This window comes from Pelophylax lessonae, assembly GCF_965119305.1.
Source record: "Pelophylax lessonae genome assembly, chromosome: 10".
Lineage (NCBI taxonomy): Eukaryota > Metazoa > Chordata > Amphibia > Anura > Ranidae > Pelophylax > Pelophylax lessonae.
The window spans coordinates 205,723,383-205,791,094 of record NC_138777.1 but is presented as its reverse complement, the minus strand read 5'-3'; the positions used below and the strand labels follow the sequence as shown (position 1 = coordinate 205,791,094).

General features: G+C 46.3%; 1 protein-coding gene across 1 annotated transcript; it reads left to right on the top strand.

Moving 5' to 3' along the window:
• Positions 1 to 16,258: 16,258 nt before the first annotated feature.
• LOC309566027 (mixed lineage kinase domain-like protein) lies at positions 16,259 to 53,660 on the top strand (the record flags this gene model as incomplete). The annotated part of the gene is made up of 10 exons (XM_082271046.1): positions 16,259 to 16,772; positions 18,370 to 18,543; positions 21,159 to 21,318; positions 21,397 to 21,494; positions 21,898 to 22,033; positions 22,279 to 22,363; positions 39,479 to 39,627; positions 43,173 to 43,222; positions 50,923 to 51,075; positions 53,562 to 53,660. The coding sequence occupies 10 exons, from the start codon at positions 16,259 to 16,261 to the stop codon at positions 53,633 to 53,635; spliced, it is 1,593 nt and encodes a 530-aa protein (XP_082127172.1). The 3' UTR covers positions 53,636 to 53,660.
• Between the last annotated feature and the right edge of the window lie 14,052 nt (positions 53,661 to 67,712).

Sequence of the window (67,712 nt, the reverse complement as noted above, 5' to 3'; positions counted from 1 at the left end):
CTGATTAGCCTCATCGGTTGTTATCCCATGAAAGTCGACCATCCGCTCTAGAAAAAACGGTACCAGGGTGATGCCTGCAGATGCATATCATCCTGGTAAAACCACTTCCTCAAAATGACGCATGGGAAGTGGTTAAACATCACATTCCACAATGAGGTTACATGTCTACAGCACAAGCAAATATTCCCAGCATGCTTCACTTCTTCCTTTACACATGGTACACCACAATGTTCAAAGTTCTCTGTACAACATTGTGGTATATGTTAGCGCTATATAAATCAATGGTAATAATACTGTGTGACTATGGAGGGACATTGGAGTGTAAGCTCCTCTGATGCAAAGACTGATGTGACTGGCTCAGTGTTCTCTGTACAGCACTCTAGTATATGTCAGAGGTATATAAATACATAATAGTAGAGAGTGGCTGTAGGAGGACATTTGAGTGCATTGCTAGACAAATATAAATCTGTGCCCAGCTTCCAGAAGTGCACAGAACTTATAAGAAAAATACATTTACTAGAAAACTTGAGGATTATGAGAAAAGGCTTATCTTCTGGAAAAGGCTGCTCAACAGTACCGGGACAGGTTCATCTAGTGCCCAGAGCAAGGATACAGAACTGCACCCTCTCCCCCAATGTTAATGAATATTGTAGAATGGGTTTACTGCCCCTTACTCCACTCCGCCCAGGGCAGTTCCCCCTCCTGCATTCCCCTTGTCCCAGCCCTGCTGCTCAGGTCATCCTCCGATAGGCCTAGACACACTACCTATCCTGACCATAAGAAAAAAAGACTCCTAGGAGAATACATGACTAAGGTCCGGTTCACACTTATGCGATGCGGGAAGGCTGCGAATCCGCATCCTGTTCCCTCATCGCACACGCACCCCCGGCAGTTCACACTGCCATATGCGATACGCTGGGGGTGTCAATGTAATCTTAACAACACCCCCAGTTTGATCGCATATCGCAGTGCGATCGTGCAGTTCGCACAGGATCGGATCGCACAAGTGTGAACCGCTGTGCGATCTGATCCTGATGCGGCTTCCAAAAAGGGTCCCTGTGCGTGTTGGCTGCGGTGCGAATTTAGCCATACAAAGTGTATGGCTAAACTCGCACCGCACAGCCGATCGCATGTAATGAAGGAGCAGTGCGCTCCGACATTACATGCGAACCCCGCACTCGCACAAGTGTGAACCGGGGCTTAAGGATTCGTCAACCTGGGTCCTTAATATTACAAAATAATGACACGGACTGCATGACATGGGTTTAATATGGCCACAGCAGCCATTTTTAATAACCAAAGAATAAATAACATAGCAATAAAACATACCAATAAGTGCAAATTCAACAATATAATTCTAACAATGCCTAAACCGGAAGGGGTCTTTGGGTGTCCTTAGACAGGATTTTAACTGTAATCATCACATAGTAATTCCCCACATAGTGACATCTCATCTCCCAGGATGATGTCATCGAGGAGTTTTGCACTTCCACATTCCATAGAAAATTGATTCCATGTATTGATCCGGATTGCTGATTGTATGATGGATTCTACTCTACACAGACATCCCACAATCTGATCTGAATTTCATCGCTCTGCAGAGCCCACACATAGGAATTTCAATGAGAAAGACGATGAAATGCACAACAGCTGATAAAATGTGAAGCAGCTGCAGCAGAGCTAATGAGAGTGGAAGTTCAGAAGGGTTGCAATATAGGTTGAAACAGCTGAACATAAGCTGAGACTCCACATTCACTTTTCTGCCTGCAAACCAAGTAAGTGATCATTTAATTTAGATATGGGTTCACACATATGCAAATTGGATGCGGATTTCCCTTCATCCAATTCGCATGACAGGGGAGTGTAACTGGCTCTCAATAGAGCGGATTTACACAGGTTCGGGGCAGCCACGGTCCAGTGTGTCTTTGGCTCAGATTCAGGTGCAAATTCAGGCAAAGATTCGGACCTGAACCGTTGAGCAGGCATGCATCGGACACCATGCTGGGAACCTGCAGCCGCCTATTTGTGAACCCAGCCTTATTTATAGTAAAGAAAGATTGTGAATTGTTCCCAGAGGACATGGCATTCAGTCTATGCCTTACGCTCTAATTTCCTAAGGCAATAACCCATTGTTATACATTTATATAGCTCTGACGTGTGCTGTACTGAGCCAGTTACATCAGTCTCTGCACCAGAGGAGCTTACTCTGTCTCCCTATAATCCCATATTATTATTCTACAAATCTCAAGCTCTGACAAATACTGCAGTGATGTACAAAGAATGTTAAAGCGGAGTTCAGTTTCTTCTTTATGGATAAGCATGTTAAAAAAGAATTGGCAATATTTTTTTTACGAGGTCACTTACCTTATTTTAGGGGAATCCTTGTCCGACTTCCTCTTTTTGCGGCCCGGATGTCACTTCCAGTTTCGCATTGCGTCCTGGGTGATGTGCGTCATCAATCCCAGGATTCAATGGGCATGGCTGGCCGCTCCTCTGATTGCCGATCGCAATCTACAGCGCATGCCGAGATTGTGATCGGCATTCTGGGTAGCCAAAAACCAGGAAGAGGGACACAGCGGCTTCAGAAGCCCACACTGGAGATGGCCACGCTCTGCAATTAATTTATTTTAAAGGTAAGAAATTATTTACATTAAAATACTGTACTGTAATGTGGGAATAGTGTTAGTGTAATTGGCGATATGTTAGGATTAGGGGTGTATTTTTATCTTAAAAATTTATTTTTGGCCGGAACTCTGCTTTAAGTCAGTCACATCACTCTATCAGAGGAGCTTACAAAGGAATGTCCCCCCACAGTCCCTAATTATTACACATTCATTAGCGATGGGCTCAGGCGTGTTTAGATTGAAGCGGGCACTGCACACCACCATTAATAGGCAGTGTATGTATGTGCAGCTGCAGGTCGGGAAATCTTGAGCCAAAAACGAGGGCTATCGCCTAACCGGTTTCACCGGGAAACCTGCTTCAGAGGCTTGTTTGATTGATTGTCTGTCTGCTTACCACACCCTCTTTATATGCATATTACTGAACAAGATCCCTCCACTAAGGAAGAACGGCTGGGTCTTGTGTGCTCAAAGTTCGCATGGGTAATGCGCCAACACGTCACAGAGTGTGGAAAAAATTTTCATGGAATGTTATGTCTATTAGAGCAAGTCTCTTCAAACTTTATCTTTATCAGGAATTACCTTTTCAAGTGAAACTTGAGTTGTTCAAGCTATGCATTATGAGTACTTTACATATGACAGTTTTTGCTTTTTGAAATGCCACAATACACTAGAGTTCATCTATTTGAACTACATCCTGGCTTCATTATCCAGTGCATCTCTGATGAAAATATAAACCTTTTGCATTTCTTGCATTTATTTGTGGTGAATGTTGGTGATGCATGCAGCTAGATTGGTCTGCAAATTGGAGTTGATTTGATGGAGATACATCCAGGGGGGAGGGATGAGCAGGGATAGGCACGGACCAAGGCTGTGGCGGACATTTTCCAAAGTACAGACATTAGTGAAGGACACAGAGGTACATTTCAAATTAAAACCATCAAAAAATATTCTGTCTACTCTCTGGCATAGTTCTACAATTACAAATAAGTTTAAAATAACATTTATATACAAACTGCTTGTGGTATACTGTTATAAACGGTTTAAAATATTTTCAAAATTCTTACCTTTTATATTTTTCTGTTGTATTGAGCCCCAGCATCAAAGTCCTTTTGTAGACATGGATGAAGTAGGAATACACAAACATGCATCAACACGACAGTCCCCAGGTCCCCCGTAGATCCCCCCTTTAGCGCAGGCAGGTCCCCCATAGATACCCCTTTAGTGCAGGCCAGGGCAGGTCTCCCTTAGATCCCCTTTGGTGCAGGCAAGGGCAGGACCCCCATAGATACCCCTTTAGAGCAGGCAGGTCCCCATAGATCCCGCTTTAATACAGGCAGGTCCCCCATAGATCCCCCTTTAGAGCAGACCTGACCAGGGTGAGGGTCCCCCATATTTATACATCCCTCTTTAGAACAGGTAAGGGAGGCAGGTCCCCCATAGATCCCCCTTTAGAGCAGGCCAGGGTGAGGGTGCCCCATAATTATACATCCCCCTTTAGAGCAGGCAAGGGCAGGCAGGTCCCCTATAGTTCCCCTTTTGGAGAAGACAAGGGCAGGCAGGTCCACCATCCCCCATAGATCCCCCTTTAGTGCAGGCAAGGGCAGGCAGGTCCCCCATAGATCCCCTTTAGAGCAGGATTAGGCCAGGGTGAGGGTCCCCCATATTTATACATCCCCCTTTAGAGCAGGCAAGGGACTCTCTTGCCTGCTCGTAAGGGGGATGTATAAATATGGGGGACCCTCACCCTGGCCTGCTCTAAAGGGGGACCTGGGATGGCTGACCTGCCAGCTCTAAAGGGGATTTATAAATATGGGGGACCCTCACCCTGGCCTAGGCCTGCTCTAAAGGGGGATCTAGGGGGAATCTGATCTCCCCAGAGGTAGTGGGAGCTGGATCGGTTTGCGTGGTTGCACAGACCCCTGTTCCCTGACGTCAGAGGACCGGAGGGCGCGAGGCATCGGGGGATGTAGCGAATGATAGTGGGACTGCTGGGGTGAAGGTTGGAGGGAATGCTGTGGTGAGTGGAGTGAGAGAGGTGGATGATGTTGTGTGGGAAGGAAGGGGAGGGGGCTTTGCAGTCAGGATTGTCTCATGATACGAAGTGGTTGGAGGCAAAATGAAAGTCTGGGAAGAGAAAGAAGGATGTTGTCAGGGACTCGCTACCCTGCGCAGGCACACTGGCACTGCTAACCGGCGAACGCCTATGCGCATGCTTGTGCGCTGAGGCTACTATGGATAGTTTGCGGCTATCTTGTGTTCGCGCAAACGCAATTCTCTTTGGCGCCAAGCGTCCTATTTAAAGCCAGTGATCACTCTAAACATTGCTGTGTGATCTTCAGCTCTCCTGTACCCTGTGACCTGTTATTAGCTGCTGTTCCTGTTTACCTGACCCGGCTTGTCTTTGGACTCTGATTACCTGCTGCCCGCCCTGACCTCGGCTTGTCTTGACTATTCTCCTGCCTCATCCTGATCTGTTTACCTGTTACCGGCTATTGGTCCTGGACCTGCTTCTGGCTCAACCAGGGAATCGGGGGAACCACGACCTGGTGTTGGCAAGCAGCCAAGTCCATCCCCACCATCTGGGGCCCTGGTGAAAACCAGCTAACACTTAGACTCCTCGCCTCTGGTTAACCTGTGTCACACCAGATACCCGGTAAGACACTCCTCTTACGTCAGGCTCTGCCACATTACCCCGTGACAATATCACACAGCCTCTCCTATGGATGAGATCTGCCAGCATCTCGCGGCCCTCATTTAAGTTGTTAAGTCTCTGCAGAAGGGTTACACGCAGTTGGAGGGTCGTGTCTAGTCCCTAACCTCCACCACTGACCCTACAGTTTCTTCTGCTTCCATGGCTTCCACCGGGAATCCCTCTGGTCCCACGGTGGTGATGCCTCCTAAGCCAAGGGTCCCTACGCCAGAAAGATTTTCAGGGGATCGGAGCAAGTTTAGAGCCTTCCGCAATGCCTGCGAGTTAAACTTCTCCCTGCAACCCCGAACCTTCTCCTTGGAGGCAACTAAAGTGGGGTTCATCATAGCCCTGCTGCAAGTTGAACCTCAGTCCTGGGCTCACCGCCTGCTTGAAGAACGCAGTAATCAGTTGAACACCATGTCAGAATTTTTTTCGCAATGGCGCAGTTATATGAAGACACGCAGCGCACTGCCACCGCAGAAACCGCGCTCACCACACTTCAACAAGGCCGTGGAAGATTGTCACCTACTTTAGGCGTTTGGAGTACGGACACTCACTGGAACGACGCAGCTCTGCGACATCAGTTCCGCCTGGGTCTTTCAGAGAGCTTGAAGGATGAACTGGCCCGAGTGGGCATACCCGAAACCCTGAAGGCATTTATCGCCTTGGCCATAAAGATTTACCTCCGGCTCCAGGAACGCAGAGCAGAGAGGTCTATGCAGCACACCCATCCAGATTGGTTCCCAATCCCGTTCACATCTTCTCCTCTGGTTTCCGTCCCAGCAGCGCAACTCCGGTTACCCCTGAATCGGACACTTCAGAGTCAATGCAACTTGGGCTTATGCGCCCCTCATCGGCAGAAGAACGCTTACGGCGACGTCAGAATAACCTATGCCTGTATTGCGGAGAAGCCAGACACTTTGTATGCTCATGCCCAGCAAAGATGCGTAAGTGTCTTTCTATATCTCCCTCAAGTTACCCAGTTCCTGTCAACAATACCACTCACCTGGCTCTCTCTATCTTGTTCCAGCTTCCAGAAGGCCTGATCCCGGTCACCGTTATAATTGACTCCAGGGCATGCAGCTGTTTCACTGATCTTACCTTTGCTGCACAACAACGCATCCCACTCCGACCCAAGTCGCAAGGACTCTCCATCTTCCTAGCGGATGGGTCCCACATCAAGTCTGGACCAGTAACTCAAGAAACCCCTCCATTGCCTGTGGCCACCCTCGAAGGTCACAAGGAGTTGTTGTGCCTGGATGCCATTTCTTCTCCCTTGTTTCCCGTTTATTCTGTGGTTACCCTGGCTGCAAGCACACAACCTGCAAATAAACTGGACTTCTGGAGACGTCAAGTTTCAGTCCCCTTACTGCCAGAATCATTGCCGGCCAGTACGCCCCAGTGCGCCTAGCACCCTACTTTGTATGGACGCTGCTAAGGAGATGCATTCCTCTGTCCCAGTACACTATCACGAATACTTGGATGTCTTCAACAAACAGGGGGCCGAAGCCCTACCCCCTCACCGCCCCTTTGATTGTCCGATTGAGTTACTCCTGGGGGGCCGAGATCCCTTTCAGACGCATCTTTCCTTTGTCGGAACAGGAATTGGGTGCCCTAAAGGACTATGTAATGGAAAATCTAGAGAAGGGATTCATCTGACCCTCTACTTCTCTGGCTGGAGCTGGGATCTTTTTTGTGGAGAAAAAGGACCATTCACTTCGGCCATGTGTGGACTACCGTGAATTAAATAAGATTACGGTCAAAAACCGGTACCCCCTGCCTTTGATTCCCAAACTCTTCCAGAGATTAAAAACGGCCTCTGTATTTACCAAATTGGACCTGCGGGGAGCCTACAACTTGGTCCGTATCGGGGAGGGGGACGAATGGAAGACAGCATTCCGCACCCGATTCGGTCATTACGAATATTTGGTAATACCTTTCGGTCTCTGCAATGCCCCGGCCTCCTTCCAGCACTTCATGATCCATATCTTTAGAGACTATCTGGTCATTTTTGTGATTGTTTACTTGGACGATATCTTGGTCTTCTCTTCCTCTCTGGTCCTGCATCGAGAGCACGATAGAAGGGTACTCCACCGACTCCGGCAGCACAGACTCTACGCAAAACCTGAAAAATGTGAGTTAGAACAGCAGTGTATCCAGTTCCTTGGTCTGGTGATTTTCCTCAGGAGTCAAGATGGATCCACAGAAGGTCTCCGCCATCCTGGATTGGCCCGCACCTGTGGATAAGAAGGGGGTTCAGCATTTCATAGGATTCACAAATTTCTACAGGAGATTTATTAAGGGATTCTCCTCCATCATCTCCCCTATTATCCTGCTCACCAAGCAGAGTACCCGTTTTCACTGGACTCCCGAGGCGCAGGTCGCCTTCACGACCCTAAAAGAGCTGTTCACTTCTGCCCGGATCCTGCCCTGCCTTACATCCTTGATGTTGATGCCTCAGAAATTGCAATAGGAGCAGTTATCTCTCAGCGCCAAGGCATCAAGGACCTGGTCCATCCTATAGCGTATTTCTCCTGTAAACTTTCTCCTGCGGAGAAGAACTATGACGTAGGAGATCGGGAACTCCTTGTCATCAAGACCGCCCTGGAGGAGTGGAGGTATCAGGGGCAACACATCCCATACTCATCTACAATGATCATAAAAACCTGGAGTATTTGCAGACGGCTAAACGCCTGAGACCCCGCCAAGCACGATGGGCACTTTTTTTTTTTTTTTCCGGTTTTCGTTCCACATCACCTACCGACCTGGTTCCAAGAATATGAAACCCGACGCACTCTCCCAGATGTACGACCGCTCAAAAGAAACCCTTGTACCTGACACCATCTTAACCAGAGGTAATTTCCTGTTATTACATTCTGAATTTCTTATCTCTCTGAGACAAGCCACAGTAGATGTTCCCCCATCCTCCTGGAACTGTACTGGTACCCAGGAATGGGTTGCTATGGAGAGGAGATCAAATTTTTGTTCCAGAAGATGCACGGGTGTCCGTCCTGGGACTTTGTCATGACCACCCGATGGCTGGCCATTTTGGGATCCAGAAGACCCTTGACCTTGTTCAACGCACGTTCTGGTGGCCTGACTTAGAGAAAAGTTGTAAGCAGTATGTCACCTCCTGTGCTATCTGCACCCGAAGCAAGACAACCCAAAACAAGGCATGGGGCCTGCTCAGACCACTACCAGTCCCTGACAGACCATGGATTTTATTGTGGAGCTTCCTCCGTCAGACGGTTATTCTGCAATTTTTGTGGTAGTGGACCGTCTGTCAAAAATGGCTCATTTCGTACCACTAAGAAGTACACCCTCCGCTCCCGAGTCGGCACAGGTCTTCATCAAGGAGATAGTGAGACTCCATGAGGATCCAATGGACATTGTGTCAGATAGAGGAGTTCAATTTACTTCTCATTTCTGGAGAGCTTTATGTGACTCATTGAAGATGAAGATCAAGTTGTCAATGTCCTCCGCATACCACCCCCAGACTATCGGGCAGACTGAGAGGACCAACCAGACTCTTGAGCAATATATTCGATGCTTTACCACCTTTTGTTCAGGATGACTGGGTCTCGCTACTACCGTTGGCAGAGTTTGCGTACAACAATGCCAAACACTCGGCTACAGGTCAGTCTCCTTTTTATGCCAACTAAGGGTTTCACCCATCCTTCTTACCCTGCTTTGTTCCTGAACCTACAGTGCCAGAAGTCCGGGATATCGTGGATTTCCTTAAAAGGAACAGCAAGTTATTACAGGATGCCATAACCAAGGCTCAGACCTCCAATAAAAAGACCTTTGACAAAAAAAGAGGAGGGGTGAGTTGGTTCTTCAACCTGGCAACCAGGTATGGTTAGCCACTACCAACCTCCGGTTGGCATGCCCTTCCAAGAAACTGGCACCCAAGTTTATAGGCCCATTCCCGGTGAAGAAGAAATTAAATGAGGTGTCATATGAACTCGCTCTACCTGACTCTTTCAAAATCCATCCGGTTTTCCACGTGCCACTATTGAAGCCTGCAATACCTGATCCCTTCCCTGGTAGGAGTTCAGGACCACCTGCTTCTGTCCTCATCAATGGGGATGAAGAATTTGAGGTGGAGGCCATCTTAGACTGTAGAAGGAGGAATCAATTGCAGTACTTGGTCAAATGGAAAGGCTACGGCCCCGAAGAGAACTCCTGGGAACCGGTACAGAACTACACGACCTAATCCAAAGTTTTTTTTTTTCGCAACCATCCTCACAAGAGGTATCTTTTGGGCACCCGGAGGTTGCCCTTAAGAAGAGGGCAATGTCAGGGTCTCGCTACCCTGCACTGGCGCCGCTAACCGTCGAACGCCTATGCGCGTGCGCTGAGGCTACCATGGATAGTTCGTGGCTATCTTGCGTTTGCACGAACGCGCATGCGCACACAATTCTCTTTGGCGCCAAGTGTCCTATTTAAAGTCAGTGATCACTCACATTGCTGTGTGATCTTCAGCTCTCCTGTACCCTGTGACCTGTTATTATCTGCTGTTCCTGTTTACTTGACCCGGCTGGTCTTTGGACTCTGATTACCTGCTGCCCGCCCTGACCTCGGCTTGTCTTGACTATTCTCCTGCCTCATCCTGATCGGTTTACCTGTTACCGACTATTTGGTCCTGGACCTGCTTCTAGCTCAACCAGGGAATCCGGGGGACCACGACCTGGTGTTAGCAAGCAGCCAAGTCCATCCCCACCATCTGGGGCCCTGGTGAAAACCGGCTAACACTTACACTCCGCCTCTGGTTAACCTGTGTCACGCCAGATACCCAGTAAGACACTCCTCTTACGTCAGGCTCTGCCACGTTACCCCGTGACAGATGTGCTTGTACCTGAACCCGGGAGGGTGGAGGTGTCCAATAAGTTTGAAATGTTTTCTGATGTGGAGGATGAGGGTTCTTCGGGTGAGGAGTCTGTGATTTCCATGGAGGAGGAATCAGCGGACACTAAAGCGTGCATGGTCTCCAAGTAGGGAAGGGGGTAAACAGGCTAAGAAATGTGTACCTCAATCATCCTGATGGCGGTTTCCACTCCTTTTTGAAGGTGCCAACCAATAATGTCTCCAGCATAAAATCAGTAAGTGCTTGTAACATGGCCTTATTTTTGCTCAGCAGGTTTGATGCTGAGCTTTTTCTTTTTGCAAGAGATCTGGTTGTCTAGTTTGGCCGATATTCATCTGGCAAAGGAGTGGGGGCGTAGGCTCTCCTTCTGGTCTCTTGCGGCTGAGCCTTACACTGGAGTTGCGGTACTTTTTCCGGCATTGTAACCTGTCGGATTATTGAGGTGGAAATGGGGAGATGCATGATCTTCAACATCTCCATGGGGGGGGGGGGGGGGGCAGGACCTGCGCCTATTCAACACCTATGGGCCAGGAAATGCCTCTTCTTGAAGATCAAGCCTTTTCTTTTTACAGTCCAGCAAGTTGTCTTCGGTGGTGATTTCAAAACCGTCACTAGGACGAAGGACAGGAAAGGTACCAGAGCCAGACTGGACTGTGACGGCTTTTTTTTTCAAAAAAAAAAAAAAAAAAATTGCTGTAGAGGCAGGTCTGGGTAATGTGCACATTCATTGCTGCCCAGACGACACTGGATTCACTTGTCAGCAAAGTAGTAGTCAGAGTAGAATACATAGGTGTGTGTGGGTTGTGTGTTTTTTTTTTTTTTTTTAAAGGGGAACTCCGCCCTCTCTAAACCAGTGTGTCAGGCAATGGAGTTTTTTCCGATCTCTGTATTCTGCCTGACTCTGAATAGTCCTGCTACACCACCTAGGGGGGAGGAGTACCTGGAAGCTGGATTCGACACTCCTGGAGGAAACATCAAGCCTGAGAGCTCTCCTACAGGCTTCTTCTCCATCACCATGCAGTGGGTGGTGGAAGACTAAGGTGGAGCTCTGCAGAGGCTCTGAGGCCTACACCATATGCTCAAGCTGCAATGGATCCTGGGCTTGTCCCCTTGCAAGGGGAGTCCTTACCAGCCAGTGGCGGTTCTACATTAAATTGCTCCCCGGACGAGACTCCCTCCCGGCGCCCCCCCCAAAAAAAAAAAAAAATAACATGACAAAAGGCTCTGTGTACAATCCCTGTCTGGAATCTAAGGCAGGTAGTTTCAGCCCTTTTGTTACCTTAGGGCTCTTTCACACGGCTGCTCCGTGTGAAAGCTCCGCTGCGGGACTTTTTTTTTTTTTTTCACGGAGCGGATGACATTTGTGTCATCCGCTCCGTATGCCCGCATATCATCCCATCCGTTTGCGGATGATATGCGGACATAATGTAAGTCTATGGGGAATGCAGATGTCAGCGGATGACACCGCTGACATCCGATTTTCTTTCCGACTGCTATGGACGCAGGTACCGGGGCGATGCCTCTAGCTGCAGGCATCACTCCAGCACTTTCCCGAAATATCGGCAATATCGGTAAACTCAGGGGCCGATTCCGATATATCGGGGAAAGTTCATATCGGCCCCCGTTATATCGGCATTGCCGATAATCAGTAGATCCCTAGGAAATATCAACCGCCTGACCCTTACCAGAATTGCAAACAAGGTAGAGCAGTTAAGACAAGACACTGTGTATCTCCAGGACAAAAAGCCTCCATTTAAAGTTCAGCCTCAGAGAGGAAATTCAGGTGCATGCCCTGTCTTGCAACAGAAGCATGCTAACTCGTTTCGCACCCAAGCTGGTGCTTAGTCATAGCTGGAATAATGGGAAAATGTGCAGGTTTATATAAAACAGTGAATACCTCTAGAGATCATTCTAACTAGGCTCACCTGCACATGTCCAATTAGGCAAAATGTGACAACACATGTTCACTATTAGCAACAGGAAATGGCCATAGACAATAAGGTAGAGCAGTTAAGTCAGTTGTAGGCCTGTTTGACAGTACAGGTTCTTTGACAAAGTCCAAGTTGGGGATCCTGGAAACCGCCAGGTCATATTATGCTGATCTCCTTAGTAGAGACCTCGATTGGGCTGGCATGTCAAATTTTCTGGATTCTATTCCAGGACTGGGAAACGGCAGTTCCCTTGTGAGTTTGACAGAGGACATCACTGTAGATGAGGTGGGTAAGGCGATTGATAAGCTTGCCATTATGAAGTCACCCTGAGCAGATGGACTGACAGCCAAGTTTCATAAGCACTTTAAGGTTACTCTGGCACCGTATTGGTTATAGGTTTTTAATGGCTGTCTGAGAGGGTTGCTCTCGCCCTCCATGCGACAATCTGTGGTGATTCTTCTGGTAAAGGGTAAAGATTCTTAGAATTGAGAATTGGCGACCCATTAGCCTTCTCAATGTTGGTTGGAAGTACTGGCAAAAATAATTTTCTGGTGTTTATCGTCTGTAGCAGGCAATCTACTGTCTCACCACCAGCACTGTTTTGTTCAGGGTAGAAGCACTTTTTTCAGCACTGTTAGCTGTCCAGGAGGCCCTGGAACGGTGCAGGGCTGCAGGCTGGAGAAAGTACTTGCTGACATTGGATCAGGTTAAAGCTTTTCATCGGGCCAAACATGAGTACCTATGGCTGCTTCTTTGCAAGTATGGCCTGGAGGGGGGGAGGCTTTATCGATTAGCTGAATACGTTGTACAGAGGGGCTCAAAGCTTCATGCTTGTGAATGATGTGATCAGATGGCCCTTTGAGGTTGGCTCAGCGGTGTCTTTTTTGAGTTCTCTGCTATACGCGTTTGCGGTCAATCACTTCATCAGGAGGTTAGAGGGCAGATCATTGTGCAGGGGTGCCTTTGGGCATTCCTGGTGAGCCTCCTGGGACAGAGGAGGCGTAGGAGGTGGGTCTCTGTGAAGGAGCAGTATGTTGAGGCATCTGGCTCAAAGATCAATCAGGATAGGAGTGAAGCCATGGCTTCAAGCTTCCGGACTCCTTCCCAGAGCCCCAGCAGGAAATTAAAGTTTTGGGCATCAAATTTGGTCCTGGCGATTACAGCCTTGCAAATTGGGTAAGCAGGCTACAAAATGCTGATGTCAAAGCTGGAAGGAATGGAAACTTTACAGGGAAAGGATTGACCTGATTAAAATTTACCTGATCCCAGTATTTCTGTATGTCAGCTTTGTCTGTGTTTTGCCAGTGTCTCTCTGTGCAAAGATCTACTGCTGTTTCTTCCAGCTGATATGGGGGAACAAACTGAACCTCATTAAGAGGTATGTAACCTACCTTCCCAGGTGGATGGTTGGCCTATGTATGGTCAACCCACCCAGTGGTATATTTTATTTTTTATTTTTTCTGATGTTTTTGAAACCTAATTTTGGAAATATGCTGGAAGAGGAACTGTCTGGGTGGGTTGGTATCTTTCAGTCCTGATTTAGGCCTTTTCTGCGAAGTTGGGAGAATGGTAGGCCAACAAACTCTGGGGGCTGACATGGTAAGCTTCCGGGTTTCCTTGCCCCGTGCCTGAAAATGCTTCGGCAGTGGCGAGTGATGGCAGAGGAAATTAGGTCTCTTCCTAGAAAGGCCCTGGAGAGGAGGGTTGTTGAATTTGCCTTCAGCAAGCCACTAGCCCTGAGGAATTGCCCAGGCCTGTTATGAGGGATATGCGTTTGATTAATCTAGAGAGATTCCCTTTTAAAGTTTCAGGATTTGGCTTGGCTCTCGTTCCATGGCCGACTCTGTGAAGGGCAACTTGAAGCATCGCTCTGAGGAGAACCGTGGTTGTCCAAGGGTGGAGTGTGAAGGAGACGATGGACCATTTCTTGCCTCAGTGCCCCTTCAATATAGAAATCTATAAGCGGGTGGTTGGGGCTCTGGGTATCCCTCTTTCCCGCTTGAGTTATGCAGAGTGGTCGTACGGATCTTTGAGTCGGGATTTTGAGACCCCTTTTTCTAGTTAGTTTAGTAGTCCGTTACTTTTCTGGGTGAGGTTGGGAAGATTCGGCGGCTGGGGGCCTAGACAAAGGTGTGGAGGAATGTCAGGTCACCGTGGCTGCTCTCTGGAATGTTTTTTATTATGTTGTATGTTTGTTTGTAAGATTTTTAATAAACCAATTAATAAACAAAAATTTACACTCGTTCTCCCCACAGTCACATACTATTTAACTTTTTATATACTTTGCTACTTCAGTACTTTATTTTAGCGGAACCCTCCAAAAGTCCCACAGGCATTTTGTTTGTTTGTTTTTTTAATGTAGAAATCCATGTGATTAAGGACTGAGTTTCACCCCTATTTATGCACCTCAGCATAATTTTGACTATATAACTACAGGAAGTGCCTGACTTTCATGGCAGGATTACCTGGGATTACTTTAGTGAAAGCTGCAGATCACAAAAATGAAAATTACTTTTTGAAATTAAACCATTGTGTTAGAGTTTGAGATTTCAAAGACTGGATTTGCATACATCTGTCCAAAAGAAACTCAGTGTGGTGAAATTTTATTGCAAGTATTTTGATTGTTCCTGTTGCATGAGAAAATGGAGCAAGTGAATCTACCAAGCATACCTTTTCTGGGTGTATTGGAATGGTGGAATGCAGACCGTTCAAGGTGCCTGCTATTGCCGTCATTGGCCAGACAACCTCTCTGTGTGTCCCTCCTGAAACTGGTGTCACTTGATTACTAGGGGGCTGATTATCTGGAGTGAGCCTTGCCAACAGCTATTCCCCTGTCCAGTGAGAAGGCCCTGCCTGGCTATTTTTTAACTTGCTAAAGCTGGCTATACATTATACAATTTTTCTTACTGTATTCAATTTCCTTTAGACTTACCTTCAACTATGTAGTGCCGACTGCATACAAATTGCAAGTGTTTAGGTATGACCATCTCTAATTTTATATGGTTTTGGTAATGTAGCACTGCCCCCCTTGAAGACTGCTGAATTATTCACCTTGGGATCCCCCTTGGTTACCAATAGCAACTGCAGCATGCACAATTTAAGTCTTTACTCTCTGGCTCAGTCAATGAATAGTCTAGAGGATGTAGTTTTTGTAGTTTTATTTAAATTAGGGATGGGAGAAGGGAAGAGTGGGATACTCCAACTTGAACTATTCACAATCGATGAGGACTCCTGTCTGAAAATGCAGCCAGGCTGCTGATTCACCTTGCCACTTGGATGAATTTAGGGTTAAGCCTCTATGCGGATGAATTATCTTCGGGATACACACCTAGTACCTCCTTTCACTCCAACTGCTGACACCCGTCCTCTATCCTACACAGGGGTGACCTCCCCTCAGGTCAAGCCCCTAGACACGATCCCCTGTACTCACAATACTGTTTGAGGGTCTCCAGTGTCTCTACCCCCTCCAGTCAGCTCTCATGGACCCCTGGGTTCAGCTCCTTTCTTCTGGTCCTTAGGCTGACTGCCTGTGATCGCGTGCCACTGCTACAGAGGAGGAGGCAGCCGCCACCCTTCCGCTGGGACTCTTCTCACCAGCCAAAGACCCCGCAGCGCATGCGCTCCTGGCTTTTATACCACACCCCACTACGCACTGAGACAATCGGTCTGTGCCAATCACTGGGGCTGTATCAAAGCCTGTGTACCCATTGGTCAGATTTCCTCCACAGTCCAATATGCCCCCCTATTTGACTAGTGTGGAACACTCCCTAGACCAGATTAATCACCCACTGAGCACCATGAGCAGACCTAACTCACAGATCCTGCTCTCTGGTAGGCAGAAAGCAATATAGATTTGCCTGCTGCTCCTCTGATAGGCAGACAGAGCCAAAAACGATACTCTCTCACTAGCACCTACCTAGGAGGGTGCTGCAGTAACTATAAATTTGTGTAATGTATGGCACGCTTTAAGACAATCTAAGATACTATTGTCCAAATAAACAATAAAATAGACCTTGCCCTTGAATCTCTCTAGGTGGGTTACCAGTCTGTCTCTTGGGGCAAATATCCTTTATAAAGCCCTGACCCTCACACCTTCCACATCCCTCCATACTTTCCTCTCTAACCTGCTTTGTCCTTACAGGAGATGCCGACATTGGGTCAAGTCCTTGCTGTTGCTCAGACCATCTACAAACTGTGCAACCAGGCCAAAGCCAACAAGAAGCAATGTTGTCGCCTAGAAAATAGAGTCAAAATGTTGCTGCTGCCTCTTATGACTCTGGACAAGCAGCCAGATAAGTCTGCGGCTCTGCAGACAGTGGTGGAAGAACTGGACATCATGCTGCAGAATGCCAGGGATTGGGTCATTAAATATTCTCACCGCTCCTGGTGGACACAGGTACTCAGGGCCAAAAGCATTAAGGAAGAGTTTGACCTGATCAACGACCGCCTGGGGGATTCTGCCACTCATATCGCCCTCCTTTTGGATGCTGAACAGAGGGACATGCTTGCCCAACAGAGGGAAATACTTGCCCAACAAAGGGAAATGATTGTCCAACAGGTAGACATGTTATCTCAGTTCTTTGCAGAGAACACCAGGAAGAAGGAGAACCAGGAAGATCTAGAGGAAGATCTGAAGGAGCTTCACACTTATCTCAACAGTGAGTTTTGTTTTTCAGATACTGGATAACGGGGCATAACCACAATGCCTTAACTATAGCCAGTGTAGACTCTAGCATGATATGTAGAAAACATTTTCATTTATTGACGCACAAATGCTTATATGTTCTATTATAATGTTGCTCTGTGAACCACCACAGGGCCACAATATAATAAAGTATATGATAAAGTAAATCCCAAGTATTTATGATATAAGGAATGTATTTTAGGTTCTCTACAGGTGTGTATCAGATTATTCTGTAAAAACCTTTTGTTTGCTGCAAAATGGCATTGGGAGAGACCACGTCATATTGATTGTCATAATTACTTTTCTGTCCTCCACCTCTGCTGTCCTCCTCCACCTCATCATATCTCTTTAATGGCCTCCAATCAGCCTGGGGATTAAGTTAAAGTCTCCATGCTTTGCCTAAAAAATACACTATGGCCAGATGTATACAGACCCCTTCCCCCCCCCCCCAAAAAAAGCCCCCCCCCCCCCAAAAAAAAGTTAAGCAGTTCAGGTGTCTTCAGTGGAGGGTGCTGTTAATGCTACATCATAGACTCCGTAGGCCAGGGTCTCCAAACTGCCAGATGTGGCTCTTTGCTTGCTTTTATTCAGCCCTAGGGAGAGCGACTAATTTCGCTGAAACATAGCACTGTTTCTCCCACTGACCCCAGAGGTGGGGGGCACTGTTCCTCCCACTGACCTCAGAGGTGGGGGACACTGTTCCTCCCCCTGACCATCAAGCCTATGGTATGGTTTACTCCCACCACCCAGAGTCCGGCCCCCCCTAAAGTTTGAGGGGCAGTAAACTGGCCCTTTGTTTCAAAAGTTTGGAGACTCCTGCTCTAGACAATTGTGCTCTTCCAACCTTCTGGTAACAGTTTGGGGAAGATTCTTTTCTGTTCCAGTATGACTGTATACCTGTGTATAAAGCCAGCTCCATAAAGACATAGTTTGACCAGTTTGTGGAGGAAATTGAGTGTCGTGCACAGAGCCCTGACCTCAACCCTACTGAATACCTTTTGGGATGAAAGGGAGCCCAGGTCTTCTCCTCCAACATCAGTACTTAACCTCATAAATGGGCATAACTTTCCACAGACCCCAAACAAAATCTTTTGGAAAGTCTTCCCAGAAGAGAGGAGGATAGTACAGTCTCACAAAAGAGGGGGCAATTCTATTTAAATGTCCATGGGGAGACAATTCCATATGTTCATGACTTTCCAATAAGTTGTCCAACAAGCTCCAGTTACGATGGTCAGGTGTCCAAAGCCTTTTGACCATATAGTTAATTTCATGACTCCTTCCCTGACAGGTATAGGTGGAGATTGGTAGTTGAACAGCTAACTCCAGTGAAGTAAAATAAAAAAGGCTGTTCCTTTTTAGAATGGGATTTACCCTAATCTTGGTGAATGGGGTGAAGCTCTGCTGGCTTATCCAATATTGTGCAAGTAATAATAATGTGATACTGTAGTTGGGTTTTCTTTTTTTTTTTTTTTTTCTTGCACTTAATTGTGTGAAAATTCCTATGCAAAGTGAACAGCCTCGTTGCACTTAGTAAGTTAACCCCTTTTTGTCTCTATTTTTGTTTAATGCAGGTACTGCAAAGGAGGAGGAGTTAGGAATTGTGGCACTAAGAAATGCAATGGGGAAGTCAAGAATCAGGGCACTAATAAAACCATCTTTGGTTTGGGAGGATAACACAAGTGACCAGTTGTGGGAGGGAGAGACAAGTGAATTGAGCGCTAAGCTGTCTAAAATTAGTATCGCATGTAAGTATTAAGAGCGCCATCATAGAGACACAGACAATGTTTGGAAAACTCACAAGTCCAGAAATTCCTGATGTAGCGGAGGAAATGTTTCTTATTGTCTACTAAGAAAATGTTCATTATTACCTCTGTTTTAATTTCCAAAGGAAAAAGCATGTGAAGCAGCAATACTGTATCCTCAACCCAACATTCAAGACTTGTATATAAAATGCAAAGTGGATGTTCACCTTATAGAGGAGATAAAGAGTGCCAAGTACTCCTAATGCACTGTTGTGGCATGATTGGTAAAGGAGGTCTTGTACAGAAAATATTGAAGCTTGTAGGTCAATGGCTATGAGCTGAACACACCTGGGTTTCATAAGCATGACTATAGTTTGGGTGCTGAAGCCAAACCACATGAATGGGAACTAAATGAAGAAAACAGTTCTGGCCATTTTCTGGGCTAATAGGCAAGAGAGTGCCAAAAAAATGGCATGAGGGTTGAACGCTGCCATGGGTAATATCCCACATTGCTGGATGTCTCATGGGAGACCACTTCCCTGTATATATGAGCTGTCATTCAGTGGGAGCGAAGTGACAGGTCCAGACATGCGTCAGAAAGCAACCTTTTCTTTTCTGGATATCAAGCATTGTGATTAAGTTGGATCTACGTCACTGGATGACGTGATTGGTGGTGGATGTACATCGTGGTACTTTTTTACCCCAGCTGGTGGTAGTTGTGTTTATTGGAGATATATATATATATATATATATATATATATATATATATATATATATATATATATATATGTATGGTTTTCCAGGCATTGGGCCTGATATGGGTCTGCCATTGTTACCGGTTCCACCTTCAGCCCATTTAAGCTGAATACCCAAGTGTGAGAGTTGAGACAGTGACCATTCCGGGATATTTTGGTTTGTTTTATTTATTTGAAAATGGGGATGGGAGAAGGGAATGAGTGGGATACTCCTCTGGCTCAACTAGGAACAACTGGGACACTTTGCAGAAAAATGCCTGTTAGCGCTGTCTTGACGCCAGCTGGATGCCGACCAACGCTTACTGGCGCTTGAAAAATGCTTTATTACTGAACTGTGCTAGAACTGGACTTGTAACCCTCTGGTTAACTCAAAAGATCCTGGACTGTATTGAGACTTAACTCTTGACACTCTGTTAAGCTCAAAAGTCCTGTGAACAGCTTCCTCCAGCCCTTCACTGACTGAGGTAGCTACTTGTAACTGCTTGTGCTGCTGCAACTCTCAACACTGTACACTTAACTCTTCAGGGCCCAAACACTGGCGCCCCCTTTACACTTTCAGGGTCCTCTCACTAGGCACCCCCTCTGATACTTCAGGGTCCTCTCACTAGGCACCCCCTTTTACCGCTACCTAGCTCCTGGATCCCTTGAACCTTCACCGGAGCGGTCCCCTCTCAGCTATGCAGACCCCCAGAGGCAGTTGCAGCACTCACAAACTTGGAATGCTTTCCTGAAACTGGGCCCCCTCAACTCCACTGGTCCTCGGCACACTGGATCCTCTCTGCAGCTCAGCTCTCTCTGTACCCTCAGGCAAGCCGCCCGAGACAACCGATCTTTCTGACAGGCGGAGAGACAGCCGTATTCTCCCTCCTGGGACACTGCTTCCTGCCAAAGACGCTGCGTCATGCGCTTCCCTCAACTGTTGCCCACTCCCAGAATGCTGTGCGGCAGAATCTGCCTTCCTGGGGTAGATACAAGCCTGAATGTGCCACTGATTAGGTTTCCTCCACTGCCCAATGAGAACCCTTTCATGAGGAGACTCCTCCCTCAATGGCAACACCTGGGAGACATGACGGCCCAGCTGAAAATCGGGGCCCTGCTGTTAGGCAGTCAAAGCCCACTATACTATCGCCTAGCACAGTGGTTCTCAAATCCGGTCCTCGGGACCCACTAACAGGCCAGATTTTAAGTATTACCTTGGGGGATGCAGACTAGAATACTGCAATCACTGAGAAGCAAATGAGATCACCTGTGATGTAATTTAGTTATCTTGCAAACCTGGCCTGTTGGTGGGTCCCGAGGACCGGATTTGAGAACCACTGGCCTAGCACCTACCTTGTATGGCGCTATATACTGTGTGTGTGTGTATGTATGTGTGTGTGTGTGTGTATGTATGTATGTATGTATGTATGTATATATGTGTGTGTGTGTGTGTGTGTGTGTGTGTGTGTGTGTGTGTGTGTGTGTGTATATATATATATATATATATATATATATATATATATATATATATATATATATATATATATATATATATATATATATATATATATATATATATATATATATATATAATTATAATTATTTTTGCATGGGGTCCCACTTAAGTTTCATACTTGATCTGAAAGGCCTAATATGAGTTAAAGGGGGAAACCTTGTTCTTTGTAAAGTGGTGAAGCTGTTAAATTACCATGACAGCCAAGCCTTCAGAAGGCAGTGTGAAGAATGGCAGGTTACAAATTCACTCACGACTGAGTTCTGTTTTTTTAGTTGAGTGTAGAAAAAATGTGGGGAAAAAAACGATTTAGGGTGATTCTTGTAGACCATTTACTTTGCAAAGTGTAATTCTTCGCTTTCTATCGCTAGGTCATCGACCCACCTGGAACATCACAGAAATCCTGGTGACCGATCTGGAGCGAGGAGACCTATTGCTGGAGCGACCCACCCATTACCTGTACTGGGGAGAGCTCCAAAACAACCCTGTGGCCATCAAAGTGTTCAAGGATCAGAATGTGCAGAGTGAAGAGTAAGTTCCTGGGAACACACAGACCGGTCCTCTTCTATCTCATGGGAGGCAGAACGTGACAATGTCTTTGTTTTCCAGATTCATTCGGAGAACATTTCAGACTGAGAGTCAAATGATGAAGAGATTTGAGTGTTTGAATATTTTACGACTCTATGGTATCTGTATTGATAATTCAGGTGAGGACAGTTACATAAATTCTCTCCATGTCCCTGGTCTCTGTTCTGTCCTTTCTGATCCGGACTCTCTTCAGCTCTATTCTGGTATCCCACCTCTGCTTCTACCTTTTTGAAGATCTGTCCTGGTCTCTTGTCTTCTCTTCTCATTCTCTTCCTCTCTCCTCCCTTCTGTAGCTGTTTTGGTCTCCTGTCTCTGTTCCCACCCCCCCCCCCTCTTGTCATTGCTGTAGCCCTCTATTCTGGTCTCCTGTCTCTGTCCCCCCCCCCCCCTCTTCTCATCGCTGTAGCCCCTTATTCTGGTCTCCTTTCTCTGCTCTCATTGAAATCCTTTCTTCTCCTCTTTAGATTTCTATTCTGGTCTCCTGTCTGTTTCATCCTCATCCCCTCTCCTCCTGTGACTTAGGTCCAGAAACCTGCTACTCTCTGGTGATGGAGTTTTGTGAGAAAGGGACACTACGGGAACTGCTCCAGACTGAACGGAACTTGCCTTGGGATCAGAGAATTTCAATGGCTCTAGATGCTGCCAGAGGGCTGTACAGGTGAGACCTCTCAATTTCAGCCCATAATTGGAGGCATTGAATTATCTGACAAAGCTGGTTTAGCTTGGAGATGGTCAGTCTGCTAGAGACAGGTGACTGGATTTATAAAGTGTTTGACACCAGCAATGTTGTAATTTGTTGTTGAAAAAATTTCCAGTGAAATATTGACCCACGATATAGGGAATGTGAACATTGCTTACCTTAGAACACTTTTACTAAATGAAGCCCAAAACTTCTAATTACAGGTTACATCAGACTGAAGAAAAGGCCATCTTTTATGGAAATCTGAGCAGTTCCAAGTATTTGGTGGATGGGATGTACTGTGTGAAGGTACCAGATATATCCCCAAGAGCACACCCCAAAGACCTTTCAAACATGAGGGTGTACTGATTATCATGTGGACCGTTCAGAGGTCTTGGCCAACAGGCATTCTTACCATATGTTGCATTGTGACAGTACTAGAAGTCCTAGTCTGTAGCTGCAGAATTGATGGGTTCCATGATGTGGTTGGAGTCTGCTGAGATGGTTTTTCATTTTTCATTGCCCATGTTTTCTAAAGTATGAATTCTGAGTACTGGTGTTGTCTGTCCAGGTGTGCAAAGTGTAGAATGTGTATAAAGTAGACCTAGTGCACTCAGGGAGCAAGGTTTTAAGACAATCAGGACACAAGTCTGCAACTGGACGAGCTTCATCATAATGATATGGATGAGATCCACCGTGTCACTGAGGATGAGCTGCATCATGATGGCGGGAATGGGCTCCAAAGATGCTGCTATGACTGAGCCCTTAGGAAGTCCAACCTTGATGTCTACTAGTTTTTCTTGTTCTGCCATTATCAAGTAGTCTCCTTTCCTTTGCTACATTCTCCATAAGTTAGACCCCCTTAAAGTAGTAGAGAACATACATTATAAACACTATCTAATCCAGTTATAACTATGCATGCACCATAACTGATTTTGCTTAGTTTCAGAAATGATCTTTCTTTACAAGTGTAGTGCTACTACCCCCGTAAGAGCCGCTGGTGTTTTTTACCCAGGTCTTCCCCAGTAGATTCTCAGTCAGGTGCACACACATTTCCATTCATTGTCTCCAATGACCAGTCTAGGGGTTTTGTTTTTGAAAAGTTTAGATAGGGAAGGGATTTTAGTGGGAAACTCCATGAAATAGAACTATTAACAAATGGACAAATGGGGACATCTAACTGATCTCTCGGCTAAGCTCTGGTGAAGTCCTTGCTGAAAGCAGATGGTAGGCTTCTCCTTGGCAGTAGCACTATATGGTAAGTACACTATATTGTCAAAAGTATTGCGATGCCTGCCCTTACATGCACATGAACTTTAATGGCATCCCAGTCTTAGTCTGTAGGGATCAATATTGAGTTGGCCCACCCTTTGCAGCTATAACAGCTTTAACTCTTCTGGGAAGGCTGGTCACAAGGATTAGGAGTGTCTCTATGGGAATGTTTGACCATTCTTCCAGAAGCGCATTTGTGAGGTCAGGCACCGATGTTGGACAAGAAGGCCTGGCTATCAGTGTCTGCTCTAATTCATCCCAAAGGTGTTCTGTTGGGTTGAGGTCAGGACTTGTGTTGTGCAGGCCAGTCAAGTTCTTCCACCCCAAACTCGCTCGTCCATGACTTTATAGACTTTGCTTTGTGCACTGGTCCAAATCATTTGGTGGAAGGGGGATGATGTGGGGTTGTTTTTTCAGGGGTTGGGCTCGGCCCTTAGTTCCAGTGAAGGGAATTCTTAAAGTATAACTAAAGGCAATTTTTTTTTCTAGTTTTAGATAGAGTGGAGATGGATTAGAACACCTGTCAGTTTTTATTGCTGTCTATGCCCCTAGGAGATTCATCCTCTGTTTGTCCTGTTTACCATTATTACTGAAAATATAAGAAAATCCCTAATTTTGGGTTGGCCCCAGAAAAGTAATAGAGGGGTAATCTTCCAATGGGGATACCAGTTCTGGTGATCTGGGGGTCCCCAAGCAGTTCCCTTAATTTGCAGGGATTTCCTCACTTGGCTATGGGACAGGAAGTGAAGAGAAATCACTACAATGGGACACAGATGGCGAAAAAATAAAAATCTGATTGACTGACTGGTTTTATAACCTTCCCTTACTCTATCCAAAATGAGAAAAAAAAAAGTTTTGCCTATAGTTCTACTTTAAGGCATCAGCATGCCAAGACATTTTGGACAATTTCATGCTCCCAACTTTGTGGGAACAGTTTGGGTATGGCCCCTTTCTATTCCAAAATGACTGTGCACCAGTGCACAGAAGTAGTAGTAGTCTGTACTCCTAAAATGTCCAGGGACAGCTGGTAGCCTACTTCCAAGCAACACCTCATACTAGTGATACCAGATTTTAACTAGAGTGCCCCTTCATCCAGCTCTTTGTAGAACCAGGGTCACTCTCACTAACTTCAGGTCACCCACCTGAGACCATGTGGCAGCAAGTGCCTGAGAGAGCAGACTCCACGGCTGGAACTTTCCTCTCCAGGAAAGACTTTGTGCTCAGTGTGTCCAAAGAATAAATATCCTCTCCCTGCAATTGGCTGGAGTGGCATTAATATTCATGCTTTGTTCTGCATAGTGTCCACCTGTTCACCCAAAGCCTTCCTAGGTTACTTGGATATGGAGGCCAGAGGCAGACCCAAGCAGCAGGTGAGCAGGCTATACTAATCAGCCACTGCTCTGTTAAGCAGAGAGCTAAGTACATTTCCCTATCAATTCTCCTGTTAAGCAGGAAAACAAAAACTACTGTATATTACTCTAATCCTAGGAGGGTGCTACACAAGGTTGGAAAGTTTTAATTTGACCATGCATCTCTTCTTTCCCCAATCATCTTCCAGGACAGCTCATGAGAGGGAAGCACCTCCTCCAACAGGAACAGGAAACCCATCACCAATATACTTTAAAAGTCAGTCCCTCTGCTGAACTGGTCCGTTTTTGTTTCCTCTGGACAGGGGAGACGCATCACCTGGAACCTGGATGAGGGAGGACTATGTTCTCTGGCTTTCTTTTTGTTCCACCCACAACTTTACCTACCTGGCTACACTGGAAGCAGATAGTATGATTTTCTGCCAGATGACCATCCAAGACCACCCCCTCGGACAGGAAAGTGGTAGCTTGGTTCCCTTTCTCCTTCTGTACCTGGTGAAGGCCATGACTGGAAGTGGCATACCCCCTTGACAGGAACCGGTAGAGGCAGTGTGGGTTCCCAGCCAGATGTCTGGGTGCATGCACTGTCTGCACCATAGGACATTTTTTGGCAGGTGCTCCCTCAGTAGCTATGTTAGGTTGTGGCCTGTCTGTGTTCCCATGTGACCGTATGATGCACGGGCAGTAATCCTGGTAGGGGGAGAAGTCATTTTCAGGCGTCGGAGGCTCTGGTTCCAAGCCTCTTTTTCAGTGCAGGGGTAGGGGGAAGGGCTAGCTGGTGCCTTTTTTAAATAGCGTTTCCTTCAAGCATGGGCTGTCAGGAAGCTACAGATGGAGGAGCTAATACTGCATCTTGGATTCAATACAGACTATAGCTCAGGCGGATACAGGCACCCTTGGAACCAGCAGGACACAGGTAAGATGGAGGGTGTTGTACCTACGCACTTTCGCTTGTGTTTGCTCCTAGGTGTTCACCTAGCCTGTAATTTGTCACCTTGGGTCCCTTTTAGTTGGGGTTAATGTGACAGGGCACTGTTGGGATCTCAATATTTACCAGGGAAGATGATGAACCTGACTAGTGCCAAGATCCCTTTACTCTTGTGCTGTGGGCTGTAGGGGATCCTCAGAAGGTGGCTCGGATGGGGGATTTACTGGCCCCACTACTCCTCCTCCGCTGGATTCATGTAGTGGGTCCAGCAAAACGTCATCTTCCTCTACTTTAAGGGGAGAGAATGATGATTTTTGAGTATAGTTGCTAAATTCCCTGGCAGTAAGGGAACACAGTAGATTAAATCTTAAGGGGTTATTGCATTAATTAGCTATAATTGTTTCTATTATCTGTTACCTGGGTGTGGCTGCCTCACTGGTGTTTGGTTTACCTCTCCACTAGTGATGGGCCGAACACTCCCTGGTTTGGTTCGCACCAGAACATCTCGAACAGGGGAAAAGTTATAGAGTTTAACATTTAAACACTATAAAGTCTATGGGACATGAACATGAAAAATCAAAGTCCTCATTTTAAAGGCCTATATGTAAGTTATTGCCATAAAGTGTATGGGGGACCGAGTACTGCCCGAGTACGATCGTTTTGAAAGGAGCAGTGATTTTAATGCTGCTTAAAGTGAAAAAATAAGGAATGAAAAATTCCTTTAAATATCGTGCCTGGGAGTCCTCTTAATGTGCCTGCAAAGTGGCGCATCTGTACGATGTATGTAGCCGGTTGCAGCAATACTGACATTTATAAAAAGGAAAAATGTAATTTAAACTTGCTCGCAGCTATAATGGTATTGTCGGCTCCTGGCAATACAGATAAAATATTTTTTTTAAATGGCGTTGGTTCTGGTATGGATTTTAAAAAAAGCCCCACAGCATAGTTTTAATTTTTCTTTTACAATTTTTTATTTTAAATTCAGCTCTCCACAGGGAAGCCTTAACCTATTGACTGTGCACTCGGCGGGCAAACATCCTGCTAAGTCCCGCTAAGGTGTTACCTGAATGGGCGATGTTTAGGCCAAACTTATGCTCGGCCCAAACCGTTCATCCATTCCTAGTGGTGCCTGAACACTGTAACCCCTCACAGTTACTCTTGCCGGGCGCAGGAACAGGCCCTGCTGTTAAAAATTAGAAACATTAAAATTACATGCACCTGTGATACAGGTGCAGAAAAATTGTGCCTTGGGTGTTGGTGGTGCCGTAAACCAAAAACATTGTTAGAAGCTAGCCAATTTAAGGTTCAGGAATAGGATAGGCAGTCTTCAAGGGATCCCTGATCCCTAGCAAATTCAATCAGTTAAATCAGCATCAGGGGCTTTATAGCTGCTGTTGATCCAGGAATGATTCATTTTTATAAATGTCAGCCGGTCAACAGTCTGTGGACAGATGCACTCTTTTTTATTGGTCACAAAACTTCCAGCAGCACTGAATGTCCATTCGGAAAGCAGGACAGGCAAGTAGCTTGATTGCATATTCAGCAAGTTCTGGCCAGTGGTCCATCTTCAAAACCCAGTAACCCAGTGGATGCTTAGTTGGAAAGGTCTCCAAGTCTGCTCTTGGCCCTAGATAATCCTGCACCATATGCTGCAGAAGCTGCCGATGGTTGCTTAAACCTAACAACCCTGGGCGCTGAGGACTAAAGAATTGTTTAAAGGCATCGGTCAGCCAGCCGCTTTCTCCACCGCTCCTCCTCAAACACGTTGTCCAGGAAATTGTAACCTCTCAGGGTCTGGAAAGTTGTTACACAAATTTTTCTTCAAGACGTCCTCAAGATGTTTCATCCTCTGCGAAGGCAGGATGAGCTCTGCAATTTTACCCTTGTAACGTGGATCAAGAAGGGTTGCCAACCAGTAATGATTCCTCTCCTTGATACCACGAATCCTTGGGTCCTTCCGCAGGCTTTGCAGCATCAGGGAGCCCATGCGGCATAAGTTTGAGAAGGCATGAGATTCTGAGTCCTCTGGGTCACGAAGGATGACATTTTCAGGAGCAACCTCTCCCCAGCCACGTACAGCTCCGGGGGTTTCTGGGGAATGAAAACCATTCCTCCTCCTCCTCCTCCTCCTCCTCCTCATTAGAAAGGAAGTCATCGTCTGAAAGGAAGTAATCGTCCCTCCTCCTCCTCAAGGGGGCCTTGTGAAGAAAGCCCTAGTCCTTGTCCTCCCTGAAGAAAGGAAGTCCTCGTCATCGTTCTCCTACTCCTCCTCCGCATAAAGGGGGTCTTGTGAAGAAATTAAGTCCTCCTCCTGCTGTTCTGCCTCAAATGCCCTGGCCCTGATTCCACGAAGTGTGTGCTCCAGCAGTAGGACTAGAAGGACAGTGTCACTGATTCATGCATTGTCGCAGCTCACCATCCTTGTGGCCTCCTTAAATGGTGACAGGACAGTGTATGTATCCTTTATCAATGGCCTCTGGCAGTGAAAAGAAGCCAAGCTCCCGAACCAGTCCTTGTGCCATACTCGCACAGGTACTCCTTGATGGCCCTCTGCTGCGTGTGCAGCTGCTGCAGAATTGCCAATGTTGAGTTCCACCTGGTTGGAATGTCACAAATGAAGTGGTTGGTGGGCAGGTTGAATTCCTATTGAATGTCAGCCAGGCGAGCATTGGCATTGTAGGACCGCCAGAAATGGCCACAGACTTTTCTAGCCTGCCTCAGGATATCTTGTAAGCCCTGGTACTTGTTCAAGAAACGCTGAACCACCAAATTCAGAACCTGTGCCAAGCATGGAACATGTGTCAAGTGTCCCTGGCGGAGAGAAGGTTTGTGCCATTGTCGCATACAAGCATTCCTGGCTCAAGCTGCCATGGCATCAACCACCTCTGAGCCTGCCCCTGCAGAGCTGACAATCTTTGGCTCGGTGTGGCTCCTGTCCCCTAGATAGACCAACTGAAGCACTGCATGACATCGTTTGGCCTGACGGCTTGCGTAGCCCCTTGAACGCGTAGGGAGCACTGCTGGTTCAGAGGACAATTCAGCAGAAGAGGCTGGAAGTAAAAAGTAGAGCAGTGGGTGGAGCAGAGAGATGTGGCAGAATCACCACCGATGTTTTGGAGGCTTAGTGGCGGAACAAGCTCCAGCATGGAACCCTGTCCTGCATTCTTCACAGCTGCCAGCAGAGTTACCCAGTGCGCATGAAGGAATTATAACTTCCCTGACCATGCCTGCTTGCCCATGAGTCAGCAGTAATGGGAACCTTCCTGCTGACTGCTCTGTCCTGTCCAACGAGGCCACAACATTGCCTTCCATATGATGGTACAGAGCTGGAATGGCCTTACGTGAAAAGAAATTTTGTTTTTGGATACTTCCACTGGGGTACAGCACATTCTGAAAATTCACGAAAAGGGGGCAGAGTCTACCAGATGAAAAGGCAGCAGTTGTTACATAGTTACATAGTAGGTGAGGTTGAATAAAGACAATAGTCCATCCAGTTCAACCTGTGTAGGTGTGTGTGACTGTAATCCTCTAACATAGCCCTTAATGTCCTGATCCTTGAGATGTAAGTCTAAGAGTCTTTTGAAAGTCACCATACTACCCGAAGAAACCACCTCTTGTGGTAGACAATTCCACAATCTTGTAGCCCTAACAGTAAAGAACCCTCCTCGTTGCCTGAGGTTAAAATGCTTCTCCTCTAATCGCATTGTATGTCCTCGAGTCCTCATGCAATTCCTTCGAATGAACAGCTTTTTTTCTAAGCTGAGATCCCCATTAAGATATTTATAAATTGCTATCATGTCCCCTCTCAGACGTCTCCTTCTCCAGGGAAAATAAATCGAGCGATTGCAGCCGCTCTTCATAGTTAAGGTCCTCCAACCCCCTAATCAGTTTAGTTGCCCTTCTCTGGACTCTCTCCAGCTCCAACACATCCCTCCTGAGGACTGACAGAATACTCCATATGCGGTCGGACCAGAGTTTTATTATAAAGTGGAAGGATTGTAGTCTCATCTCTGGAATACATCCCTTTCTTTATGCATGCTAATATTCTGTTGGCTTTGGAAGCTGCCGCTTGACATTGCATGCTGTTGCCTAATCTATCATCAACCAAGACTCCCAGATCTTTCTCCATTTTTGATTCCCCCAAGGGTTCCCCTCCTAACGTGTATTGTGTTTTTATGTTTTTAGTCCCCAAGTGCAAAACCTTACACTTCTCCACGTTAAACCTCATTTGCCATGTCGTTGCCCACTCCGTAATTTTGTCCAGGTCATTCTGTAGGATATCTGCTTCATGCTGTGCAGTTATTGCCCTGGCCAATTTTGTGTCATCTGCAAAAACTGATAACGAACTACTGATCCCGTCCTCAATGCTGTTTATGAATAAATTGAACAAGGTTGGTCCCAGGACTGAGCCCTGGGGCACCCCGCTTACTACCTCAGACCAGTCTGAGTATGCGCTGTTTATTACCACCCTTTGGACATGGCATTTTAGCCAGTTCTGTATCCAAGAGCAAACCCTGCTGTCGATACCTGCAGATCTTATTTTATAAATTAAGCGCTTGTGGGGAACTGTATCAAACGCCTTAGCAAAATCCAAGTACACCACATCCACTGGTCTGCCCCTATCTAGCTCACAGCTCACCTCCTCGTAGAATGCTAAGAGATTGGTTTGACAAGAACGCCCATTTGTAAACCCGTGCTGGTTACTGCTGATGATGTTGTTGTCTTTAGCATATTCTACGATATAGTCCCTTATCATCCCCTCCAAAAGTTTACATATTATTGATGTCAAACTGACAGGCCTATAATTTCCCGGGATATGCCTCTGGCCCTTTTGAATATCGGAATCACCTTAGCCTTCCTCCAATCCCCTGGTACATCTCCTGTCCTAATACTGTCAGCAAAGATCAGGAACAGTGGTCTAGATATAACCTTACTGAGTTCCTTGAGTACTCTCGAATGTACACCATCCGGACCTGGTGATTTGTTTGTGTTAAGTTTATCCAGTCTTTCCCTGATTTCACCCTCTGTTAGCCATAGTGGCAAGTCCTGTGTATTACTACTAACCATACAGTCATGGTCAGTGTGCCCCTCCTTTTCCTGCGTAACGAGAAAAAAGCATTCAGCACGGTTGCTTTTTCAGTGTCCTCTGTAACCATCCTCCCATCATTGTTAATTATTTGTGCAATATGCTCTGCCTTAGTTTTTTTGCTGTTGATATATTTAAAGAATTTCTTTGGGTTTTTTTTACTATCCTCCGCTATTTGTCTCTCAAAGTTGATTTTAGCCATCTTGATTTCGTGTTTACTTTTCTTATTTGCCTCCTTGTATTGCTTGAAAGCCGATACTGTGCCCTCTGATTTATATTTCTTGAAGGCCAATTTTTTTCCCCTAATAAGTTTTTTAACGCTACGGTTTAGCTAGCCAGGTTTGGCTTTGTCTCTTCTAAATTTATTTCCCATAGGAATGCACTGCAAGATGCATTTGCTTAATATGTTCCTAAAGCATTCCCATTTTTCCTCTGTGGTCAGTGATCCCAGGGTTTGGTCCCAGTTTACCCTTTCCATCAAGGAGTATAATTTTGGAAAGTTTGCCCTTCTGAAGTTTAGGGTTCTTATGTTCCCCACTTGCCTTGTTATATTGTTATTTATACTAAATGTGATCGCTAGAGCCCAGGTTGTCCTGGACTCCTACCTCTGAGATTATGTCTGGGTCATTAGTGATCAATAGATCCAGGACTGCGTTTTCTCTGGTAGGGGAATCCACCAACTGTGACATGTAGTTGTCCTGTAAGGTTTCCGTGAATAGACAGGCCTTCTGTGAGTGTGCAGTCCCCTCTTCTGTGAGTGTGCAGTCCCCTCTTCCCAGTCAATGTCGGGATAATTGAAGTCCCCCAATATGATGACTGATCCCAGTTTTGCCACTTTACCCATTAGTGCTAAAAATTCCAGCTCTACCTCCTCCCCTTGGTTAGGTGGCCTATAGCAAACCCCCACAACTACTTTTCCCTTTTCTTCTTCCCTATTGAGTTCAACCCACACAGATTCTAAATCCATGCTCATCCCGTCCGTAATGTCACTCCTTTCTATCTTTACCTTTATATTGTTCTTGACATAGAGACATACCCCTCCCCCTCTTTTTCCTACCCTGTCCTTCCGGTACACCGAATAACCTTGGATATTGGCCAGCCAGTCATGTGAGGGGTCGAACCAAGTCTCTGTTATTCCCACAAGGTCTATGTCATCCTCGTGTACTAACATTTCCAACTCATCCATTTTAATAGCTAGGCTCCTGGCATTAGCATATACCCCTCTTAGTTTTACGGAGGGTAAGTAGTTGTAGTGCTTGCAATTTGGCCAAGCTAGCATTTAGACGCTGAGCATGTGGATGGCTGGGACAGTTTTTTTATTAATTTTTTTTTTTTTTTTTAAGGTTTTGCAACCGACTAAAATACGACTAAAACTAAAATGGGATTTTAGTCAAAAGGCTATTACTAAAACTAGATTGATGTCAAAATTACACTGCTTACATCATTATGCACCCCTCTCCTTACCTGATACTGCTGCCGGGAAGAAGCTGGGGCCCAGCTGGGAAGCAGAAAGTGCAGGGTTTGGAGGAGGACCAGAGGAGGGCTGGAGACTCCTGAATACTGAGACTGGGGAGGCAGAGATGAGGGGTGCTGCAGCTGCACAGAGAGGTACAGGATCTGTAGGAGGAGTTCTGTCCTTCCTCCACTCTGCTGCCAACTTCTGAGACAGAGTGGGGCAGAGACAACCCTAACTGCATCTGCACGAATATGCACAGGATCTGGAGGAGGATTTCTGTCCTCTCTGCTGCTGAATGTTGAGACAAGGTGAGGGTGGAGACGAGGGGAGTGCTGCAGCTGTAGGAGAGGTGCGAGGGCCACATGAAATGGCCTGGGGGACTGCATTCGGCCCGCGGCCTTGTGTTTGACACGTGCTGTAGAGGTACTCCAAAGGTTGAATGTTTCTATGGCTAATCTGTTGCAGCTAAGGTAGCAGAAGAGGATTCTGCCTTCCATGGGGCAGCAGCAGGGGTCTCCAGTAGTGTCAGCAGTAGGTATTAAACTCTTTTTACCACAATATTAACCTCTGTTTATGTATGCTGATATATTGCAAAGGTATAATACATTTATGTAATGTCTCCCACTACATGTCAGCACTTGGTTTGGTCTGGGGTTGCAGCCAGTTACACCTAAGCCCTTGTCAGGATATGTGTTGTACTCATGTACTTCTGATGTCCATCCCATTCCACAGTGTTCACTATCTAGCTAAGTAATGTCTTATACAGTTTAACACTTGTTTTGCAGGGTTCTGCAGCCAATTAGTGTTTTAACACTAGGACCGACAGGCCATGCGTGGTTTCTGTGCTCTTTTGGTGTTCTCAATCCTAGACCACTGTTATACACAACTACATGACTTCCTTGTAGTTAATGTGTCATCTATTTACAATGGCGGCTAGTGCTCAAAATTTTTGGGGGGGCGCAAACAGAAACATGTAATAGGCATTGCTTTACGACAAAAAACGCTGTAAAAAATTGCGTGACTTTGAGGTCACAAAAGTGTGAAAGGGGCCTTCAGTAATTAAGGCATAGCGTGCCCCCTTTCAATGCAGAGATGCCAGCGTGCCCCCTTTCAATGCAGAGATGCCAGCATGCCCCCTTTCAATGCACAGATGCCAGTGTGGCCAGCGTGCCCCCTTTCAATGCAGAGATGCCAGCGTGCCAAGCCCCCCCAGGAGACCGGTGCACTTACCTGTAGCAGCGGCTTCTCTTCAGTCCCCCGGCGTCTCCTCGGCCAATGGCATGGGGTTTGCCTTTTGGCCAATCGGGAAGCGCGTATCGGACCCGCTTTCTGATTGGCCAGGAGGAGGATCCGTGTGGCAATAGGGAATTTTCATTCGCTATTGTCCCACAATGGGTGGGCTCGGGGCGCCCCGGGTCCACCCTTTGCTGAAGCCTATTAGAGCCTCTGGCTCTAATCAGGTGACTAAAAAAAAAAAAAAAAAAAAAAAAAAAAAAAGCCCCAATGAACTCCATGCGTCCGGCGCCCCGCATGCAGATTAGGGGGCTGGACGCATGGATAGGGGGGTGATGCCCCTGCACCCCCAACGCACTGGCCACCACTGTCTATTTAGAACATCTAGAGAATGTCATGGGCTTGCTCTGCAGCATGAGTAGAATGCTAGAACCATTTAACACTACATATTTTACCATGTGCTTAACCAGTGGCGTAGCGTGGGTTGTCAGCGCCTGGGGCAAGGTAAGTAATTTGCGCCCCCTACACAAAGACCACTACACTGACACCTACACTGACCTAGATGACCACTACACAGACCTACCTTATTCCTACACTGACCCCCCTTACACTGACAACTTCACTGACACCTACACTGACCCCCCCATACACTGACCTAGCTGACCACTACAGAGACCTACCTTATACCTACACTGACACCCCCCATACACGGACACCTACACTGACACCCCTTACACTACCAACTTCACTGACACCTACATTGACCCCCCTACACTGACCCCACACACTGACACCACACACTTACCCCCCTACACTAACACCACACACTGACTCCCCTACACTGAGACCTACACTGGCCCCCACCCATACACTGACACCTACGCTGACCCCTACACTGACCCCCCCCCCCCAATACACTGACACCCCCTACACTGACCCCCACACTGACCCCCCCCCATACACTGACTCCCCCTACACTGACTCCTACACTGACAACTTCACTGACACCTACACTGACCCCCCCATACACTGACCCCCACACTGACCCCCCCATACACTGACACCTCCTACACTGACCCCCCATACACTGACTCCTACACTGACAACTTCACTGACCCCCCATACACTGACACCTACACTGACCTAGCTGACCTCTACAGAGACCTACCTTATACCTACACTGACCCCCCTTACACTAACAACTTCACTGACACCTACATTGACCCCCCTACAATGACCCCATACACTGACCCCCCCTACACTGACACCACACACTGACTCCCCTACACTGAGACCTACACTGACCCCCACCCATACACTGACACCTACACTGACCCCCCCTATACACTGACCCCCCCCCCATACACTGACACCTACAATGACAACCCCCTACACTGACCTATCCCCCTCCCATGTCCACTTCCCTGGGCCCCTGGGGCAGGCAGCACATCACTCACCTCTTTCTGTGTCCAGACACTGGGGACTTGAGGAGGCGATCTGGAGGGGAGGAGAGACACAGCGTGCCAGCAGCAGCAGCCAGTGTGGAGGCAGCCAGCGTGGACACAGGAGAGGCTCCAAAAGCGGTGCTGCCATCTTCACCTACGACCAGCCCCGCCCCCTGGCCGCACGTGACACCTTCAGTGTCCACCGCTCGTCCTGCACAAAGAGACAGAGCCAAATGCAGGAAACAGCTGGCGGGCCGCTGGACAGGGCATTGTCACAATAAAGAGAAGGGGGACACTATTATCCCGCAGATGGCGGGCGTAAGATGCGCCCCCCTAAATGTTGCGCCCGGTGCCAGTGGCCCCCTCTGCACCCCCCACGCTATGCCACTGTGCTTAACTAATGAGCGCTGGGGGTTTTCTATCTTGTACTACAGTGGTTCCCGCTTCATAGCTTCCTTGCACATGGGTAGAAACTCCAGTTTCTCCAATGTTTTCGAAGGCATTTTTTTGGAATGTCTTGTCTTGCTTTGCTTCACTTAGTGTGGAGTGTTGCAACCCTTAGTCCATTTTGCAGGTCATGCGTTGTACTTAAGCATGTGGCTTGGTGGTTGGCACTTTTGCCTGGCAGAACTAGAACCTTCAGGGCCCCGGTGAAAGAAACCATGAAGGGCGACCCAGCCCCATGTGTCACCACAGTACACCTGGATAGAAGGGGTAGCAGGGAAGGCATATAGAGAAACTGATACCCCTACATTTTCTTCCTGCAGCAGAGAGGGGATTGGTTCCTCTATATGCCGCCACGCCACCTTTCCTATCCAGGTGTATAGGGGTGAGGCATGGGCCCCCTGGAGCATGGGGTTGGAATGAGTCACAATGGTGGTGGTAGTAGTGATGGGGGGATGGAATGGCATGAGTGGCAGCGGTGGTAGGGGGGATGGATTAAGTGGCAGCGGTGGGGGGGGGGGAATGGGATCAGTGGCAGCAGTGGTGGTGGGGTAGATGGAATGGGATGAGTGGCAGTGGTAGTGGTGGTAGTAGTGGTGGGGGGATGGGATGAATGGAAGTGGTGGGGGGAAAAGATGGGGTGAGTGGCAGCGGTGGTGGTGGGATTGAATCAGTGGCAGGGGTGGGATGATATGAGTGGTGGTAGTGGGGTAGGGATGAGTGGCAGTGATGGGGGAGATGGGATCAGTGGCAGTGTTGGTGGTGGTGGGATGGGATCAGTGGCAGCGATGGTGGTGGTGAGATTGGATGAGTGGTGGTGAGGGGGTGGGATTAGTGGTGGTGGTGAGGGGAGGTGGGATTAGTGGCAGTGACGGGGGTGGGATTAGTGACAGTGGTGGTGGTGAGGGGGGGTGGGATTAGTGACAGCAGTGGTGGTGGGGATAAGATTAGTGACAGCGGTGGTGTCATCCTCCCACCACCACCTCTGCCTCTTACTGATTCTCTCCCCCCCCCCCCAACCACAGATCTCATTCCTATCTGTTGTAGAGGTGATGGGGGAAATAAGGATGAGATCTGGGGGGGATCAGTAGGATCAGTAAGAGGCAGAGGTGGTGGGGGTTGGGATCAGTTGCACTGGCGATTTTTGTCACTTAGTCAGTCCATTCCCCCTCAGTATACACATGCCTCCAGGGATTCCTCTGTCATTAACTCTCCTTGCAGAGGGGAGAGTTCCTCCCCCTTCACTCTATTGGTGTCAACTGGTTAGCTGACTTTTTTTTTTTTTTTCAGCGCCTCCCTACACTGCTTCTCTCTCTCCCTGGAGAGGATAGGCGGGGCTCCAGACTCCGGACACTCCAGTGGTCAGCTCAGCCTCCCCTCTGCGGGCCGGCCGCACACCCTGCATGGCGGGATGGGCAGGCAGGCAGAACACAGTGGCGGAACTTCAGGGCTCAGTCGCAATGGTGACTGCTGCGACTCTGGTAGTTCGCCACTGCTGCCAGTCCTGGCGTCATTGGTTCAGATCCAACCATGCCATCAGAGTCCTGTATGTTTTACAAGTATGCAAGTGGTGCAAAAAGCCGTGGCTGGCAAAGGCAGAACATAAAGACAGCAACTTGGTTGAGTATCTTCTGCCGCTTCACATAAGGCTCTGACAAAAGCACCTCCTGATCTTCAGCAATTATTGCAATAAGTGAGGTGGTAGTGGTTGCAGGCATGAATAAATAAATATGTGCAATTAGGCGTATATGTGCTTCAATTAGCAGTAGGAGGGGTACATTTGGAGGACTGTTCTAATGGATTTTGGGCATCCCAGAATATTCCGGAGGTACAGTGGTCATGTCGGGATTTTAGGTCAACCCCCTACTGCTTAGTCTTTTCACGTGGCAGTGAGGGTACAGTAGCTTGGAGTATCGGCATTGCTTGGGGTATTGGCGCTGTCTCCATATAACAAAAGAAACCCTCTATTTGGTGGGACTTTATGGCAACATAATTTTTCAAGTTGGAAATTTATGGCAACATCATTTTTCAAGTTAAGATACCATCCAATAGGATATTGTAAAATTTAGTATTTATTATTGACAAAGAAACTACATAAGTAGTAAATAGTGTGAATGGACATAATCAATATACATGTAAACATTAACCAAATAATAATTTTACAGACTATGTAAAATAGATATTGGACTACTGGTTGGAGTGGTGTATACTTCCCAACGCGTTTCGATAACAGTACATATATAGAGATATCTTCATCAGGGATTTAATATGCCACTCCTGCAAGGCATAACAATAATCAATACAGTTGCACAATTACAAAAATTCATTCGATGGGAACTCAATCCGGGACAACTATTCTGGGGAGTCTACCTATGGAGTGTACATTTTAAAGCCTACCCTATTTATTGATTTGGTAAGAAGCCATCTATACATTCAAAACGCGTGGTGACACACGGAAAGCTGGTGTAAAGTCACGTTTGGAATTGCTTTCTTGTTTTTTTTTTCCTTGCACATTTTAAAGTGGATCTGGTAAGGAGCCACCTTACTGTGTATGCTTACTTCACGGGGCTTTTCAACACTGAAGTGCTGTGGTTATTCCATTCACCTGGAATCATTCTTTTGTGTGAAAGAGTCACTTGCATCTATGCCTGTTGAGAGACTGTGGTTATTCCGTACACATGGACACTTTATGACACAGTTCATGTGAAAGAGTCACTTTTATTCATGCGTGTTGAGAGATTTCTTTTATATCACCTGCAATACCTTTTGCATTTTATTTTAGTTTTTGTGGTGCATCCACAGGCACTATATTATATACTTTTGTATGTATATTTATTCACATTTCATATAATTCACCGTTGTATTTTTGGTTGAGCGCACTTATTTCTGTATTCTTTAGTTCTTAGAGTTTTAAGTGCAGCCCCCACTTTCACTGGTTAGCGCACCCACAATTATTTATAGTTTAGACCTAGTCATTCCATGTAGTGTCTGTTGGGGCTAGTCTCTATTGAGAATTTTACGATAACTGGGTCCACTATAACTGATAATTATGGTAATTCCAAGGGTGGTAGAGGTCTTTGAATTTTTAATGACCCCTCCCCAATATAGTAAGTTCTTTTATAATCCTCTCATGGGCTGTACTGGAAGACGATTGGGGTAAACCTGGAAGACGATTGGGGAAAACCGGAGTTAGACTTACCGGTAACTCTGTTACCAGGAGTCTTCCAGATTCCTGCTCTTATGTTAATTGTTTTTATGTTTTGTATATGCTTTAAGGTTTTGCCCTTCAGTTCTTGTTTTAAAATGTACCAGTTCAACAGAGGCACTGCCTTTTAAAGTGTATTTGTGATGTGTTTCCTGTTCCTGTTGGAGGTGCTTCTCTCTCATGGGCTGCCCTGGAAGACTCCTCGAAACAGAGTTACCAGTAAGTCTAAGGCTGGCCATACACTATACAATTTTCTTGTTCAACTTTCCTTTAGATTTACCAAAACCATGTAATATAGGGTCAAACCTAAACACTTTCAATTTGTATGCAGTCAGGCAGGCCCTTGCACTACGTAGTTTAAGGTAAATCTAAAGGAAATTGAATAAGAAAATTGTATAGTGTATGGCCAGCCTAACTCCTGTTTTCTGATAGTGGGGGGCAGGGTTACAGGACACTGTGCAGACACACAGCATGCCTGTATTCTACAGTCTGTGCAGCCTGAGGCAAGGTGCAGTCTGTGCTTGAGCAGGGGGTGTGTTCAAGAGACAGGCTGTGATTGGGAGGGGGTGTGTGCAAGAGGCAGGTTGTGATTGGCTTGGTGGTTTAACAAATTACCAATACAGGCATGCTGGGTGTCTGCTCAGTGTCCTGTACCTCTGAATGACCATCCAAAGATAATTACTGACCAGCTAACACAGATCAGCCTCTGTGTGCTTTATGTGGTCAGTTTAGAACAAGGAAGAAAGATGACTGGCCGGAATATCCAGATATTTCAGATGGAAGCCATATATGAAAATGATAAACACTGATTTATAAAATACATGTATGTGAACACACACATAGAAAAACAATATTTAGGGTAACCTACACTTTTAAGTACATGAGGGATGTGATCCATCTTGGCAATATCCGCTATTGTTGTCCCAACCCTCTAAAATTTCCTAAATCCTATATGCCATGCCATTAATCCATCATTTGATGTCCCCAGCTGTCAGGATTTGGGCTCGACAAGACCGAATCTTCCATCCGAAGCCCCTCCAACTTGGAGATGAGAAGGAAGGACAGAGAGCTGGAGTACATCGCCCCCGAGATGTGGCAAGATATAAACTCGTATGACAAATGCAGTGAGATTTACAGGTGAGACTCTATTTTTATCAGCAAATATAGTCTGCTGTATGGCCAAAACACTTTTTTAGTATTGGGCGGGGCGGCGTGGAAGGGTTAGAACCCCTGTTAAAATTATTGATGCTGTGTCCCCGCTGGGGAGATTCACCCTCTCTATTTGTTCTGGTGTCACCATTTTGTCTTTGGGACTGAATGTGAGGGGAAATCCATAAATCTGGATCAAATCTGTTTCGTTTAATCAGATTCTTTCACAAGCCAACAACGGCTTGTTTCTTTCAAAGACTGGAAGAGACTGAAAATAACAGAATACTCGTCGCTTCCAGTTTCTGATGTCACATAGAGAAAGGAACAATGTCAGCTTCTCTCTGTGTATAGCAACAAGTCGCATCCTTACCGGGCTCTCCTGTTCCAAAGAGCTGTCACTATCAGTGAAGCAAGCCATCATTAGGCTGAAAAAAAAAAAAAAAAAAAACATCAGAGAGATAGCACAAACATTAGGTGTGGCCAAATCAACTGTTTGGAACATCCTTAAAAAGAAAGAACACACCGGTGAGCTCAGCAACACCAAAAGACCCGGAAGACCACGGAAAACAACTGTGGTGGATGACCGAAGAATTCTTTCCCTGGTGAAGAAAACACCCTTCACAACAGTTGGCCAGATCAAGAACACTCTCCAGGAGGTAGGTTTATGTGTGTCAAAGTCAGCAATCAAGAGAAGACTTCACCAGAGTGAATACAGAGGGTTCACCACAAGATGTAAAACATTGGTGAGCCTCAAAAACAGGAAGGCCAGATTAGAGTTTGGCAAACAACATCTAAAAAAGCCTTCACAGTTCTGGAACAACATCCTATGGACAGATGATAACAAGATCAACTTGTACCAGAGTGATGGGAAGAGAAGAGAATGGAGAAGGAAAGGAACTGCTCATGATCCAAAGCATACCACCACATCAGTGAAGCATGGTGGTGGTAGTGTCATGGCGTGGGCATGTATGGCTGCCAATAGAACTGGTTCTTTTGTATTTATTGATGATGTGACTGCTGACAAAAGCAGCAGGATGAATTCTGAAGTGTTTTGGGCAATATTATCTGCTCATATTCAGCCAAATGCTTCAGAACTCATTGGACGGTGTTTCACAGTGCAGATGGGACAATGACCCGAAGCATACTGCGAAAGCAACCCAAGAGTTTTTTAAGGGAAAGAAGTGGATTGTTATGCAATGGCCAAGTCAATCACCTGACCTGAATCTGATTAAGCATGCATTTTACTTGCTGAAGACCAAACTTAAGGGAAAATGCCCCAAGAACAAGCAGACTGTAGCAGTAGAGGCCTGGCAGAGCATCACCAGGGATGAAACCCAGCGTCTGGTGATGTCTATGCATTCCAGCCTTCAGGCTGTAATTGACTGACTGCAAATGATTTGCAACCAAGTATTAAAAAGTGAAAGTTTGATTTATGATTGTTAATCTGTCCCATTACTTTTGGTCCCTTAAAAAGTGGGAGGCACATATACAAACTGTTGTAATTCCTACACCGTTCACCTGATTTGGATTTAAATACCTTCAAATTAAAGCTGAATTGTGTTGATGTCCCAATATTTATGGACCTGACTCTCTCTCTATATATGTGTGTGTGTATATGTGTGTGTGTATATGTGTATGTGTGTGTATATATGTGTGTGTATATATATATATATATATGTGTGTGTGTGTGTGTGTGTGTGTGTGTGTGTGTGTGTGTGTGTGTGTGTGTGTGTGTGTGTGTGTGTGTGTGTATATATATATATATATATATATATATATATATATATATATATATATATATATATATATATATATATATATATATAGTGACAGGAAGTCAGGTAAATCTGGGAGTGTAGTCACAGAGAGGAGACACATTCCCACCTGGATTGGAAAGTTCACTAATTACTATAGGGTGTCGGCTGCAAAGGTAGCCAGAACTGTCTAAAGGAAGTTGAAAGGCCTTCAGCTGTTCGGAATGAGGAAATGAAGGCCTCTATAATTTGTCCAAAGGAAGTCCTATTGATTGCTGCCTCCTGTCGCTGTGTGAGCTGGGAAGAGGAGGACAGACATACGTGTGCTTCCCGACGCCGTGTGGGCATGGGAGAAGGACTGCTGCCTCCTGTCGCCGTGTGGGCTGGGAGAGGAGGACAGACAGACGTGTGCCCCCTGAAAGCTGTGTGAGCATGGGGAAGACCTCCTAAAGCGATGTGAAGCTGAGGAGGGTAACAAGTGTGAAGACTACTGGAAGTGAGGTCCTGGATCGTTTCTAGGTGAAAAGAAACCAATGGACATTTCCTGTGTGAAGGGGAAATTAACCAGTTGGGAAGACGTCTCAAGGTGAGAAAACAAACTATTTCTATGTGGAAGAAATAAAGGGACATGTTCCATATGAAGAGGAAAAGGGGACATTCTCATTGTGAAGAGTAAAGGGACCTGTTAAATGAACATGTGCTGTGGTGAAGAGATAAAACATGGACTGTTGAGTATCCGCTGTAGGATAACAAAGTCTGTCCAACAGTAGGTTGGAGACAGATTCTTAGGTAGGTTCCAGAGTGAGAAGGTAGCCGCCCACAGAGGCAAGGATTTATTTTCTGTTTTATTTTATTTTGGATGTTTTTGCTGCATGCAGTCTGGTGAAGAAAACACCATTAATAAACCAAACTGTTGTTTGCAAGCACTTGTCGGCTATCGCTCTGGGAAAACGCACCCCCCAAGGGGTCATCTACGCCTACCACCAAGCTAATCCCTCACTATATATATATATATATATATATATATATATATATATATATATATATATATATATATATATAATTTTTTTTTTTTTTTTTTTTTTTAAGGAGTCCAATTACGGGGCTCTGGTGAAATATCAAGGGTCTAAACAGACCCCTAATGTCTTATTGAAGTTAGAAGCTGATTGCTTTCTATGCACAGTTGCCCCTGAATTGTCACTCTCCAGTTTTAGTAAATCAACCCCCAGAGTTTTCCTCTCCATCCAGTCCTGAGATTTACACAACTTTGACACCGGTTTAGTTTGATTCAAATTCAAATCTCATCACTAACCAGGATGAGATTTTCCCCAGAATAAGAAATTTCAAACACGAATTTCAAATCACAGAATAAGGCAGACCACATGGATGATACAATTTTCCCTTCCTTCCACCAGAAAATTGTTTAATTTTCTCAGTCAGTCAGTGTTGATGGGGGAGAATGCCTCCAGCAGCACAGTTGTTCTGCCAGTGGGGAGCCTTTCCTGCTGGCAGAACACAATGATCACATTATATTGCATGCAAAAATCGAACAGGCTGGTTGTAGTGAAGACTATTGATGAATCGACTTCAGTACAACCAGCCTGCCTAATAGATGGATCAAATTTCAGACAGTCCATGTTGACAAGGCCAAGATTTAAATATCTATGGCAGGCTTTAGGATGTTATAGTGGTGAGTGTACTCTGGGTCAGAGGTCTGTATGATGGTCATCATATTTCTTACCATTGTTATTGATTAATAATCGTCCTCTTCTCTTCCAGCTTGGGGGTGGTTATGTATGAAATCGCTACAGGAAAACTGCCCTTTCATGGTGAGTCTATGACCTGACTTTCCTGTTTTAGTACACAAAACTGAGCTGACCTAATAATGCAGAACTATGCAAAGGTTTCAGGTAGCTGTGAAAAAATGCTGTATAGCCGGAATGCTAACAAAAAAAAAAAAAAAAAAAAAATCCACAAATCGTGAGTAAGAGGCTTCTTAGAAATGCAGTATATAGGGGAGGGGTAGGATGGCATGAAATAAATATTAGGTGTGACCACCCTTTTTGCCTTTTTAAAGATGTAAACCCTAACTGAAGGACATTAGGTTTGCTCTGGGTTCTGTATATTCTGTATTTTGTCATATTTTGGATGCTACTTTTTGTTACATCTCAGTGCTGCTGGTCTCCTGAAGTCACTTCCTCTTTACATGTACTCCAGCAATGGTTGCATGGTATTTCTCAGGGCGGGTTTACCGATGGTGACCATAGCAGACCATGTCTGTGTAATCTGTGCTGACGTTCACATGTATTTTCAACCAAGGACTGCCAGGATCACCAGGAATTATTTTATTGAAAACTGCAGATTTAAAAAGATTGAAAATAACCTAAAAAATCTCTCCTGAAGATGGTTCTCTATGATTTTTGGGATAGTTGTCCTTCTGCAGAATAAATCTTGGGACCAATCAAACACCTCCCTTATGGTATTGCAAGATGGATAAGGATCGTCTTGTATTCTCAACAGGGAGAATTCTATAAATTTGGACTAAATCACTGACTCCATTGCCAAAACTGCAGCCCCCAGCCTGATGGAGGCCTTCACTGTTCTGCCAACATTCATCCATGTACCGTTCCTGCCATCCATGAACTGTTTTTTCAGCCCTCAAGGTCAACGTGCCTTCTGTCACAACAAAATATTTCAGATTTTGGCTCCACCGCCCAGATCGCCTGCGGCAATCGGTTTTTCTTGTTTTCACGTGTAGGTATTCCTTGGAGGAATGGTTATTGGGTCACATCTCCTCTCATGAAGACCACTTTCATCAGTCTTCTGTACCAGGGTTCCAGTGATTTCTGCCAATTTTGAGCTGATAACGGTTCTTTTGTAAGATTTACAGCACGGTTATGTGTGATATATTCCATGTGTGCTGCACTTAGTCTCCATGGCCAACCATTTTCCTTCCCTTCCTTTTTTTTCTTGTTTGTATGTGCTTTTTCTGAAGAGCTTTAACCGCATATTAGGAAACCCCTGTCTGCTGTCACATTTCTAGTTGCAGTATGACCAAACTTCTGGTGTAAGATGACCACCTTTTTGTTTCTTGTCTCACTTTTGCCATGTCAAGAGATTTCCACATCTACCGCAACCTCACCTATTTTATTGTGGTTGTTTCTTTTATCACCTTTTACAGAGCAGTTTCTACTTCAGTTCATCTAAGCACCGATATTATTTTTAAAGACAGATCTTCTTGCTTCACAGACATGACCATCCAGTACAAAATATCTAGCATTCTTTTGCACAGTACGGTGTGTGGTCAGAGCAAAGGGTATGCCTGGCTGGGCCAGGTGCATATCTACCTTGAGGCATACAAGGCATTTGCCTGGGGCAACATTCCTGACATTGTTCACCACTGACTCCCCCGCTGCATGCCGAACATGACAGCAGCAACTTGAGACCCTGCCCTCCTTCCCAGCACTGTCCCTGCTTTGCACTAGGATTGGGAATGACCCCCCCCCCCCTTCCACAGTCGCATCTTTCTAACCTATGGCCGCAGCCGTAAGGAGGGAGGAGGAGAAAGCAGGAGGAGAGGCTTGCCCTGTGGATTCACAGCAGGCTTCCCGATCCATCCCTGGAAGGGTAGTGCGGGAGAGCCAGGAGGGGGGGGGGACATAGCCCAGACACTGGACACTGGGCACCCCCTATCTGTCATCCAGATCAGCCCCAGTCCCCCGCTGCAGAGAAGGTTTTGGGTGATCTGCTGGGTGCGATGGAAGATAACTGGTCTGCATCTAGTACAGACCAACTACATCACCCAGCCACAATTTTCCTCTGGAGACATGACTGTGGCCAATGAGGTGACTGGGGGTGTGGGGGCCACGGTGTGAGGAGTGTGGACACTGGGGGTCTCCCTCTCTCTCCCTCTCTTCCCTCCCCCCCCCCAAACTGTTCCCACAAAGTTGGGATCATGAAATTGTCCAAAATGTCTTGATATACTAACGCCTTAAGAGTTCCCTTCACTGGAACGAAGAGGCCAAGCCCAACCCCACACCATAATCCCCCCCCTCCACAAAATGATTTGGATCAGTGCACAAAGCAAGGTCCATAAAGACATGGATGAGTGAGTTTGGGGTGGAGGAACTTGACTGGCCTGCACAGTCCTAACCTCAACCCGATCAAAAACCTTTGGGATGAATTAGAGTGGAGACTTCGAGCCAGGCCTTCTTGTCCAACATCAGTGCCTGACCTCACAAATGTGCTTCTGGAAGAATGGTCAAACATTCCCATAGACACACTCCTAAACCTTGTGGACAGCCTTCCCACAAGAGTTGAAGCGGTTATAGCGGCAAAAGGTGGGACAACTCAATATTGAACCCTACGGACTAAGACGTGTGTGGGTGTGTGCATATGTGTATATAACGTGAGTACACCGCACCGCTCACATTTTTGTACATATAATAAAATATCTTTTCATGTGACAACACTGAAGAAATTATACTTTGCTACAATGTAAAGTAGTGAGTGTACAGCTTGTATAACAGTGTATATTTGCTGTCCCCTCCAAAATAACTCATCACACAGCCATTTAATGTCTAAATGGCTGGCAACAAAAGTGAGTACACCCCTAAGTGAAAATGTCCAAATTGACCCCAAAGTGTCAATATATTAGGTGGCCACCATTTATTTTCCAGCACTGCCTTAACCCTCTTGGGCATGGAGTTCACCAGAGCTTCACAGGTTGCCATTGGGAGTTCTCTTCCAATCCTCCATGACGACATAATGGAGCTGGTGGATGTTAGAGACCTTGCGCTCCTCCACTGATGCTCCATAGGGTTTAGGTCTGGAGACATGCTTGGCCAGTCCATCACCTTTACCCTCAGCTTCTTTAGCAAGGCAGTGGTAGTCTTGGAGGTGTGTTTGGGGTTGTTATCATGTTGGAATACTGCCCTACAGCCCAGTCTCCGAAGGGAGGGGAACATGCTCTGCTTCAGTATGTGAAAACAGTGTGTGTCCTCGCGCTTATTGTATAAATATAAGTGAATAAATATGATAAAAACTATTTTTTTTTTAAATATAGCTGCTGCTGGAAGTTTAAAGTGCAATTGCCTTTAATATAATGTATAATCTGTAATTTTCCACGCTGCTATATAATAAATTATTGCATGATCAATACTCAAATTGCATATGTCCAATAAATATGCCAAAAAACCCTAGTGTATACAGTGCTCAAAAATAAATACATGGGTATAAATAATACTGAATAAATCAAAGTCCTTAAGTACAAAGTGCAAAACAAAGTGCTGTAGTGCTCCACTTCTTAGATGAAAGTGCTGGTGCTCCCCTCATGGCTCCCTACTTACCACAAATAGAAGAGAGTAAAGTGGTGGATATCAATTAGGCTTTTCTGGTAATGATAATCCTCGTGGAGACAGCCTTTTGGTATGTTGGAAAAGGATCCTTGCATATAAATGCCAATATTCCTACAGGCCCTCATAAAGACAGAATGCCATCCATGGTGAAGTAACTATGAATATCGTTTATTCAATCAATACATAGAACTACTTACAAACATGGATGGGTAAAAAGCAGTGATCGGCTTGGTGGTTACTGCTCTCGCAGCGTGCGTTCCACCGGCCGGATGTGACGTGCTGCGTGACGAGATACGCTCAACCAACCGCTAGACGCGTTTCGCCCTCCTCCTTGGGCGCCATCTGTTGCTGACGTGTTGAGGGTCTGTGTTCTTTTTTATGTGTAAGACACTCCTCCTCTCCCCCACAGCGGGTCAGGGAGCATTGGTCAGAACTGTATACTGACTTATTTATCCACAATCAATGCGTAATGTGTGTTCTGCATATAAATTATGGGCATTTTGTATATATGTACACTATTAATATTGCATTGTACATGTACTGTGGATAATTCTAGTAAATGCATAACAATGTGTGTATTGTATATAATATGACAGCTTAAATGCCCAACGAAAACCAAATAAAGGTATAAGCTATCCCAAGCGCTTCAAATGAGGACCACTCACCAATAAATAAATTGGCTATGCAGCTACTTAACTAAAACATATGGAGAAAGATATATAATAGATAGATACTCAGCAATATCCCTATATATATATAGTAGCGCAAACTTGTCAAGAAGCAAGTGCCAAAAAAATACTGTGCCCACTGCACAAAAGTCCGAAATGCAATAGATGTCACATAGGCAGCAGGAAAAAGTTCAGAAATGACTCAAACAGTCCATAATCCTTCACTCTATCTCCTGGGATGATAATGTACGAAGACGTGTTTCTCAAAAGGATCACCACCACCACCGTGCTCCAAGGGGGGAGGAGAATTGCCCACTCACCAGATGCTGTGGCCCAACCCACTTTCGTGTTTGAGCATTCAGGCTTATAATGATGGTCACTGGTCCAGAGTATCCACAACAGGAATCGCACCAGCGCAGTCAAAAAAAGCTCAGCAGCATATGGGGAGGAGAGAACATAATCCCAATAGCGTGATACCGTTTGAAAGGGTTTTATTAAATAAAATAAAACATAAGGTAACACACTCACATGTCTTGTATGTCATCCAACGCAAAAAACAGTCACGAATAGGGGAGGGATGCCCTTCGGGAGATGATGTCCAGGCTCCACGCCGTGGACGCCGCGCCTTCTGGGTAATCCGAACTCCTCTTACACAGCCTGGTTACATCACCTGGTCACGCCCCGACGCGTTTCGTGATTTCCACTTCTTCCCCGGGAGCGTGACCACGGCGGCTTGGCGGTAACCTTAAATACCCATGCCCATCAACCCACAGGGCGGGGCCAGGGTTGACATCATCGGCCATTGGTGGTTGCTCAGGTGTGTCGACCAATCACAGACTAGATTTACAGGATCACTTCCTCTCAATTCACTAATCTCTATGGTACATTACCCTATAACCCGGAAGTAGGGTGGTGCCGAGGTTCACACCATCGGTTATTGGTGGATGCCTGTAGAATACTGGCCAATAGCAGGCTAAGACAGCACAGTAACCCTCCATCTCGCCACTATTCACTACAATGGGCCGTCCTACGACCCGGAAGTATAGCACACAGGAAGTTAATTGCACCCTCAGGCCACCCTCCATGAAGTCTGTTTCTGATTGTTTAGTCAGGGACAATCACACCAGTGGCCTGCTGGAGTTCATTTTGTAGGGTTCTGGCAGTGCTCATCCTGTTCCTCGTTACACCACAAAGGAGCAGATACCAGTCTTGCTGATGGGTTTAGGACCTTCTTAGGCAGTTACTCTAGGAGAGCGGACAGGGCCAGTCTCCTGGAATCTCCTCCATGCTCTTGTGGTGAGAGACACAGCAAAACTTCTGGCAATGGCACGTATTGATGTGCCATGCTGGAGGAATTTGAATGCCAGTGCAATCTCTAGAGTCCAGGTATAGCCTCAGGCTACCAGTAGTGACGCTGACCTTAGCCAAATGCAAAACTAGTGAAAAACAGTCAGAAAAGATGAGTAGGGAAAAACATTTCAGTGGCATCTATCTGTAAAACCATTCTGGTTTTGGGGGTCATCTCATTGTTACCCATCTTGCGCCACCAAACCAGATGAAACTGATTAACACCCTCTGCTACTTACCGTAACTGACCAGATCAATATCCCAGGAGTTTAATTGACTTGATGCTATACTCTGATTAAAAAGTGTTCCTTTAATTTTTTGAGCAGTGTATATAGTACATACATGTGTGTGTTTTTGAGCCCTGTGGGTCAGAGAGATGAAGTTTAACAATCTGCGATTTCCATGTTCACGTGATAATTTTTTTTTTCTCTTTTCTCTGGGTGTTCCAGCATCCTTCTAAAATCCCAAATTAAACTCTTTGCTTGATTGCAAAGTGTCTGTGTGTAAGATCTTCTTTGAATGGATGATCCTCTTATTATCTCATATAACTGTTACTTGTCTAGCGCCCCCCTGAAGACAAGATGACCCCTCCAGAGGCAGGGAGCAAGTTGGCATTTACCTCAGGGCCAGGTCCATGGCTAGCATGGGGAATCTCAAACACAAAATTAGGTGCCATTCACTTTTTGGTCTTTTAAATGTTTTAACATTGAACTTGAAAAGGGGGTCGTAGGAGTGGGGGTTAGAGGTTCCAGATACCAGCAGCAGATTACTTACAGACTGTTTTGGACCCAGAACAAAGTTCAGCTTCAGTGTCAGAACCTTTAAGCTGACCTGGAAATACTGCAAGTGCGTTTTCATAATCTATTACATCTTCCAAGCGAGTCACCAGGCTCTTCTGAAAGACCAGGCTTTATCCCGCCTCTTTCCAGCAGTGTTGCCAACTGTCAGTATTTTTACTGGCAGCCAGTAAAAAATGGGCACTTTTCTCCTGCCAGTAAATGCCAGTAACAGGAAAAGGTTACCATTAAAAAATGACTGTGACGATTGGCTCGGGACTGTGCATGCGCACTTCTGGTCCGGAGTGGGGGGAGACTATCTGAGTAACTATGTTTAGGAGGCGCCAGCAGAGGGGGTGTCTAAGCGTGTTTTTTGATGTCATGGTGCAAGGGAGCTGAGCGGAGCGGTTGGAGCCTTGTATGCGGGTCAATTTCATGTGTGTGTGCCTGCTCATTCTAATATCCTGTCCTTGAGCTACTTACCAGTGCCAGGACAAGGCCATCCAGTGGCCAGGGCAAAGATGCCAAACTGCCCCCCCTCCTTCCCTTAGGGTTATGGCCAGGGCACCCAAATCCTTGCAATAAACCATTGCGCCCAGAGCAGGCGGCCCTCCTGCCCACCCTTTGTACTGGCCCTGCTATTTACTTACTACTGTATATCAAAAAATCAAATAAATGTTTTTTGTCTTAATATCTACCCTAAATCACATAGCTAATTGCATATTGTACTTGTTTGTAGCCTAAATACTGAAATTTACACTTAAAACTGTAATTTTGGAACTTTTAGAAATGCCAGTAAACTTGAATGTGCCAGTAAATTTTAGGTGTCATGTCAGGAAATCTAAATCTGGTAGGTTGGCAACTCTGCTCTCCAGCAAGAAGCCTCCCCTGGAACTCCTCACCTTGGCTCGGCTTCCTCCATACTGGACAGGGCAGCCTCAAAACCTTCTCAGAGTAGATAGGCCTCAGATAGGCATCTGGGCCTGAACAGAGTTCTCAACAGGAGCACCTCCTCAGGCCTTAGCCTGAGGCAAGAGAGCAAGCACGTGCCCACCCCAAACATTTGATCTGCTCACCCAGCATGCACCAGTGGCCAAGAACCTCCTATTGGGTCTGCTTGAAATGTAATATTCTTAAATCAGTCTAGTCTCCTGATGACCTGTAGTATCAGTAACACCTACTGGCGACAGTGGGAAATGCACAACCCAACTAAACTTAGGAAAGACATAAACTACATAAACTATGCAATCGATCTGAGCTACCTACAGCTCAGCCAAAAACTAAATTTACATAGTATCCCCAGTTTAGGACCAAGGAGCTACACTTGTCATACAAGACAAGATCCTCCCTTGGAACAACTATTGTTTTGTGTTCTCTTCAGAGCTGCAGGTGACGGAGGACAATCTGGGGGAGATGCAGGAGAAGTGGTGGGCCTCATTGGACAACGAATTACCCTCTTCATGTCCTGGTATGTTCCGTGATCTCATCAAACGCCTCATTCAGAAGAATCCCAATGGTCGCCCATCTGCTGGAGGTAACTCGACTTATACCAATCATTTATATCTATTTTTATGTTCTAACTGTGCTTGGTTTACATAAATAGCGATAGCTAGAACCAGTGACGATGAAACCAGTCAATAGGGGTCCATCAGGGTTAAACACAAATCAAATTCAATTTATTTCCTTCTTGGTCGCAAGGAAACAGGCCCCTGGCTGTTTTTCAGTGATTTTTAGGAACTGAAGAGCCAGTTTATATGGTTTTACCCCTAAAATGCTAGATATTCTTCTAGCAACTAACTAGATGAGAGCCAAAGAACCATGTATTTGGCCACTACAAATATACTATCTGGCCAAACCTATGTGGACCAACCTTCAAATGAAGGAGTTCAGATGTTTACACCGAAGGGTACCGTTAAAACTTCAGCATACAAAAACGTACTCAATTGTGCTCTTCCAAAATTGTGGTTAGGGTGCATTCATACCTGCGAATGCTCCCTGCCTCCTAAGAGATACAAGAACCCCAGCGGGGGTTCCTGTGATTAGCAATTAGCTAATTGAGGCCACTCATATGTAATCTCTCACGCACTGATTACATGTGAGTGATTGGCCCTGGACACAAGCAGTGTGCATCCAGGACCGATCACTGATATGTGATAGCTGGAGCTGCCTCTCGCACCCCCGCTGGGGTTCTTGCATCGAATTGGAGGCAGGGTGCATTTACAGATGTGAATGCAATCAGGTTGAGGAATACTATTTTATGTTACAGCATGATACTGCCTCTGTGCAAAGCCAGCTCCATAAAGACATGGTGGGACCAGTTTGGCGTGAAGGAAGTTAAAGTCCTGCTCAGAGCCCTGACTTCAACCCTACTGCCAATGGTGAGCTAGGTCTTCTCAATAAACATCAGCACCTTGCCTCACAAATGACAATAGATTCCCACAGAGTCTTGTGGAAAGCATTCCCAGAAGAGTGGAGGCTGTTATAGTCACCAAGAGAGGTCAATTCCCTATTAACAGCCATAGTTTTTGAATGGGCTGTCAAAACAAGCTCCTATAGGTTTGACAGTCAGACCTTTGGCTCTACAGTCAGACCTTTGGCTCTAGACACCAAGGAGACTTCCAGCACTAACCTGTGATGTCTCTCACTCCCAGAGGTAACATTACTGTGTGGTGCTGCTGTTAGATAATGCTGAACTAGCATAAGTCAGTACACAAAGAAAAGGATGACAGCACTATCCAACGGTACATAGTCTACAATGTAACTCAGTCTGTCTTTAAAAAACTTAGGAAAGTTTATTTAGAAAGCATTAGGGTAAATAAAACATAAAAATCCAAACCAGGTCTGCTGGCATTGCTGGGAGGTCACAAGATGACCGAGCCACTGGGTGTACCAAACTAGGTAGGTGTTGACATCAAAAGACCAGGCAGGAGGGAGATGGAATATGATATGCCAAAGACATACCGGACCAGCCGGTAAAAGTAATGTGGCTTCCTTCCACCCAATAAGTAGCTGCTCACACCGGAGCAGTGTAGCCCAGGACGCGGAATCGCTGACCGGAAGTGACGTCAGCAAGCGTCCATCTCCCTCCTGCCTGGTCCTTTGATGTCACCACCTACCTAGTTTGGTACACCCAGTGGCTCTGTCATCTTGTGACCTCCCAGCAACGCCAGCAGACCTGGTTTGGAATTATTTTATGTTTTATTTACCATAATGCTTTCTAGATAAACTTTCCAAAGTTTTTTAAAGACAGACAGTTTTTTAAAGACAGAGTTACATTGTAGACTATGTACTGTTGGATAGTGCTGTCATCCTTTTTTTTGTGTACAGACCTTTTGGCTCTTGACTGGCCAGGGTTTAGCTATAACCTAGATGGATGAGATTATGCAGTCCCTTGGAGAGCCAAGGTATGGCCGCTTGGCGAGTTAGTTAGTTCCTTGAATACATCCTCCAAGAAAACTTAAAGGAGTTGTTTTTTAATCTTAAGATAAAAAGCCTTTTATGTGTAACAGCTCCCCTAGCACCCCCTAATACTCACCTGAGCCCCATCTGTCGAACGATTTCCACTAGTCCCTCCGGCTGTCTGGGACTCTCCCTCCTGATTGGCTGAGACACAGCCGTGGCGCCATTGTCTCCCACGGCTGTCAAAGTCAGTTAGCCAATCAGGAGAGAGTGGTGGGGCCAAACCACAGCTCTGTGTCGGAATAGACACACGGAGCTGTAGCTCGGCTGGGTGCCCCTATAGCAAGCTGCTTGCTGTAGTAGAGGCATTCAATAGGAGGGAGGGAGGGACCAGAGAAGAGGAGGATCTAGGCCTCTCTGTGCAAAACCACTTCTCAGAGCAGGTACGTATACCATGTATTAAAAAAAAACAAAAAAAAAAACTCTTCAGTGACTTTAACTTAGGTTTAGTTACAAATGGTGACACACATGTGAACAATTCCTAATATGTGAACATTGTATACAAATTCTCCCTGGAGATGGTGTTTAGCTGACCCCCAGCAATTTCTCCTGCCGTTTCAGTAACTGTGGATCTACTCATGGCTCTTTGGAATCAACAAATGTGTACTGGCCAGGCAATCGGCTCCTCTTTCTGATGAGTGACAGAATGGATGCAAGTGTAATTGGTCAAGGAGGACTCCTGGCGTACGGATATAGAAAATTCTACCACCGCATAATATGGCAAATCGATTTTAGTATTTTTTTTTCTGGGAATCTGTGAAGGAACGGAAGAGGAAGGAAGAAAATTATTGAGTTTTGTAAGCTTTGTGCTATTTCCAGGCTTTTTAATGAGTAGAAGTTCTGCGATCACAGGCGGTAACATTACACGATGGATCTCTACACATGTGAAGTTACACAACGGATCTCAACATATCTTATCTGGGAGGAAAGCTCTGTCCATATCCAATGCTCAGCTATGCTAAATATGTGACGCATTTCTTTGTATTGCACAGTCTAAAGTAAAAGTGGTCCTCTAGATGCAAGCTTTCAGGACTTTTTAAGGTCCTTTCTCAGAAATGTTACGCTTGTACTATTCCTGAGTTTCTCCTGAGGAGGAGACCAAACAAGTCCTGAAAGACTTCAGTGCTAAGAGCTTTTTAAAGTAGAATTCCAGCTAAAAATGAACTTGTCTTATAACAGCTCACTCCAATATCCCCCCTCCTAACACCTATACTGACTAAGCTGTTTAAAACATGTATAACCTTGCCTATTTGCAGCCGGCTATGGTCCGGTGATCAGTTCTCCCGTGTCAGCCAGCAGCAGCTGCAGGGGATAAAAGTGAGTCCTTGAGGGCTGGTAATGCTTGGGAGCAGTGTTGTCACCCATGGGCTCCCATGTCGGCACTCTCACCTTTCCCCACGGCCGCCACTGGCTAACATACCTTTCTTGAATAGGTGTTAGGAGGCAGAAGGAGGCATTTTTAAGATTTGTTAGGTTTATTTTGCAATTCTACTTAAGTTGGTCAATAAAGGGAATCCCTAAATCAATGGTATCATGGTACAAGGCTCTACTACTGTATTGCACTAGAAGCTCGTGTTTTATTTGTCATTTCTATTTTGTATCAATAAAGTTGCTTCATGCATTGACGTACCTCCATAGACTCAGTCTGTCCAAACAGTATGGTCACCTACTGACTTGGCATTATCCAAAGGCACCAGGCAATACCTAACTAATCTTAAAGTTCCCACTATTCCCTAACCCCCCCCCCACCTCCAATCCCATGCTGTCTAACCTGAGTAAGAAATATGTATATACTTGCCTATTCTCAGCCCGCTCATGTTCGGTCATGTGATCCCCAGTGTGAGCCAGCTACAGCTGCAGAGGAGAGGATAGACTGCTCAGACAATGGCTAGCAAAGCCTGGAGTGGTGATGTCACCCATTGGTTTCAATGGCCCATCCACTGTCTGCACTCGCTCCTCCCCTGCAACCATCGTTACCTGGATCACATAACTGGAACTGAGGGGGGAGGAAACCTGGAACTCAAATTTTAACTCTTCAAGAAGACACAAGTTGAATCCAACTCCTTTTTACTTCGAAGACTGGAAAATCATCCACTGTCATTATCAGGACGTGTAAGAGGACAATGGGGGAGATTTACTAAAACTGGTGCACACAGAATCCGGTGCAGTTCTGTATAGTAACCAATCTTCCTCTAACCTTGGCTTGTTCAATTAACCACTTTACCACCGGAGGATTTTCCTGCTAAAAGACCAGGGGTTATTTTGCGATTTTTTTACTGCGTGACTTTAACGGACAATCGTGCGGTCGTGCGACGCTGTACCTAAACGAATTTCACGTCCTTTTTTTCCCACAAACAGAGCTTTCTTTTGGTGGTATTTGATCACCTGTGCGATTTTTTGATCACGCGCTATAAACAAAAAAAGAGCGTAATTTTTGCAAAAACAACAATATTTTTCACTTTTTTTTATATGAAATTCCCCCAAAAAAAATGTAAAAATCAAAATTTTTTAAAATTTTCGGCCAATTTGTTTTACGCTACCTATGTTTGGTAAAAAAAATCGCAAAAAGCGTATTTTGATTGGTTTGCGCAAAAGTTATCGCGTTTACTAACAAAGGGAAAGATTTTTGTCATTTTTGGTGTTTTTTTTTTTAACGAGTAATGGCGGCGATCTGCGATTTTTTTTTTTTGCGTTACTGCGACATTGCGGCGGACAGATCGGACCCTTGACTGACATTTTTGACACTTTTGGGGGTACCAGTGACATTACTGCAGTAATCAGTGCTATATATATGCACTGTTACTGCAAAAATGACACTGGCAGGGAAGGGGTTAACAGTATTGGACAGGGAGGGGTTAAGTGTGTCCTAGGGGCGTGATTCTAACTGTGCAGGGACAGGTCTACTAGTGTAAAAACAAAGATCAACAGTTCTACATAGTAGAACTGTTTGTTCTTCACTTTTACACAGGGAGAACTGACAGGTGGCTTGTTTACACAAGCCGCTCTGTCTTTCTCCCGCTGTAGCGGCGATCGTAGTGTGACCGGCGGACATCGGGTCCGCCAGTCACACTCCCGCACTCCTCCGTGAACGAGCCGAGGCGGGCGCGCGCCCGCCCGCTATTGGCTCTGGAAGGAGTGACAGGCGAGCGACGTAGACCTACGTCACTCTGCCTGGCCGGGGCCGACTGCCGCAGTAAATATACTGTGCGCAGTCGGCAAGCGGTTAAGCTCTGACAATAAAGGTACGATCACACTGAATGTGGGTTTGAAACTGTGTGAGTTCAACTGAACTCGCAGAATTTCAAACTGGCATTTCAGTCCAACTTCAGGGGTGATTTGACAGACATCTGTGCGGGTTAATGCACAGATGTCTATTGAAACTGCCCCCTGAAGTTGCCAAAAGTAATGCAGGAACTAAAGTAGTGCAAAGTCGGCCTTGCACTGATTTGGACAGTGTTGTTGCCGGCAACAGGCACTAATTTGACATGTCAAATTGGCCCGATGTGAACGGGGGCTCAAACCTAGAAGCTGATTGGTTACTTTGCACCAGCTTTCACTAAATCTGCCAATTACTTGGTAGAGATTCTAAGCCCTATTTCTACAAAGAACGAATACTGACTGAGGGCATATGGAAGAAACACTGAGGGTCTAGCTAGGACTGAACTAACTAGCACTAAGAGGGAGATGGCACATCACATAGGGAAACACTTTTACTAAACCAGTACCAGATGTTGTCATCATCATCATCAAACAGAACAATAGCCCCTTTTTTTTTTTTTTTTTTTTTTTTTATATTTGCAGTTCAATACAACAACTGAAAAAAATACGTATAAGTGGGACAGAGAAATTGCCAACCATTTTTGTATATTCTCCTTTTGCAGTCTTTTATTTAGAAGCAGCTCTGGCTCGTTTCTATTTTGTTTTTTTTTGCACAGTGTGATGTAGGGTTAGATCATTTGCCTGGCTTTTATTACTGTCGTTAATAAAGGAATTTCCCCTCATTTTCATTTTTATCTAAATTTTTTTTCAACCAGACAGGAAGTGAGGTAAAATCTGGCTAACAGACACCAGTAGCAATAAGAACCTAACAGAAGCCCCTAAACCTCCCCCACTCTGTCCAAAGCCAAAACGTATTGATGGAATCCTGCTTTAATCTATAATGTTACATCTAATGGGGGCACTTCCTCCTCGCTGGCCCCTGAAGCCTTGTGTAGGATGTCTGGACTCCAGGCAGGTGGCATCTACACACTAAAAGATTCTCACAGTTGCCTTAGATTGTAGGGTAGATCTGACGTTTGAAGTGCAACATCATGAGTTACAATCCTAGAGAAAAATGTATTCTGAAATAGTCACAAAATGTAATGTTCTTTCTTATATCAATGTCCTAATTGAGAAATAATACAGTAGATGGCCAAATAGGACTGTTCACTTTGCAAAGGAAGTTGCACTTTTCAGGGGAATTTCCCTCAGAGTTTAATTGAATGAGGTGCTGATCTCCATCATCCTATCATATGCACGCAAAAATCCTTTTTTTTTTTTAATTTTCTTGCACGTGATTGGATATTCTTTGCAATGTGACACCTCACAAAATTCACTAAGCTCTGGTGCAAATTCCCACTTGCAAAGTGAATAGCCTATTTTTACTTTATAAAATCACAGCCTATATAAAAAGTTTTTTTAACTGTTTTTTTTTTTTTTTAAAAATCTTTATTTTACTTTTATCAATACAAAAAGGTACAACAATTGAAGAATAATCATAAAAGGTAAGAATGTCAGGTAACACAAACTCAAAAGGAAGAATAAAAAAACAGACCGAAGCATGTCAAGCAGGACCAAAAGTGTTGGTCATTAACAGAGAAGATATCACATCCAAATGTTGCAGTGCTCCACCTCTCCTTGGCTTAGAACCAGGCAAAATAAATCATAGATGTGTAAAGAAAGAGGAAGGGAAGGAGGGAATACCAGCAGAGGGGGATAAGAGTGGGGAAGGAAACAGAAAGTAGACAGATAGAGGGAAAAATTACAAGAAAAAAGGAACATAACGTGGGGTGTCATCAGGGGTTACATAGGTGTGAAGTCAATCATCAATTCCTGCCCAATAACAGGTGACCGAATGGTGGCAAGAGTAAAATCATACAGCATGTGGTGTATGATATACCACCAGGGGTGGTATAATGCATCCAAGTTGCCCGTTTTTCATAAAATTTGTCATAGCGGTCCCTGCATCTGGCCACCCACTCCTCCGCAGCCATAATATTGTTCACCATTTGGATCCAGGCCGCACAGGCCAGAACCAACGTTTTTTTTCCCAGTAGATTGGGATCAGGCGGCGCGCCGCATTCAAAAGATGCGGCAAGACGCTCCTCTTATACTGACGGAGAGGAATGGACGGCACATGAAGCAGGAAATGCCGCGGGTCATCTGGTATGTCTACATCAAGAATCACCAAGATCTGGGCGCGCATGTCTTGCCAGAAAGGACCCAGCAGCGGGCACTCCCACCACACATGTAGGTATGTACCACGCTGCCCGCATGCCCTCCAACAGCGATCTGATTGGCCCAGGTAGATCTGTGCGAGCTGTGAGGGCACCCGATGCCATCTGGTCAACGGCTTGTACCCATTCTCCTGCATCTTCGTGTCCACCGTACTTGAATGTGTCAGTTCAAACATGTGATCCAACTGTTGGTCTGTAAAGGAACACTGTAGGTCTCTCTCCCACTCCAGGAAAAACCGAGGCCTCGGCGCAGGCCCCCCAGGCAGGATGAGCCAATAAAGCAATGCTATAGAATGTGGGATCGGGTCATTAGCAATACAGAGCTTTTCAAATGGGGTCATCGAGGGCAGGGAGCGTACCCCACACATGAGGGAGCACACAAAATGGTGGAGTTGACGGTATCTCCAAAAATCCATGGGAAACCTCTCGTATTGTGCACGTAGCTCCCCCAGTGGGATCTCCCCATCCAGCACACATGTCCCAAAAAAGGACAGGTCCTCTCCAAGGGCCCCAGGAGAGAGACCAGAGTGGATAAATGAAGCCGCTCGTTGATCTCGACCCAAACGCGCAAGGCATGTGTGGTGGCAGGGGAGACCAGAGGGGAAAGACCTCTATGCATTCTGGGGAGTCACGGGGCATGGGATAGGTTCCTGCCAGCCATGTACTTCTCCATAGATACCCAGAGATTTCCCCGGACATGGTGGTGCCAATCGAGGATCCTCTGCAGGGCCACGACCTCGTATTTCCGGACATTCAGCATCCCCAAGCCACCTGAATGCTTCGAACGTTGCATGAGTCGGAGAGCCAAGCGAGGGCTTTTGCCACTCCACACAAAACGAACAAATAGGCTGTCGAGGCTGCAAAAGAAGGACCTGGGCAGGTGGACAGGCAACATTTGTAGTTAAAACAGTATTCTGGCAGGACATTCATTTTCAGCATATTCACGTGGCCAATCCATGTAAATGTCGACTTGTTCCAGTCAGTGAGGTCCCTACGAATCACAGTCAGCAGAGGGCCATAGTTGTGAGTGTAAACATCAGTCATGCAGTCCGGTATGTATATCCCAAGGTATTTCAATTTAGAATGGCACCAGGGAAACTGGAAGGAGGACCGCAGTTGGGCACCCATGTCTTGTGGGATGTTAAGGGGCAGTATTTCAGACTTACCAAAATGAATCTTAAAGTTAGACAGGAGATGGAATTCCCGGTGCTCCGACATGATAACCTGCAGGGACACCTGGGGGCGTGTGACATAAAATAACAAGTCATTCGCATACGCAGAGAGCTTATGTTTGGTAGAGCCCACAGTAACGCCCCCAATGTCTGGGTTTGCCCTAACTTTGGCCAGGAACGGCTCCAAAGTCAGGGCGAAAATAAGGGGTGAGAGGGGACACCCCTGATGGGTTCCTTTTCGGATTGGAAAAGACAGGAAGCCCCCCGCCTTCACCCTAGCTACAGGTGAGTCATACAGAGCGGCCAGCCATCAAGTCATGTGAGGTCCAAGGTCCAGGCGTCGCAAAACAGCCTCCATGTAAACCCAATCCACTCTGTCAAACGTTTTTTCAGTGTCAGTAGACAGCAGGAGACAGGGTGGATGGTGTGGCTGGGACCGCACCCAGTGGATGACCTGTAGCACCCTGTTGGAATTGTCTCTGGCCTCCCTGCCTGCAATGAAAACGGTCTGGTCGGGATAGATGACTGAGGGAAGGAGGGGTTTCAATCTACCGGCCAGTATTCTAGCCAAAATCTTTATGTCTGTATTTAACAAAGATAAGAGTCGATGACTGCTGGGCAGGGTATGGTCCTTCCCCTCTTTAGGGAGAACAGTGATGTGTGCCAAGAGGGCATCTCTCGAGAGAGAGGAGCCTGTGGCCAGGGCATTAAAATAAGTGGCCAGGGGCCATGAAGACAGGGCCAAGCTTGGTATAGTAGGCATTAGTAAATCCGTCAGGACCCGGGATTTTGCCTTTTGGCAGTTCTTTAAGGGCAGCTGCTAGCTCAGTTTCAGAGATGGGTTGTTCGAGAGTAGCGAATTCTTGCGTGGCAAATCGCGGAACCCAGGCCTCCTCCAGATACTGGAGGATGCGCTCTCGTTTCTGGGCCATGACCTCCTCGGTAAGTGGGGCTGAGAGGTTGTAGAGGTGGGCGTAATATTCCCGGAAAGCCTCCGTGATCCGAGAAGGATGTTACGTGAGGGAACCTCAGTACGTCTGGATCCTGGGGATGTGTGTGGAAGCACACTGCTGCCTCAAAGCTCTTGCCAGCATGCGTCCACATTTATTGCCAAATTCGTAAAATTTATGGGAGATATAGCGTAAACGTCTGCGGATCTGGGCTTCAAGCAGTGCCGATAGGTTCTCGCGAAGGGAATGCAGCTTCAAGAGGGCGTCATCTGTCAGAAGACACTTATAGGTCAGCTCCGCCGTGCGAAGCTTCTCCAAAAGCCGTCAGAGCTCTTCCGAGTGTTCCCGTTTAAGGTGTGCCCCCTGCGAAATAAGTTCGCCCCTCACCACCGCCTTATGCCCCTCCCAGAGCTGGGATGGGGTGACTTCAGCCCCGGTATTCTCCGTAAAGTAGTGCATAATAGTCTCTGTCACCCTCTGAAGGGCAACCGCGTCGTCCAGGAGGTTTTTGCTCAGCCTCCATGTCCAGGCCCTGTCGGTTCGGGACAGAGGGGCGTGCCAGAGGTTCATGGGTGCATGGTCTGAAAGAGTGTGAATGCCAATCTGCACCCGTCAACGTGTCTAAATGGGCTTGGTCAAAAGGATCATGTCAATACGGGTGTAAGAGTTATGCGTTGCCGAGTAATAACTGTAATCCCACGCCGAAGAGTACAGGACGCGCCAGCAGTCGATCAGATTATGTGCATGAAGCACCTTTTGGAAGCGTCTATGGGCAGCGAAGGAATGCGGCAAAAGCGCCCAGTGGAGGTATCTGTGCAGGGGTCCACACAGATATTAAAATCCCCACCCAGAATCAGCTGTCCCTCACGGAACGAGGACAGAGACTCCAGTGTTGACTCCAGGAAGGTCAGCTGGTCCGAATTGGGGGCGTATATGGATGCAAAGGTCAACATCTGGCCATACAATGAGCCTTCAGGAAGACATACCTGCCCTGGGAGTCGATGATATGGTCAAGCAGTACAAAGGGACAGTCCCTGTGAATAGCCACAGCAACCCCCCCCCCCGACATCTGGCGGGGGGAGTTGCTGAAAAACCATTGGCTATATAGGTGCGTGGGGAGTCTAGGCATGGATTGGGAGCGGAAATGAGTCTCCTACAGTAGTAATACCTGTGCCCCCAGCCTTCGTAATTCAAGCCACAACTTACCTTACTTAAATTGGGAGCTCAGACCTCGTACGTTATAAGATAGGACCTTCAACGGAGCCATAACTTTGCGCGTGTCCGGGGCGCCCAGCACCACCCGGGGAGAAGCAGGAGAGAGACCCACCAAGACCACCACCCAGAGCACCAGGAACTCTGTAAAAACAGAGCAAAAAGGACATGAACCCCAGACACCACATGATACAATACAGCAAAAGCTAGAACAACATGAGAACATGTGGTAAACCACAAAGTAATAACACAAATAGAACAGATAGGGGCCGCGGGCCATCCCACAGCCCCAAAAACCATATAGGCAGGCCAGGCCACCCCACCGCCCCCCACGCCCAGAAAGGCATGCAGGGAGAAGAGGGGTGCCCAAGCCACCCACCGACCCGCGTAACAAAAAGAGGGGGGTCGGGGACTCCATCGAGTCCAGAAAAAAGAAAAACCTGGGGAAAAAAATGGTAGGGCAGCAAACACAAGGCACCCGGCAGTCACACCTCAGTGAAGGCTGCACCCAGCCCGGGTACAAGGGGCTAAGGTGCAATCAGGGGTACAGTATACAGCTCGGGTCATATCCCAGGTCCAAGGGAAGGGTGCAAACATGGCGGGCAACCGTTCTTCAACAAGTGCAACCAGGCGGAAGAGGAGCCTGAGTTAAAAAAATACCGAACAGGTGGTGATGGGCGACAGGCAGTATGGCATACTCAACCACACTTAGAGGGCCGTCATGGATCCCGGCGTGATGGCCTGGAGCGCGGGCGGTTTCAACCACTCCTGCGGACAGGCTGCCAGGGGGGTGTGTGGGCAGGTAAAGGGACATCCAGAGATGGCCGCCAGTCAGGAATTTCATCCCTGTCATGGAGAACGTGTTGTCTGCCGTTCTTGGTCACTGGCAGGCTAAAAGGGAATCCCCAGCGGTAGGTCAGGTCTGCATCTCGAAGGGCTTCCAAGAGGGATTTCAAAGCTTTCCTCTGCATCAGGGTGTTGCAAGAAATATCGGGGTATAGAGAGATCTTATCACCATCAAAATCCACAGAAGAAACCCCCCGCATGTGGTACATTATGCGGTCTTTCACTGTATACTTATGCAATTTGCAAATAATGTCCCGTGGGTTGTCGGGGTCATCTGAGGGGGGCCTCAAAGCTCTGTGGGCACAATCTATCTCTATATGGTCCGAGGCATCACTGCCCAGGATCTGCTTGAAAATGCCTTGAAGAGTAGGTACAATGTCTATGGGAGCCGTGGTCTCAGGGAGGCCTCTGATGCAAATATTTTCCCTGTGGCTCTGAATCTCCATGTCATTATCTGATTAGGCAGGGAGTCAATCCTCTGGTCCTGGGTCCTGCAGCGGTCAGTGAGGGCCTGAATGGTAGGGATAAGATCCTCTACCTTAGTTTCCACAGTCCCAACTCTCTGTCCAAGATGAGCAGTATTAACCTTAATTGTGTCAAGGCCCTGGCTTAGGGCCTTCTCCACCCGCTCTGCAAGTCTAAGTGAGCCGCAGTGGGGAGAGATAGGATGTGGGAACATAGGTCCTTGTTAGCAAGCAAGTCAGCCATGTCATCCTGCCCGCTGTGGGTGTCAGAAGAGCCGGTAGACAGCAGGGCGGTCAGTACCAACCTCGGTGATGGGACTGGAGAAGCTGCGCGGGAGGCCTGCTCACCTCGCGGCAGCGCCATCTTGGAGAGGTCAGACCTGGTCCGGCGGCCGCTAGAGAAGAAGGCATCTATGGAGCTCGAGCTAGGCCGCGGTATCTGCTGAGGTTGGGGAGACAGTCTCCGCTTTGAGGGCATCCCGCTGGCTGGTAAGAGGGTCCCCAGGTGCCGCTGCTGAAGCTGAATTAGAGGTGTTCGGTTGGGAGCTCTAAGCAGACGCGTCCTCACGCTCGCATGCCGAGACCACGCCCCCTTAACAATATTTTTTAAGTGCTATCCTTTCTAAAATTGCATTATGTATAAGGCCCCTTTCACACGGCTCCGTTCCATCGATCCGATCCGCCAGATGGATGGAAAATAGGGTTTCCATCCGTCCAGATTTGACGGACAGGATTGGATCAGATGTCAGCGGACATGTCTCTGCTGACATCCGATGCCCCATCGTGATGCATGGGACATCCGTTCAGATCTGCCTGAAAGACTGACAGGCAGATCAGGGTACTTACTCTGTTGGTATACTGTCTGAGAAGGACTTCATAGTGTAGTACTTTAAAATCAAGCAATTTATCTAATAAAGCATACAGTGATCAACTGACATTTTTCTTCATAGTAAAACAGCATGTAATGAAATCAGTAGCGTGGCAAATAGTATGGCGCTTCAATACAAAGACTTCCGGTCTCTGCCGCGGACCGGAAATGACGTCAGAAGGCTTCTCCCGACGTGTTGCGTCACAGCGCAGCGTGACTTTATCAAGGGATGAGAAGCAGACTGACGTTCACGTACTTATAGACAGCGCTCACCATAGTGACCGCTCAAAACACCGTTCAGTACACCTCAAAGCCACCAGATGGAGCTAAATGGCATTGTCGTTCTAATGCAAGTAAACTGGACGAAAATACACACAGATTAGCCGCAATGCCACTAGATGGAGCCAAAAACGGCATCCTGATTCCAATAAGGATAATAGTTTACCCAAATGGAATCCTATAAAATAATAAAACAGACCGTCATAAATCCATATTAAAAACAGAAACCTGGCATGATTTATCATGGTAGTAAAAGCCTTCATATGGGCTATAGGCTGAAAAGACTAATAAGCAATAGCATATTAACACCCAAAATGCCAGTAAAACTATATAAATAAGGCCGATCACGGAGAAACGTAATGGTAAAATATCAATAATATGGGTATTAAAACTATGGAAATAGGATATTATAAAAAACTAATACCATGATAAAACAGAGGGAAATAAAAACACAGTTGTAGTATTTTACATGTGTTTTTATTTCCCTCTGTATTATCATGGTATTCGTTATTCATAGCTGAACCTGCGATCTGTCCCTGTGTCACACAGTCCCGTCCCCCCACACACGTCAGTAAGCACCAGACATACATTAACCCCTTGATCACCAATAAAAGTTAACCCCTTCCTTGCCAGTGTCATTTTTACAGTAACAGTGCATATTTATAGCACTGATTACTGTAGTAATGTCACTGGTACCCCCAAAAGTGTCAAAAATGTCAGTCAAGGGTCTGATCTGTCCGCCGCAATGTCGAAGTCCCGCAAACAAATCGCAGATCGCCGCCAGATTGCCGCCATTACTAGTTAAAAAAAAAACAATAAAAATTACATAAATTTCCCGTAGTTAGTAGCTGCGATAACTTTTGCGCAAAGCAATCAAAATACGCTTATTGTGATTTTTTTTACCAAAAATATGTAGCAGAAAACAAATTGGCCTAAAATGTTAAAAAATTTTGATTTTTACATTTTTTGGGGGGGGGGGGGGGGGGAATTTCATATAAAAAAATTTGAAAAATATTGTTATTTTTTCAAAATTGTCGCTCTTTTTTTGTTTATAGCGCAAAAAGTAAAAATCGCACAGGTGATCAAATACCACCAAAAGAAAGCTCTATTTGTGAGGAAAAAGGGTATAAATTAAATTTGGGTACAGCATCGCACGACCGTGCAATTGTTAAAGTAACGCGGTGCCGAATCGCAAAATATGGCCTGGTCAGGAATGGGGTAAAATCTTCCGGTCTTAAATCGGTTAAAAATACGCTCATTGAGAATTTTTTTGTCAAAGACATGTAGCTAAATACATTTTGGCCTAAATATATGACAAAAATGGAATATATTGGAAGTAGAAAAATATTGTTATTTTTTCAAAATTTTTGCATTTTTTTATTAATATCGCAAAAAATGAAAAGCGCAGAGGTGATCAAATACCACCAAAAGAAAGCTCTGTTTGTGGGGAAAAAAAGGACGTAAATTTTGTTTGGGTACGGCGTTGCATGAACGCGCAATCAGTCAGTCAGTTAAAGTCGCACAGTGCCGAATCGCAAAAAGTGGCCTGGACGCAGAGACGGAGCTGTCAGGTACCCACTGTCCTCTATGGGGGAATTGGATGAGAATGGACCGCCGGTCTGTTCTCATCCAATCCGATCCGCCAGACGGATGGAAAATAGGGTTTCCATCCGTCCGGATTTGACGGACAGGATCGGTTAGGATGGCAGTGGGTGTAAGCGACATGTCTCCACTGATATCCACTGCTCCATAGAGATGCATGGGGCATTCGTTCAGATCCGCCTGAAAAACTGACAGGCAGATCTAAATGGTCCGCATGTGTAAAAGGGGCCTTAGGGCTCATTCTGATGGATGCAGAGATGCGACAGCAGTGCTAAACTTTTTTTGGTGAGTCTGCATCGAGTGGTGGCTGGTGCTCCATGGGTTGGGGGGACAGCAGACAGATCAGACCATACCCCCCCCCCCCGACCAACCCAGCTCCAGCCCGCACACCATACCCCCCCCCCCCGGCTCACTCATCCTGGACTGGCAGGCAGCGGCGCCCCAAGCCCACCCTTTTTTGAAGCCTATTAGAGCCTCTGGCTCTAATCACGTGCTTAAAAAAAAACCCCATTGGAATCCATGCGTCAGGCGCCCTGCATGTAAATTAGGGGGCCGGACGCATGGATAGGGGGGCGGCGCCCCTGCGCCCCCAATGGACGGGCTGCCACTGTCTGCATCCATCATGGAGTTGCACGCAGGAAGCCTAAGTGGATGTGGACACAGCAGCTGCACGGACACAGTCTCTTGTCAAAATATGACATGAGAGTAGGAGTGGATGCATGGATTAGATAGCACAGTGTATGCATTTGGAACTGTGCACCTGCTCCTTTCCGTATCTCTAAGCCCGTGTTCACGCTGCCATGGCTTTAAAGTTGTGCAACTTTGGCACAACATTAATGCAACTTCTTTAACAGAAGTCATTGTAAAGCCCCGTACACACGTACCGATCGTCGGCCGAACGATCGGCCGTCTTTTGTCCCCGGGCTGTCGTGTCCGCTGAAAAGTGCAAAAGACTGCACACGAATTTTGTCCGCCAACAACAGCCGACTGCAGAAGTGATGTCATGTGATGGTTAACTTTCCCTGTGTTTTTTCTTTTCTGAGCATGCCCAGTCTTGCAAATCTGCTGTCTGTCGGCCAAAATCTGTACTGACTGGCGAACAATCGGCCGTTCTGGTGTCGGCATACAAAAATTTTAATGCTTGCACGACAGATTCTGTTCGGCCGAAAGTGCGCTGTCGGCTGTCGGAAGCATCATACTAACAAGCCGAAAATCGGCCGATCGGTCGTCGGCTGAATCTTTTCGGCCGACAATCTGCAAGTGTGTACGGGCCTTAAGTCCTACCAAAAGTAGTGCAGGAACCTTTTTCCAATTGGAACGGTTCCATTGCACTGAATGGGGTCGGACTTCTGAAGTGCTAAGTGCTCCGAAATCGGAAGCTTGTCGCATCATTGTGAATCGTTCCTTATAATTTGACATGCAACTGTGTTTGTGCAGCAGCTTCATCCTCTTCCACTTCCATGGGATGCCTGTATGCAGCTCAGAGGTGGATGTGTATAGAGGATGGCCCTAATCACCCATCTGAATGGGCACTTAGGCCCCTTGCACTTAGACAGGTGTCAAGCTCAAGTGCAGCCAATTTTGTTGTCAAGATTGACCACAATTTCTCAAGATCAGATGCATTTAGCCCCACTGTCTGCATTCTGTGCAAAATCTATAGCATGCCGAAGCCCTCATTCCCATTGGGCCGATTTGACATGCGAGTTGACATGACAAATTGCATGCCAAATCAGAGACTATTGCCGGCAATGGCACTGTCTGAATCGGAATCGGTGCAACGCCATCTTTGCAGCGCCGCACCTATTCCCAAAAGTAGTTTCTCCA